This window comes from Saccostrea echinata, unplaced genomic scaffold, assembly GCF_033153115.1.
Source record: "Saccostrea echinata isolate AGI-Se365-2 ecotype Australia unplaced genomic scaffold, CSIRO_AGI_Sech_v1 ptg000058l, whole genome shotgun sequence".
NCBI lineage: Eukaryota > Metazoa > Mollusca > Bivalvia > Ostreida > Ostreidae > Saccostrea > Saccostrea echinata.
Window position 1 is genome coordinate 5620527 of NW_026889807.1, and position 72089 is coordinate 5692615.

The following is a 72089-nucleotide window of genomic DNA, read 5'->3' on the forward strand; positions in this document are numbered from 1 at the left end:
AGGCATTTGGAGAAAATTGCATCTTTTTTATGCTTGTACAGTATTTTAGTTCTTCTTTTTACTTCAATAGTCATATAATACATAGCGTAAAAAGCTTGTGCTATCATTGCTAGACATCACATATCACATCTAATTTCATATCATGCTAATAAGCAGTGGTACATGTATCTAATGCAAAACTAAAGTAAATTTGATTTCTCTAAAATTGAGTTCATTTTTTTTTCTTTTATGGGTACAAATGTCCACTTTTTTACAAGACCATTACTTTCTAAGACTTCAAAGAACATTGAATCATATTAAGGTGCATAAAATGAAAATTGTTGCACGAAAAGATCTTAATTTCAAGCTTCATTTTGAGACTTTTTAAATAAAATAATAAATTTCAGAATTATCCTTCCTGGCTGAGGATCGGATATCCTTAAATCTAATAGATCACGACTCCTGCATGCTTTTACTATTACAAGTGATGTGGAAACCAATTACTTATCAAACTCAAATTAGAGATGTATAGATATACTAGTAATAGAAATAAATAAGCATTATAGTATCACAGATATGTGAGACTGTCGTAAAAGTGTTGAAAATATTATGAATACAATTGATGTGAGCATCAAATCAAACACAATCTTCTTAACGAAAATGATATCTTCTATTTTGATTTTATGTCTGTATTCATTGATGTAATCATATAAATATTTTAATTGAAGAGAACAATAACAACAAAAATGCATGCAAAGTTTAATTATTAAAACAGTGATATCATAATAAAGCCAATTCACTGGATGCGCGCAATAGTTCATAGATGATAGGATTAATTTAAATACATGTCATACGTACAACAATTCAAATAATAATGCGCACAGAGGATCTTACCACGGACAATTGACCAGTCATTGAATAAATTGCAATGTTTACTGAACAGCTACATATTTACATTTTACTTCGAACACGTGGCTCAGGTCAATCTGATACTAAATTGACTGGAAAAAATGTAAAATGAAAAAATACAAGGATTAGAAACTATGAAAGATATGATGGGCGTTTTTATTTCGTTGTTACGTTGTTAACTAGAAAATGTACACATTAATAAAATGTAGTCTGTGCCACGTTCAGAACAATAGCGCTTCAAGGTTAAGGAAAACGAGCATCTCTTAGGCATTTAAATGAACAGCCGAGTTTTTTTTTTACAATACAATACCCGAAATCACTTGTGTTTTTGGACAGGGAACCTATCTGACAATTCTATTCACCAATAGTACAACAAAGGGATACAGACGGAAATCGCCTTACAGTATGACTTTGAGAAACCTAGAATTTCACGTTTATTTAACAAATGAATTGTTTTAGTTTTGAGCATGGAATAGAGTAAGAATGGACAGATTCTTATTCATCTACGAAAAGCATGGAAAAGAAAGTTCTTTGTGCCTTTCCAATCGCCTGCAATTTAGATTTTTTTTTTTGTAGTATCCGTAGTAACCCACAATGCAATTCAACTCATTCAACTGATATACCTGTTTAAGCCATGCTACATGTACCTCATTTGCTAATCTGACGCCAAAAATATAATCCCGGTTCCCACGCAAGTATATGTTTGTCCAAAAAGAAATGTTAATACATAACTGCAGAAGCTAATGTCATAAAGAACACTTATATATTGAAGTTTGAATAAAATCAAGAGAGATTGAAGTACATGTATATGTCTACAGATATTTTACAGTGGTGAAAACTGAAAACTGAAACGCAATATAACTTTTACCATTTCTTCACGTGCTAGTCTCTTCTTAGCCACATTTCCGTGAATAATTAATCTTATATCGGTTTATGTTCTTATTCGTTTCACTCAAACGAACATAAAACATTTATGAAATAAACACAAACTCGTGAAGTAGGATGTAAAGCGCTCTGAAAGTGCAGTTTAATTATTTCGAAGATAAAGAAGATAAGAATAATACGAATATACTAAATAACCCATTTTTTTTGTGACTGAAAGTTTTTCGGTTTGGTTTTCTTTAACATATCCATCTTTAGCATTATCTTACCTCTACCGCCCATGCTTCTTAAACAGTCTATCACAAACACCTGAGGCGGCTGCAGAGGTGACGCCACCCGATCTCAAACTGTGTACGCCAAATTTACACTTGTCTAAACCAATCTTTACAAGTGCGTCCAATATGATTTCCCTTGCCCCTTGTATAAGAAATCGGACTATTATCCGATCTAAGTTTATACTTATTGGATTTTTTTTTTTACAAAACGACAGAGATCGAAACAAGTATTGAGAAGAATGCATGTCAGCTTTTGACAATTTTAAGAACTTTTCCAACATATTTACAGGACATGTGTCACAAAATGTTCTAGCAATACAAACTTTTTGACAATTTTTATAAACATCTCCTTTTCCTTTTAACGATGTTAATTTCTACACAATTAGTCTGTATACAGATATCTGAATACCGAATGCTGACTATTTCTGAGAATCTCAAAAATCCTGCAAAACCTAATAAACACATACACAATGTTCTTAAATTATATAAATTTTTATTCTCTCCAATTGTTGAAACCAGAGTTTTCAAATGTTCAAGCGTTACTGGCTCTTTTTTAATCACTGGCTTTGATGTCTCCCTAATTGCCCCTTCCTTAATAGTTTTTACAAGAGCAGAGTCACAAGGATCTATATAACCTGCCAGGTTATGAGCCCAATTGATGTATGTATTGCTTAATGTATTCTGCCAGACGATTAATATTGCTTTGCTAAATGGATGATATACAGAGCAATGTTATTTTCCGAAGCAGAAAGAGATTGATTTGTTTGTTTGTTTATTGTTTAAAGGTGCATAGACACAGATTTGAAGTATATTTTTTCTCAAATTTTCTGTATAATATCACAACTTATATATTGCTATAGCATTTCACACGAAAATAAAATTAAAAACTTATTTAATCTGGAAATTATTGAAACTACGAATTTCGGGAGGCGTTTGATTAACACATCCTTGCACTTTCACTATTTTTAACTATATCCTTAATACTTAACATGCATTCTCTGTAAGCACCAACAAATTTACTATAGGGCTTGGAAACGACATGTCTCGGATTTCGATGAAATTTGCACCACAGGTGTGTCTTGGTACAAAACTAGCAAATATAGTGTCGGAAGTTCCACACGTGCACTTGGTTGCCATGGAGACGGATTCATAGAATTTGGCCATTTTTGACCCTTTTTGACCAAATGAAAACATGAAAATTGAGGAAATGTAAACAAATATTTATCGGTATCTAATACACTCAAACAAAAATCATTGGATCATATGATAACGTGAACTTTTAAGGTACACAGGGCATATAATCATTTATTCTAGAAATATTCCCACTCTAAGAAAAAGGTCATACAAACTGACATGGTTCTTGAAAATGTGAAAAATTGAAAATTTAGTATTTTTTGAGATCTTTAAGGCTAAATAAGAAAAAAATGTCCGTGGAAAATTTTCAAATCTGACGTGTGTTTTTATACTTGAGAATTAGTAGTGTCATCTCATGAAAAAAATATCAGTGGGCTTTCAATGCTGTTTTTAGTAACATGTATCTATAAGTAGATATGTTTTGGTAAACTGTAAAAAATCAAATTTTGGCTTAGTTTTAGATGTCATTGCTGGAAAATTAGGAAGTATATTGCAAAATTTAAGATGTAAATGACAGTAGCTGGGCACCACTAGCTGGAGTGGACAATGGTTGAGAGGGATTCCCATTTCTATTTATAGTATCAAGCACCTAAATATAGATATGTCTCTGAAAATTAAGAAAAATGACAGTTTTATGCTAATTGGAAGCTTAATAGAAAAAGTATTAACAAATATAAAGCTTTCTACAATATGCCTCCAAAAAGAACAAGTGTTTGTACAATAATTGATACAATCTTGAGGATGGACTCTTTTTTCTCTTTATAGCAACAATGGTCTAAAAATAGATTCCTCGAATTATCGAGAAAATGTAGATTCTTGCAATTTTTCAGGCAATGTTGGATGGAAAAAAATGCAGACTAACTGTTATAAACTCAGTGTGACTGACAAGTACTAGAAACCATTTACTGAGATACGCACTATCTGAAGGGAATTTCCTTTTCTATTTATAGCACCAAAAATAGAAACATCTCAGCATATGAGGAAAAATGACAATTTTCCACCAGTTGTAAGCTTCATTGAAAAAGTATTTACAAAATATACTGCTGTCTACAATATGTCATGAACAAGAACATTTGGGCAATTAATAATTGACACAATATTGAAGATGGACTCTCTTTTCTTTTTATAGCAACAGTGGTCTAAAAATAGATACAGTGAGTTATTTAGAAAATATACATTCTTGCACTATTTCATACAATTGTGGATTGAGAATTTGAATACTTTCTACTATAAACATAATGTGACTGATAAGTACTAGAAACCAATGACTGAAATGCAAAATGTTTCAAGGGGATTCCTATTTCTATTTTTAGCACAAAAAATAAAAACTTAGAAACGTCTTAGTATATGAGGTAAAATGAAAATTTTCCACATACTGGAAGCTTCATAAAGAGTATTTACAAACAATTTGGTATCTACAATATTTCAACAACAGGAACTGACAAGTACTAGTTACCATTTACTGTAATGCCCTGTATTTGAAGGGGGTTCCCATCTCTGTTTATAGAGACAAACACCTTAAAATTTCCATGTCTTAATATATTAGTATAAATAACAATTTTCCAGTAAGAAGCTTAACAGAAAAATATATTAAAAAAATAAATTGCTCTCTACGATATATCATTAACTAGAATAGTTAGTCAACTAAAAATTGACACTATTTTGGGGGTGACCTCTTATTTTTTATAATAGCAAAAATTGTCAACAAAATCACAATGCTGTGAGCTATCCAGAATATGTAAATTCTTGCATTATTTCACACATAACGGATGAAAACTTTGCATTCTAACAGTTACTGTTATAACCATTATGTGACTGACAAGCACTTGTGACCATTTACTAAAATACACACTATTTGAATGAGGTTTTCTTTTTCTATTTATAGCACGAAACACCAAAAAAAATTTCTGTCTTAGCATATGAGAAAATAATGACAAAGATCCACTAATAATAACCTTCATCTAAAAAGATATTTACAAAATAATACAACTGTCCACAATATGTCATGAACAAGAACATTTACTTTCATTTGTTTTTATAGCAACAATTTTCTAGAAATAGAAGCCCTGAATTATCGAGAAAATGCAGATTCTTGCACTGTTTTAGACATTGAAGATAATTTTCCACCAATTAGAAACTTCATAAACGTATTTACAAATAAACTGCCCTCTACAATATGTCAACATCAAGATAACACTTTGTGTATTATAGAAGGTAGGTTCTCAATTCTTTTTATAGCTATAATTATCTGGAAAAAGATGCTGTGATTTATGGAGAAAATGTAGATTCTTGCACTATTTCAGATATTGTTAAGGGCAAAGAAGAAGGTACAGTTTAAATACAAATTTGACCCTGTAGTTTCTTTTTTAAATATGAAATTGTGGTCAGAAACTAATGCTTTAAATTCACATGCAGAAAAATTATACAGTTTTTATCTCAACTGGTCAGAGACCAGAAGAGCCTATGCGATAGTAAGGTGTCCGTCGTCTGTCCATCTATCTGTCCGTCTATCTGTGAACAATTTTCAAAACGCTACTCCTCTTACAGTTTTGGTCTGATTTCAATGTAACTTTGATCACAAGTAGACTACTTTAAGTTACATAATTCTATTTATCAGTTTTTGATTTCGATGAACGATGTTGCCATGGTAACTAAAAATAAAAATTTCTTTCAAATACTTTCAAAACGCTTCTCCTCTTACTGTTTTGGTCTGATTTCAATTTAACATGGCACACAAGTAGATTACACTAAGATATATAATTCTATAAATTAGTTTTTGACTTCGATGAACAGTACTGCCATGGTTACTAAAAATAGAAATTTCTGTAATTTTTTTTTTCCTAAAGGCTACTCCTCCTTCAGATTTATAGTCTGATTGCAATAATTCCTGCCACAAAAAGAGACTAAACCAAGGATCATTATTCCAATTAATGCTGTTCCAGTGTCTCAAGTCAAAATGCTTCTTTCCTCCTCCTTTGTTATAAGTACAAACCGGTAGAGCTACAGTCTCATCAGAGACTTCTAGTTCATATCTGAACTCCTTATTACAAATTGTGACGTCATGAACCTGTGCATTTTCCTGTATTTTCATTAAAACTTGCAGAAGACATCAAACATCATTGGAATTTTCTTTTAGACAATATGGACCACATGAGTCTACTTTCTGCGTTGTTGCTCATTACTAGACTAATTATTTTGCTGATTCCTGATTGTCCTAACTCTTGTCTTTGAGAAATGTATCTTCATCTTCAATTTTATTTTGTCTGTATAGTTTTTAGCTCACCTGAGCTGAAAGCCCGTCTGTCTGTAAACTTTTCATATTTTCGACTTCTTCTCCAGAACCACTTTGTCAATTTCAACCAAACTTTGCACAGAGTAATTTTGGGTAAAGGGGAGTTTCTTCTAATGAAGGGCCAGGCCCTCTTTTAAGGGGAGATAATTAAGAATTAAAGAAACTTTGGTGGCATCTTTTAAAAATCTTCTTATCGAGAACCATTGGGCCAAAAAAGTTGAAACTTATGTGAAACCTTCATTACATAGTGTACATTCAAGTTCGTTAAAATCATGACCCCAGGGATAACATTGGGGGATCAAATTTTCACATAGGAAAATATAGGAAAAAATCTTGAAAAAGTCTTCTTCTCAAGAACAGCAAAGCCATGATTAGTCATTTCAATATGCAAGCATCCTCAGGTAGTGTAGATTCAAGTTTGTTCAAATCATGACCCCCGGGGTGGGTGGGGCCACAATAGGGGATCAAAGTTTTACATAGGAATATATAGGAAAAAATCTTAATTGAAAAATCTTCTTCTCAAGAACAGCAAACCCATGATTAGTCATATTGATTTGGAAGCATCCTCAGGCAGTGTAGATTAAACTTTGTTCAAATCATCCCCCCCACGGGGGGTAGGGTGGGGTCACAATAGGGGATCAAAGTTTTACATAGGAATATACATGTATAGGGAAAAATCTGCCGATGAAGAAAAACAGGGACATGTTGACTCAGGTGACCATGGGCCTCTTGTTAATTCTTTTTAGCCAAAGACTCAAAGAGCTTATTCAATGGCAGTTTGTGTGGTGTGCATCAACTTTTTGGAATATGGACCGTATCTCCAGAACCTTTTGGCCAATATTTGTCAATTTTTTCACAGAGTATCCTTGGCCTAAGGGCTCTTATTAATACCAAACATGGGGATGTGCCCTTAAACAAGGGGAGATAATTAGGGAAACAAGAGGCCCATGGGCAACAAAGCTCAGCTGAGTAACTTTGTCCCTCCTGTTCCTCACCAGATTCCCCCTTTGTCATGCTTTTTGTTGCCCCACCCCACCCCTGGGGGTCATTATTGAACAATTTGTAATTTACACTACCTCAGGAATCTTCCACATAAGTTTAAGATTTTCTGGCCAAGTGGTTCTTGAGAAGAAGATTTTTAAAAAGTTTCCTATATATTTCAATGTAAAACTTTGATTCCCTATTGTGCCCCACCCTACGCCAGCTGGGGGCCATGATTTGAACAATTTAGAATCTACACTAGACCAGGATGCTTCAATATAAGTTTCAGCTTTTCTGGCCCACAAGTTCTTGAGAATATGTTTTCGCAGGTATGTTAAGGCAGTACCCAGATCATATTTCGGCGAATTTAGACTTTTTTCGTAAAATGTAACATTGATAAATCGGAAAAGCCATAGATAAAACATTTACTATAATTATCCATTGTAAAGACGTCATTGAGTTTTAGACTAAAAGAAGCACTCCACTACGACATCATCACGTGACGTCTATAAATAGAAAAATTGCCTTAATGAAAAAGTAGAAAGTTCAACACTACTCCGGGGATAATTCAATTCTTTTTGTGAAAATAATTATGTAAAAACATCACTGGGTCATGAAAAGTGCTGCTAGAATCGTACTCTCCCGACACAGAAAAAATCATTCCAAGGTTTCGCATGAAATCTTACCAAAATTATTACATTTTGTACAAACGATCAAGGAATTGTCATCAATTCATGTTAATCACACGATTCTAGCAGCACTTTCCAAGTACTATAGAATACGAGCTTTCGATACAAACAAAAATTATGTCTCAAAGTATGCGGCGTAGTGTTGAACTTTTGCAACTTTGTTGTTATAGAACGACAGAGTAAAGGCTGATCGGGATTTTAAAGCACTGCCTGTGTTCATTATAAGAAAACATGATTAGAATATATCAGCGTACCTGATTCTTAATCTTAATTCCTTATGAATCACACATAACATTCACGGTATATGCTTTAAAACTCCCATTTTACATATTTGTTTACATGAATTCTCGTCACGTTTAATTTTCACTCTGCAAATATTTGATCAATAGTTATGACGTCATGGGTTTGTTATTTGACCCCCGTGATAAATACTTAGCTGTTTATACCACCCGAAAACGACATGATTTTGTTTATATTATGTTTTTGAATGATTCCATTCATTTCTTGCACCTGAAATTAAATTTTATATAGAGATATTAAGAAATCATTATTTCTAAACTTCACGTCGTACAGCTTACTATGACGTCATATTGTAGAGGCAAGTAGTATATCTCTGGATGTAGTCTTAACATACCCGCATTAATGACCCCAATCTATTTTTGTTTTTTCTTGATATTCTCCCCTTGTAATGGGCCTTGGTCTTTCTTTTTAACAATTCAAACTTCCCTTTACCCAAGAATGCCTTGTACCAAGTTTGGTTAAAATTGGCCCAGTTGTTCTTGAGAAGAAGTTGAAAATGTGAAAAGTTTACAGACGGATGGACAGAGTCAGACAGACAGACAGATGAACAGACAGACGGACGACGGACAATTGGTGATCAGCTTAGCTGAGCTAATAAAAATAAAAGCAGTGGTTGCTAAAAAAAATCCTCCTCTTAAGAACCACTAGGCAGATTATTACCAAACTTTAATTATATGCCAATATGGATTAGAATATGATGTAGATTAAAAAATGTTCAAGGCATCACCCTGGGGCATTGTTAATTGCCCAATGTAATGACTGGAATTAAGATTATTCCAATTGATGCATCTTGACTCAAAGGTAGGTCACGATGACCTTTTTTGAATTTTGCAGGTATTCATCTTTCATTTGACTTTGATGCATATCTCGGACAATTTGAAGCCTCTTATCATCAAAACCTATCAGTCGATGCATCATGGGACTTTAAAATGTGTCAATGAAAAAGTAGAAAAGTAAGTCACTGTGACCTACTTTCTGAATTTTATGGCTAATCATTTTCACCAAAAAAATTCCTGTCATGATTTTAGATACTGAGAGGTTTAGACTCATCAAGCCTTGTAAGTTAATGCATTTGAATTTGGCAGGTATTTATTTTCAAATCATTTTAGAGGCATATTTTGGACACTGTGAAATCTAGAATCATCAAACCTTGTTAGTTGATGCATCTTGAGTCTTCAGAATGTATCAACTAAAAGGTAAATCACTGTGACCTACTTGTAGAATTTCATGACAATATTAAAATATTTCAGATACTAATTGGCTTATATTCATCAAACTTTAAGGGAATATCTAAATATTTGAAATAATAAGAGGCTAATAATCATCAAACTTCCTCATTTTGGGATCACAGACTATGTTAACCTAATAGTAGGTCACAGTGACTTAATTTTGGAATTTCACAGCTATATCTAAATATTTCTGATAATAAGACGCTCAGAGTCATCAAACTTTGTCAGTTAAAGCATCTTGGGTTTTCGAAAAGTGTGAACAAAAAATAGGTCACGGTGACCCAGCTTTGGAGTTTTAAGGCAATATCTAAATATTTCAAATTATAAGAAGCTTACAATCATTAAATTCACAGAGTTGTTATCCAAAAAGTAGGTCACAGAGCTACCTTTGGGATTTCAAGGCTTTATCTAAATGTATAAGATACTAAAAAGCTTAGAATAGAAGTGATATGGTTGTACAATTTATCAGAAGAGCGATTCTAGGCCCTTGAGTCTCTTGTTAAATTGCCATTTCATTAATCAGTTACAGGGTTATTCTCAAATGACTATTAAAGCCCTCCGGCCTCTTGTATAATTTTGTTGCTATTAATAGAAATGGAAATCCTCATTGATTTTAGGTATTTCAGTTATAAATAGAACTGGAAATCCTCATTGTTTTTGTGCTTGTCAGTAAATGGTAACTAGTACATGTACTTGTCAGTAACACTTTGTTTTCGCCATTCAGTTTGTCTGCAAATTTTACATCCATGATAATTCAAATAGTGCGAATTTACATAATACAGCATCTGTTTTTAGACAATTGTTGCTAAAAAAGAATTGTGAGCCTACCTTAAATAATATGTAAAATGTTGTCTAAACAATTGTTCCGTTGTAGATAGCAAATTGTTTGTAAATACTCTTTATGAAGCTTCCAGTATGTGGAAATTTTTTATTTTACCTCATATACTAAGTCTTATCTAAGTTTTTTTTTATGCTAAAAATAGAAATGGGAATCCCCTTGAAACATTTTGTATTTCAGTCATTGGTTTCTATATAGCTAGTACTTGTCAGTCACATTATGTTTATAATAGAGAGTATTTAAATTTTCAATCCATAATTGTATGAAATAGTGCAAGAATTTATATTTTCTAAATATCTCACTGCATCTATTTTTAGACCACTGTTGCTATAAAAAGAAAAGAGAGTCCATCTTCAATATTGTGTCAATTATTAATTGCCCAAATGTTCTTGTTCATGACATATTGTAGACAGCAGTATATTTTGTAAATACTTTTTCAATGAAGCTTACAACTGGTGGAAAATTGTCATTTTTCCTCATATGCTGAGATGTTTCTATTTTTGGGTGTTTGGTGCTATAAATAGAAAAGGAAATCCCCTTCAGATAGTGTGTATCTCAGTAAATGATTTCTAGTACTTGTCAGTCACACTAAGTTTATAACAGTTAGTCTGCATTTTTTCCACCCAACATTGCCTGAAAAATTGCAAGAATCTACATTTTCTCGATAATTCGAGGAATCTATTTTTAGACCATTGTTGCTATAAAGAGAAATAAGAGTCCATCCTCAAGATTGTATCAATTATTGTACAAACACTTGTTCTATTTGGAGGCATATTGTAGAAAGCTTTATATTTGTTAATACTTTTTTCTATTAAGCTTCCAATTAGCATAAAACTGTCATTTTTCTTAATTTTCAGAGACATATCTATATTTAGGTGCTTGATACTATAAATAGAAATGGGAATCCCTCTCAACCATTGTCCACTTCAGCTAGTGGTTCTCAGCTATTGTCATTAACATCTTAAATTTTGCAATATACTTCCTAATTTTCCAGCAATGACATCTAAAACTTTGCCAAAATTTGATTTTTTACAGTTTACCAAAACATATTTATTTATAGATACATGTTACTAAAAATAGCATTAAAAGCCCACTGATATTTTTTCATTAGATGACACTACTAATTCTCAAGTATAAAAACACACGTAAGATTTGAAAATTTTCCACGGACAATTTTTCTTATTTAGCCTTAAAGATCACAAAAATACCAAATTTTTCAATTTTTCACATTTTCAGGAACCATGTCAGTTTGTATGACCTTTTTCTTAGAGTAGGAATATTTCTAGAATAAATGATTATATGCCCTGTGTACCTTAAAAGTCAATGTTATCATATGATCCAATGATTTTTGTTTGAGTGTATTAGATACCGATAAATATTTGTTTACATTTCCTCAATTTTCAAGTTTTCATTCGGTCAAAAAGGCCAAAAATGGCCAAATTCAATGGATCCATCTCCATGGCAACCGAGTGCACGTGTGGAATTTCCGACTCCATATTTGCTAGTTTTGTACCAAGACACACCTGTGGTGCAAATTTCATCAAAATCCGAGACATGTCGTTTTATGGTGCTTACAGAGAATGCGTGTTAAGACAAGTAGCAATTTTGTTGTGTATTAATGAATAATATTACATCTATAATCCAAAAAATTCAGAGTAAATATGTGCGAAAGCAAAACCCACTCACTTAAGTATTGTCAGCCCGTGCTCAGTGTTGTATAGTTGTGTGCAGAGTTTAACAAATTGAATACACCCGTGAAACGTAAACTGTTTTTGTGAACAGGGCACGAGCTCTGTTGTTGTTAATGTTTACGTTTCAGCGGGTGTGTTCAATTGTTAAACTCTGCACACACCACTGCGCACGGCCTGACAATACTGGTGAGAGGATTTTTTTTTCTACATTTCAACTCTGAAATTTCTACATTATAGTTTTAATATTTTTCATTAATAAACAACAAAATTGCTACTTTTCTAAAGTAATAAGGATAAAGTTAAAATTTGTGAAAGTGCAAGGATGTGTAAATCAAAGGCGTCCAGAAATTCGAAGTTTCAATAACTTCCAGATAAAATAAGATTTTTATCAAATTTTCGTATGAAATGCTATAGCAACATATAAGTCATGAAATTATACAGAAAATTTGAGTAAATATTAACTTCAAATCCGTGTCGTGTAGTGGCGCCGGAATTGATTCCGGATTTGGTTTGATTAATAGTTCGTTTACAGTTTGTTCCGGCATAGGCCATGCTTGTTTATTCGTACAAAATTGATCTGTATTTTGGTGTTTGTGTCCCTAAAGAGTAAGTACACTGTGTATAGTTATCATTTGTCATGTGACTAACTATAAAACATAATGCTTTCATGTTTTTAGTGATGCTCATGCCTGTTTTCATGATTTGAAATGTGCGTTTGATATTTTGTTCGAGTATGGCGTGCCTTGAATGTCATTATTTTGATGTTTTGATATTAAGCGATAGCGTGTTTATCCTATACTGTCTTGTGAGATTATATTATGTAATTAATGTTGTCCTCACATGTATATTTCTGTTTCCACCCTCGGTGAGAGAGGTTTGTAAGTTTGACCAATAAACTTTTTCGAAAATTTGTGGCGTCTTGAACACACTTACAGTCTAAGCACCTTTAACGTCCCTCTCGAGAATTTTTCACTCATATGGAGACGCCACCACTTGCCGGTGCAGAGCTGCAAATTTTGACCTATACTCGGCAATCATGGCCATTGAGCAGTGAGAGATATTGTTCGTGCAAGCACCTACTGCGACACGGGACCTCGGTTTATACGGTCTCATCCGAAGGACTGGTCTCCACGTCCCAAAGTGGGATTCGAACTCGCGACGTAAGGATCAACTCCTTACTCCGCGACTCTAGAGCGAACGCTCTAACCAATGCGCCATGCGGGCGACCACAAAGAGATTGAATCCCAGGATTAAAACTGCTGCACCATTTGCAAAAAGTGTTAAAAGCATACCTGTACTGTTTTGCTGTATTCTCGGCCTTAGATGATATACAATATCGGGGTAGTTCAGACGCAAGTTCCGCTAGACGATGATCCTGTAATCCACAATTAAGTCCTGTCCATCTGCCCACTTTAAATATATCTGCAAAATGTGTCTATTAAAGCAAAAAATTAGCATCTTTTAAAATTCAAATTACATATTGTATGGTGTATCAGGACCTTCATCATCTGCAATACACCCTCTCTGATGTACCATGACCACTTGTCGTCTGCAATACATCAATTACCTTTGCCACAGCTAGGCAACAATCATTGCTCAAGGTGTACCAGGGCCTAAACCATCTGCAATACAACATCATAAATTACAGATTTGTAGCATCTAAGCTTACCACAAGTATTCCAGAGCCAAAATATATAAAACCAAATAGACAGTTCTTGTTCTGACCTTGAATGATTATCTCCCTTGTATCTTTAAACAATAACACATCTTTAACATAAATCTTATTATTTAGATATACATCAAATAACATTGGCCAAAAAACAGCTGAGGGCCAGTTAGGTACTATCAAAATACCATAGGCTTTTCAATCTAGTAAATGTTTTATAGTAGAAACTATCAAATGAATGAGAGTAACTAGCCAATTGTTTTCACCTACCCAATTCTGTGTAAAGCAATCTACAGCTTCTGATTCAGGGTTCCAAAATTTTGAGATATCTAACAAGTTTACCATTGATAAAATTTGCGAATCTATCAACAGAAAAAGGACCGAACATAGAACTAACAAATTCAAAAAATTCTATGGTAACTTCCCAATCATCTTGATTAATCATTTTACTGAAAAAAATCGCTTTTTCATTTTCTGATCTCAGAACCCATTGAACATTAAGAGAAATTTTATTTTCGGGACACATTTTGAAAATATTATATGCTAAAACTTGTAAGTGATGCTTCATGCTACCGGAATGTACTATTTTCACACAACTTTGATTATCGGTAAACCACTTTACTGTTCTATTTTTTGTTCTTTTTTAAAGAAGCTAACGCCAATTCTATAGCCTTCAACTCTCTCCACGTAGAACTCATACTTTTCTCATGTTCTTTCCACATCAAATGTAACACCTTAGAATTAACCTCGACTGTGTATGCGCTTGATGCTGAGCTACTTGTATCTGAATAAATGATTACATTTTTTCTTTTAACAGAATGTAGAAATCTTGTACTATCACAACGAATATATTCTATCCAAAATGTTAGTTCTTCAAGCACTTGATGTTGATACTTGAAAAATAACTTAGAATTCCATGATTCTTTCATAGCAATTTCCATAGAAAACCTTGTCATTATATTGCATATGTTACCCATTACTGGAGTCAAAGAAATGATCTTCCCCACTACTTTTGCAAGTTCCCTCACTGTTACGTCGGGTAGTTTTCTGCAGACAACAGATAATATCGTCTATTCGTCTGTCCGGAACTGAAATAGAAAATAAATTTGAATTCCATGTTAAACCTAACCATTCAATGATTTGAGTTGGTATAAAATGTGATTTTTTTTCAATATTAACCACCAGACCAGTTTCTGACAACGTTTTCTGAATAAATTTAGAATCTATTGACTCTCATGTAAAGCAAATGCCAGACCATCATCTAAATATAATACAATCGTAATGCCATTTTTTCTCAAGAATTTAACGATGGGTCTTAAACATTTAGTAAAAAGGAATGGAGCTGACGAAAGACCGAAAGGAAGAACTGTATAGCAGTAATACTTGTTATCCCACTGGAATCTTAAATAAGTCTGATAATTCTCAGCTATATCTATGTGATGATATCCTGATTTCAGATCGAATTTGATACAATAAAAACCTTTTTCGAAATAATCTAATGCCGTCTTCCAGTCTCCAAACTTTATCTTTTCATATTTACATATTTATTTAGCCTACTGAGATCAAGGATCAACCTCTTTTTGTTTTTATTTTCTGCGACGCTCAGTGGACTACACACAAATGGCTGAAAAGGAACTTCTAGAATACGTTTATTTTTCATCAACTCTGAAATTTCTGAAATAACAAATTCAATATTGTTAATAGCAGACTTATTATTTCTAAAACACATAGAAGGAGGATTTGAAACAAAAGGAATTACATAGCCAGATTCAGTAACTTTCAAAATAAATGGATTTGTGCCAATTTCTTTCCATTTACCAACATTTCTTTTCAAACTGTGCTTTATCAATGGCATTTGTTTTGATACATTTTTTCTGAAGGCATTTCACCTGGCCAGCAAGAGTAGAATAGCTTGTATAACCTGTATACTTATCATTGACTTTGTGACTTGTTTTTGGGGCAGTTGGTTTTCCAGTGCCCGGTGGAAAAGCAGTTGAAGCAAACATCACTGGGCTGTGGTTGACGACTTGCAGGTTTGCCACGAAAGGGCTGCTGCTGGTATGTAAATGGTTGAAGTGCAGCAAAAGAAGAAGACCCAGAAGAAGTAAGTTGGGCTGCCGAGCCTGCTGCTGTCGCCGCTGGAGAAGTTCTGTAGCTACCACACGGGTGAAAACGCTTGTTCTGCGATTGCTTTTGCTGCCTGAGAGCGCGGTATTCAGCGCTTCCTCTCCTGCGGGAGAGGAATCGGCAATTCGAATGTGTTTCTGGTGCGTTTTCAGTTTTTTTTCGCAATTCGTCTATAATTGACACTGACTCACTATTTTTATTTTTCGAAAACTCTAACTTCCAGTTTTTCTAGACCCTCGAGAGTTTCAGTATTAAAATCGTACTGAGCACGATTCCCTTCAGATTTAATCTTTAGAATAGAGTTTTATTTCAGTTTCTTAGCAATGGACTCTGACTGTTCTGCTTTAAGCTGACATGAAAGGTTTTGTAATTGAGACTGCAAAACTCCCGTAACAAGCTTTACCACGTCCGAAATATCCAACGGGGGTTGCCAGCAGTTTCCTTAAGAACTCTGTTACTTTCGTTGGTTTCTAACAGAATCGCCCATGACAAATTATTGAGAAAGACGAAAGGGTTTGTGGACTGCACAAAAGAGCCTTCGAATGGCTTTCCCTACAAAATTTCTTTCATGGTCACTAATAGTCCGTGCTATGAATATTTATGTCACCTGACTAGATGACAATTATAACAGCCAATAGATGACGAGATTAAACTAACACAAACACGTGTTTGAGTAACATTAATGAATACATGTAGTCTCGCTAAATCTCACCAGAACTAATGCCAGAGCTACCGTAAACTCCTCGGGTTTAATAATTTGCAGAACACATTAGTAGGGGTGTTTTTGTAGCCCTAACAATGCTGCGTTTCATATGATTTTTTTTTCAGAAAGAAATGTGTGGAAAGAAAGTTATTTTCAAATAAGATTATTTAGAGTTCAATCTTTTCCGCCATTGTAAATATCTTTTTTAAAAAAAAAATGAAAAGAGTGACATAAACATTTAAATGTTTTGAGTAAAAAGAATTTTATACAAAAATAAAAAATCATTTCTTTTTTGGGGGGAAGGGGGGGGGGATGGGGGTAATATATGTTTTTAATCTACGGATTAAATATTCAGGAAACACGTCACTTATAGAAAGAAATAGCAGATAATTGTATTTTGAAAAGAATTTGAAATGAAATTGCAAACATTTAAGAAAATTCCTTATTTTCAAATTTGAAGCAATCCCGATTGAAATTAAACCGATCGCAACCAAAATTAATATTAAATAAAGAAATATCTCAATTTATTACCTATCTAATGCTATTCTCTCTCAGAATCTATTGACGTTCGTTCTCGTAAATATTTGATTTTATAAAAAAAAAAAAAAATAAATAAATATCTATTTTATTCAAATAATTAAGAGCTTATATCTGCCTTTTCCATGCTGAATTTGTTTCAAACTAGATCTTTTCTAGATCAATTAAATGCAATTTGGTGTGGCATACCCGTAGTTCATTTCACTTTAATCATGTTGGAGTGTATACTCAAAATCGGGTATTATCCCTGATATCGCGTATAGTCCTCGAAATCGGATCGGTGTAATCACCGCATAAAACTTAAGCAATGTGATGGCGCATTTTGTTGAGTCAACTTTCACATAGAGACAATGTTATCTATAGGTATCACTAGTCGAGAAACAATTTTCAAAAGTCTGAATTAATGCGCATATGACAACATATACCCGTGGAGGTAAGTACATATCATGATCTGCATCTAAACAGGAGTTCATTCCGCTTTTTATTTTGTATAATTGTCAAGGAGTGAATTTTTGTATTTTACTTTTACTTTGATGTTGCAGCATCTGTATTATATTTATCAATTTGACATCTCTCCCCCTCCTGTCCCACGGTATCAATGACAGTATTGTAAGTTTTACATACAGCGTAGAGATAAAAGGTTATATATTTCCTGTCTTGAGAATTCTGCCTAAATTAATGTCAACCATCTTTCTTTTAATGTTACAATTTCAGTTTTATTCCATTTCATTGGCTATCTTTAGAAATGTGGGAGGAGTTTGGGGGAAAGAGATGAGATTTGTGTGTATGTTAGTTTTGAGTCTTAGAGTAGAGTTTTAGCGATTTGAATGTTACTTTTTGGAAATTCATGAATAAAGAACCATAAACATGTAGTGACGAGTGTTTTCTTGGAAAGCTTAATCCCATCGTCACATAATGTTAAAAGTATCTGCAACATCTTCAAGTTCATACCCAACACAAGAGAACTGCAAAATACCCAAAGTCGGGAATTTATAATAATTCCACATTTTTGCAACAAACATGAACAATTTGTAAATAATTCAATTTAAAGGGAAACACGTTTAAACCACAAAATAGTTTCACGTGTAAACAAGGGATTGTCTATCGTATCAAATCCAACTGCAACCAAAACGTTGGCGGTGTCTTTGAATAAAAATGCCCATGCTTAATTGACAGTGATATTTTTTCTTGGAAAATACGTCCCTCCCCAGTTTCCCCCCAAGCATTGCAGGACTGTGCTACATACATACATACATCTTATGAATAATTGAAGATTTTACTTTAGTATCTCTACCTATTTATCAATAGATATTTTTTTTTAATGAAAAAAGTACATGTAGATATGAAATTTGATTTTATATAATGTCAATTTTTAACCTGCTTTTCCATATGTGATTTTTTTTTTAATTTTATTTTTCTTTAATTTTACCACTACCATTAGATCGGCATTCAACATGTATATCGATTATGCTATTATCTTATATTTAATGTGAAATGGACACCATGCATTTTAAGAACAAAATACATAACACAGTGTGAGTCGTTAAATTTCCTCAAAGTTTTATGTTTCGTGAATAATGCACAAATTAAGAAATTAAGCTTGAGGATAAGTTTTTACGGAAGTAAACACATACAGCATCAGTAGTCATTGTTTTTAGAAATTGCATTGAAAAATAATGAAGCCATTGTGTCTATTTTGCTACCCCAGCAGTGTAAGTAGTATGATTTCAAACTCGTCAGACAACCATGTAAATGGAGTTAAATAAAATTAACTCCAAAACACTGATATACATGTAGCGCTATTTGACATCATGCGCAATTGCTTTTTTTTTTTTTTTTTTTTTTTTTTTTTTTTTTTTTTTTTTTTTTTTTACAGAAAGTTGCACCGGATACTCAATTTCGCAGATTCACGCGACTATACGTGATTTCACGTATATAATACCCGATTTCGAGTACTCTCTCCAACCTGTTAAAATCTATTCAAAGTTAGTCTTCATATTATGTCACATATTATTGATTATTGATATTTAACATAAGAATAAAAAAAATGTGAAGACAATGATTATCAATTCAGCTCTGAAGTGATTCGATTATTATTTTTAATCATGTCTTCTAAGAATACAACTTTCTATTGCTAAAACGATATGCAAGTTATACTTTTGTTATGTTTGCACGCAATACCACGCTACCAAAAGCACATATGCGAATAAACCATTTAAACTGTAATTATATGCTCAGATGGAAAAAAAAAACTGGTTGTTATTGATTCATTGTTGTTTATAAATATAAGTGTTGCACGAAAGATTTGTTCACGCAGAAGAGTATTTGATTCTTGAACAGAATGCATTTCAGAATTGGACAATTACATTTCTTAATGATATTTTGTTTCTTTTCAGATCATATTCATATAGGTATGTATTTGTCATGATATCTTTAGTGAAGGATTTGAAATTAATAGGAAAGATGTTAGGAATTCTGTTCTCTTTCCGCGTATGAAACATATATGTATATGCTTTATTGATTCTTTTTTTCAGGGGGAGGGGTCGGCTTAAAACTTCATTATATTAATTTTGATTTTCTGATAACTTTGCTTTCTTTTACATAGTATATGTGATAATAAGAAAGGAAATATTTGATGAATTAGGAAAAGAAAACAAAAGGTTCTATTTCAGATATAATTTTTATTGATTGACAATGTGATATTGCGATAGAAATTTCCATGATAATAAATGATGCGGATAGATGAGAAAGAAGCAAAAACAATTTCATACATTGGATAGGAATTAAGACAGTTTGTATGGCGATAATATTAATGAGTCACGGTTTTGCAAATGCCCATAGTGTATTTTGTTACCTTCACTAATCGGAATCAGAATGTCAGTAAGATGTAAATATGATGTTTATTTAAATACACTAAAATTAATTATTTTAAAAATCACACAAGGACATTTTAATTTGATAATTAAATTGATACACATGTATACCTTGTAATGTCAAACTTAACATTGAGAGTAGATGTCAATAAATTTTCTAAGGTACACTAGCGTCACTATTTTATTCAAATGTTTGAATAGCTATTGTTTTATCAAGTTCGTAATTGATACATATACATTGTATTATATTTATATCTTTTAAAACGCAGATGGGAAAATATACACAATGCTTCTGAAAATGCTATGAATCACACATGAATAGTAATGTAACACTTTGACCATCACATGAAATTGACTTATTTTTACGACTACGTAATGATTTTCTTGTTATGATTTTGAAATTTGGTCAAGATATGATTCTTTTCTTAAAAAAATGTACAAATATGATAAATGCAAACTTTTTTGGACAGCATAAATAAAACAATTATACGAATAATATGTGAAAAGTTCTCCAATTTCTTTTCAATTCAAGAAAAAGCTGATTTATCTTTTATTTTGTTGTTTGGCTTTTCAGTTTCCACGAGAACCTGTGGAAAAGGATGGACCTCTTACCAATGGAGTTGTTATTATTTTTCAACATCCAAAGTTATATTTAAAGATGCACTGGTGAGAAAAATATCAACTTTTCATAACTTTTCATAACTTTCAATGAAATTAGATGTACTATTTGTTCATTCCATACCGTTCTTTTTTATTATTATTATTTTCATGGTAACATTCCTGTTTTGGCCTTAATCCAAGGAAAAAACACCAGTCAAATTTAAAAGTAACGTACGAATTCTGTGTAAAAGTAAATTGAAAAAAGGCGTTTTAGTAACTCTTTGGTTGTGTTTAGTAATACTTAAGTTGCGTCGTATGCTATTAATGTTTCTAGCTATTTACGCCATGAAAGAAAATGTTTGACAGTATGATTAAATTGAACACCTATCTCTGGAGAAGTTTTTTAATTGATGCTTTTTTTATTTGTCAAAAAAAAAAAAAAAAAAAAAAAAAAAAAAAAAAACTTTATATGTAAAAAAGGGTAATAGTAAACAATTCCGTGTATATCTTCAATACTGTTCGCTATTTCCATATATTTCATATCAAGATTAACAGTTAATAGATGCCAAAAGTGATGTGTGGTAATCATCAATAATTTCATCTAAATGTTGCTTGTGTTAATCTAAGGGCTTTTGTTGATATTTCTTTTTTCCTATAGTCAGCATGTCATCTGCTTGGCGCAGAAATGTTGGAACTTCAAAATGCACTAGAAGAAAAATGGATTGATCTCCAATCTCGATTAAGAGGTACATTGTTATATTCTGTTAGTGCGCCCCACACTGTTTTGAGTTAACGTTGACCAGAGTTGATGCCACTACAGCACATAAATAATTGAAATAAAAGTGTTAATTAGCATTTGTATTTTGCTTTATTTTAATGAGTTATGCCCCAACGTCAATTAAATAATGTAAAAAATGGAAATAAACTCTTGGGTCAAATGTTTTCTTAAAAATCGGAATTATGACATCTATATATGATTATTTAATATTATTCTAAAGGTTACAAGGACGTCTGGCTTGGTGCAAGTGACATACAACATGAAGGAAAGTATGTCTCTGTTTCAAATGCGGAGCGACTTCAGTACATCAACTGGGCCTCCGGACAACCAAATAACGGAGGTGGATCTAGAAATGAGCATTGTGGTTCCTACTGGATTTCTAATAGGGGAATGAGAGATGCCCCATGCAAGGAAAATCATAACTATGTATGCAAAAAGCGAAAATAAATTGTCAACCTTATGAACCACAAATGTATTTCATGTAATAATTCTTATGTGACACTAATAATTCTTCTGTGACACTTAATGGATAATAATAATTTAAGAATATTTCAACTAAAGGATGAAAAATAGAAATCTAAAATAATGAACCACTGTAGCGAGATAACTCTGAATCATGAAAAAAAAAAACATGTTTGAAACATGGTTTGTACAGTCCCTGAAACGTTCTACTTTCCCACTTGAACGGTGAGCGAACGCTGAACGAACGGTGAACGAACGCTGAACGAACGCAGAGCGAACGGTGAGTGAACGATGTGTGAACGCTGAACGCAAATTGGTGAACGATGTGTGAACGGTGAACGGTGAGCGAACGGAGAACGCGAACGGAGCGCAAACGCGAACGCAAAGTGAACGGTGAACGAACGCTGAACGCAAAATGAACGATTTATTCGGAATGCCTCTAATCTTTCCCTTGCATTGAAACTATTTTATTGTATTCTATGTCAGGTGCCCAAAAAATCAATAAATAAACAAACAAATGAATGAATGAATAAATAAATAAATAAATAAAATAATTGCTCCAAAATTGTCCTAAGAAAGACGATGCATGCAAATTAAATTTTTAATCGCACGATTTTTATCACTGTAAAACATTGCAATTGCTGCCGAACGCTTTAGTATAAAAATAAAATTATTTTAGTTGGAAAATAAATATGTTTATTCTTATTTGATATAAAAATAAAAACATTACAAAGGAGAGAAAAACTTCTGACTTATAGAATGAATTAAAACGGTTGTAACATCCATTCATATATTTCCGTGCCAAGGCGATTTGGTGCAAAATAATTTTAAAAAAAAAATTAATTACAAAGGCCAGTGGACACATCGCATAAACACACTCGTATTTTTAAATTTTAATGTAATAATATATTATGTGTCATTTCTATTTTCAATGATTTATTGAAAAGACTTCTACATGTACCTGTAGACATTTCCCCGTGATTAAACTCGGACATGATAATACAAAGAGGCATATTCATATTATTTGTTATAAATTAAATTTTCAGAACTTGATATTTATGTAGTATGCTGTCATAGATTTTATTTAACAGACAAAATTAATGAGAGAGAGAGAGAGAGAGAGAATCCGTTTTAGCCCCCCCTTTTCAGGCTTCACTAAATGTTTGTACCTATATCAAACAAAAATTCTCATTTTTTTTTTTTCTAAATATATCAGACAGTGAATGTAACTTTTTTTAAATAAAAACATCCATTTGTTTAACAGTCATACTCGTTTTTGTTTTCCTCCTTCAAGTTCACACAAAGTCCACGTGCTTGTCCTGTCAATCAAAATCATTCGACACTGTGCAGGAGTGAAAGTCTCGTCACACCGAAGACGAAGTGCGAGTATTTCCAACGAGTTTTAACATTTATTTTTATCATTTCTAGATTTGATTCCAACATTTCAATAATAAATAAATGATTAAAATACACTGGGCATTAACACTTGAATTTGAAACATACTGTACATGTCTGCATGCCAATTTAAAATATCACCGCCGACACGTGTACATTTTGGACTACTATTGTTTAGTGACTTTTTTAGATGCATGTTTGTTTTGAGACTGAAATTTTTGTGCTACAAAACACATTAACTTCTTTTTTGAATGTTAATTAAAATATACTGGAAATACTGACTAAGTAAACGATTTAGGGGAAAAAAGGGGGGATTGTTAATCATATCGAATGGCAAACATATAAAGTTACGGTGAAGGAAGAATTTTTTTCTCTATAACTATAGACTTTTTATATTACAGTAGAGAAAATTCTGTAGTGTATTACATTTTAAATAAATATTTCCTTTAACCACAATATCAATTTCTTTCGCTCCAAAGATACTAAATTAACAGGATATCCGCAGTACTATGTATGACTCTCAGAACTAGTTTTCATATGTTTCTGTGGTAATTGAAAGAAAAAAACATGTTAGAAATAATTTTTTTTTCGTAATTTAGCTGCGTAATTATTTGACTTGGATAATTGTCTCTCCATTAACGATGTCTTCTTTAACTTAACAACAAAATGCTGCAGTGCTTGAAGTATCTGTATATTGCCCATATTTAATTTTTCAGCATCGTTCTACATTGGTACATACTTATAACAACATCAGAGTAAATTAATAAATAACCTTACAGCTAAGTTAGAATAATAATAAAAAAAATAATAATAATTTAAAATACTGTGGATAATTTTTTCCCCGTGAAATAATGATTCTTTAAACACGATATGTAGATTATCAAATATCTTATTTATTTTATTTAAGAAAAACCCGTAAATCCTTACTTAAAAAAGATAAGTCCTTTCACTTCGGAGTTCCGAATGACACTGAAGACTGAACGATAAGTGAACGCTGAACGCAAGGTGAACGCAAAGTGAACGAACGGAGAGCGAACGGTGAACGCTTTGTGAACGGTGAACGCGAGCGCACGGTGAACGGTGAACGCAAAACTGTGAACGGAGAGCGAACGGTGAACGCACGCTGAACGAACGGTGAACGCACGCTGAACGAACGGTGAACGAACGGTGAGCGAACGGAAAAATGGGAAAGTAGAACGTTTCAGGGACTGTATAATCATATACAGGGTGTTTCATAATAAATGTTACGGTTTGAATTTATAAATTGACAAACAAAAAAAATAGATATAACATAAGAACTTCCATAAATTTAATGTATGTATCCATTAGTTTTATTTTATATAATAACCAATTAACCTTACAAAAATCTTAGCAATGTGAATGTGATTTGACTTTTGAACAATACACAGAGACGTTCCAGAAGTCTTAGACATCGGTCTTACAATGAACTAATTATAAACGATGTCTCTTTCGATTCACTACTACCTGTAAATAAACAGTTAGGTCTTCACCACATTCGCACCAAACTTTACTCTGTCCCTTTGAAAGTTTTAAATAGTCTACATGAAAAAGTCAAAGAAAGTCCATATATGAATTCTTCGCCACAAGAATACAGGTTTTGATTTTTGATTATGGATTAAGGATATTGCAAATCATAGACTTTTTAAACCAACACGTTTTACGGAAAAAAAATACTGCTCAAACAACCTGCTCAAACAACTACTAAATTAACAGGTCACAAAATACCAAAACATTTTGACCAGATTGATATTATAATCAATTTACTCACGTGACATTCCACTGTTCGATACGGTTTCATTGTGTCTGTCATTGGAAGATTTTCAAGTGTCTATCGACTTTCAACTTCAAAATATTGAAGATTTTTGCAAAAATCTTATAAGTATTTTAAAGTTTAATTTGTCTTCTTTCACTAAAGTGTTTTTCTTTTGGGGTATTTAAAGGAAATCCTGGTATTGCCAGTGCAAATCAGGTGCACGATTAGTAGTTAATTGTGCTCATATGGTCTGCAGGCTTCTAAAGAAACAACTCATCCCTGAACACTAATATAATACCTAACAATGTTTTGGATTGCCGAAATGAAACAAATATTGAAGACATGATTATCGATACTGCAACGTGGTAGAATTTTTGTTGACCATGGTTGTTGAATATCAAATACACTTGTTCCGACAATAAAAAGTTTAAATTACTGATGCATGTAGTTTATATTTCTTCGAATCTTCATGTTAACCAAGCAACTTTTTCGACACAACTCCAATTTTATTAGTTAAGTTAAAGTTTTGGTTTTATTATTTCCGAATCTTTTTTTATCCATACGTATATATAACTAAAAAATGAATCACCGTGAGTACTACATGTATACTTTGTTTCAATACATATGTTTTGTTTTGCTACTATTACTACTATTACGATTAAATGTAGTGTGACATCGAAGTTATGTAAATGTGACTCGTTTTTGTTTGTTGTTTTTTTTATAAAATACCTTCATTCTTTGAATTGAAAAGCATTCAGAGTATAAAACGAAAAATGATTAAGCTAAAGTGAAGAAAGGGGGCATTTTTATACATACAAACATACATACATACATACATACACACACACACACACCCTCACACACACATACACACACATACATGTGAAAGGTGTCAAACGGGGACAGGGGTTAAAGACTGTCAAAGTGGGGACTTCTTTATTTTTATTATTTCATTGACTTTTGACCAAAAATATTTGTCCTCATATAACTCTGATGGCGAATATATTCAGAATATGTCAATATCTTTAATTTTAAGCCAAGCACTTTTTACAGCACAAACGGGGACCTATTTCACACTCATTAATATTCACACACCAGTACTTGATTCATTGTATCTAATCGGGGACGTTTTCAAAAATGAATGCAAAATACTCCCTTTTGTGCCTTTTATTCATTAATTACCACTGTTCTCATCACTAATTAGGATTCTTGTCTTCACAGGTACTTGAATGTTTTAGATTTTAAATCAAATATGGAGATAAAGAACAGTAATAAGCCTCAAAAGTCCATTGAAACCCATAGGCACTCCCCAGCTTAATTGTTAAAAAATATATATCTATTATACTATAAACATGTTATGTTCATAGTATAGTAGATATATTTTTTTAACAATTAAGCTGGGGAGTGCCTATGTTAAAACCGTACAAATCGTGAGCAGGGCAAACACGGACGTTAAAACACTCGAGTTCACAGTGCCATGCAGGAGTAAGCACCCCCTGCCGACCGGTGTAGCATGATATTTGGTCCGCCTCGTTTAAAGGTGGGGGGGGGGGGGAGGGGGGCTAATACGATAACATATAAGGTCCGCCTTTTATAAGAAAAGGTCTGCCTACGTTTAAAGGTCCGGGTAGTGCAAAAGGTTTTAATCTTGATTTAAACACATAAAATTAAAGATAGTTTGTACAATATATCTCTAGAGCAGGAATTCTACTCCTTATTTAGTTGCTTTTAGGAGTTCCGTTTATTTTGTTTTAACATTTCCATGCTTGTGGTGTAAAAACTGCATACAAAAATCTCCTTGGACTAGAGATGGCATTACAAATGTAGTTTTTTTTTATTACCTTGATATTTTTATGATCGATGATTTAAGCATTTCAGAAGAAAATCCAGGTTCATATATTAACACTACCCCCCCCCCCCCCGCCAAAAAAAAAAAAAAACAAAACAAAAAAAAAACAAAAAAAAAAAACTGAGAGCCCAGACGAGAGATATTATTTTGTTTTGTGTCTTTCTTAATTTTTTTTTTTTTATCTTTTTAAAGCTTATTTCTAATTTTTTTTCTTGTTGGTTACATTTTATTGTGCTTTTTTATGATGTGTAGTTATAAAATCTCGGCGGAAAACTCAGATTCATCTAATACTAGAGGCTTTTATGCCCCCTTCCCCCAATCCCCTTTAAAAAGAAGTTACACAGTTCAGATTTAATTGTTTGTTTATTATGTTTTTTCTCTGTTTCAAAAGTTTTATTCTACGATTTTATGATCGGTAATTGTACAATTTCAGAGAAAACTTAAATATTTACAATAAATGATCCCCACCCTTTTCCAGAGAGAGAGGTTAATCAATATAATAAACCACATATAAGTTAAATCAAGCCGTTCATCTAAAATACTTTCAGTCCTGGTGATTTTTCCCAAATGATAATTTTGTTCCGGAATTTATTCCTTTTTGGAACAGTTTGGATGAAGGTTTCGATTGCACCTTTCCTCATACAAATGACCCAAAGAACTTAATACAGAAATCATCCTCTCCAGCCGCCACTACACTTATCACAGGAAGCAGGGGCCCGTTTCACAAAGCTAACTTAGGACTAAGTTATATCTTAAGAAAGAACTTTTTCCTAAGTTCATTACTTATCCGTTTCATTTACCTCGTCTTATCTTAGGATATTCCTAAGTTATGTTAACTTTATGACAAGCAAATCAATGACTTAGAAAGATATTAAATATGACGGCTGTAGATACATGTACAAGGATTCTTACAAAGAGATACTGTGTGTATTCCTATAAAGAAAAACTCCAAAGGACGACTAGTATATGAATGATTGTGATCCCTTCAGGTTATAACTGCTTTACTTTGTATGTAATACATGTAGCTAAGAAAGGGATTTTAGAATTGTAAGAGATGTGTCTGTATCACTAGTCAAAATTAACCCAAGGTATATAAAAACGTACATTGATAAAACTGGAACTACAAATTCATTGTTCTTATAGAATGTTTGATTTCTCAAGAATTCGTGGATTTTCCAATGTTACTACGAAATAGACGGTACACATGTTGGATTAATTTCCCATCATTTAAAGAGCACGATAAAACTGTATCTTTTCTCCCCTGGGAGGGAGGAGGCGTTGAAGTGCAAGACTTTGACTATTTTTCCTGTGTTTCCGTTACAGAATATTAGGTCCAATTGTCCCTTTTTGGGCTGATTTGTAACGGTATAATTATGCATTGAGATTATAATATATTTCCTTTTTTCAACTTTTTCTACTACTGTAAATCACTTTTTATTCGAAAGAATTTTGTTTTCGAGAATATTTTATTCATGTGTATATTTTTAATGTAGAGTATTATATAACACAAGAACCTCAGCTAACGAAAATTTTGTCTCGCTTATTAATGGCAGATAGCTATCTCCAGTAAAAAAGGTGTCGCGAAAATATAGTGATCTACAGTAGTATTGTTATTTCCACAGTCGCGAATTTGGAATTTCTTTTCTATCGAAAAATTCTTATCTTAAGTATGCGAGATAGTCTTACACAGTAAATATGCACAACTACATGTAGCATGGAGCACTCATTCGAGAAGAAATGAAAAAAGGCCTCTGTTCGATTGCTAGCCCTTCGAAGCAATCGTTTTAAATTTATTCCATTTACTAATTAAAACGGTAGTAGTAGAAAAGTATAAAGTAGGGAAAGAATAAAAAAAAAATTGCAAAACCTCAGATACCTTATACAGAGCAAAATAAAAGGCAAACATATATTAACACAAAGAAAAGCTTTTAAAAATACATGTCTTCTGACCGGGGGGAGGGGGGGGGGGTCATGTGTTTGTGAGTGTGTGTGTGGTGTGTGTGCGTACTTATTTCAAGCAGGAAACTTGTCAAACTTAAACCATACTTCTGTCCAAGTCTTTTGAATGTGGTGGGTAACCCCTAACCTCCCGCACCTCCCCTTTTCAATAAAGCTGAAGTTTTTTTTTATTACTTCAAATAACCCGACTCAAACTAAAGATTTTTCTCATACTGACATCCTCCAAACAGTATGCTGAGAATTGTAGATAGAATGGAGAAGTTATTTCATTAGTCCGTAATACAACATAAGAACTGTCCTAGGATAAATTTAAGTTAAGAATGTTTTGTGAAGCAGCTGTGGCAAATCTTAGGAACTTCCTAAGTTATAACTTAGGCATATCTTAAGTTATGTCTTACGACATATCTTAGGAAAACTTTGTGAAACAGGTCCCAGATACACAAGATTTGCTGAAGAAACACTGCATTATTAACGCAAATAATACCTATCGCTGTAATATAATTTTTATCCAGTGATCATTTCGGCACTGAACTCCGTTTTCTCATTAACGGAAGGACCCCCCCCCCCCCGACTCCCTTCTTTCAGGTATCTGCTGAAAATGCAACTTTCTTAGACAAAGCGTTCTTCCTTGCAGTGGAAAGAAAACTCACAGAACAATCATCTTTACTCCGTCCTTACTGTTTCCTTATTAAAGCAATCCCAGAATCCACAAACTTTTATCATGGTACATGACTTGCAAATGAAGGAAAGTGTTTGACCGTTAGCCAGTCATTATATTCTCCATGATAAATAAGTATCTATTCTTAGGAAAAGAAGGATTAATTTTTTGAAAAAAAAATAATACCAGTATGTTTATTCCTGCTTGATTATAGATGACAATTTTGCTTAAGGTAAGACAAAATTAAAATTTGATTGCACGTATTTATTTCCGCTAAGCAGATAATAGTGCATTACCACAAGAAGTGAATTCGGAGTTTGCAGTGTGGCTAGGGTCCATATTTTTTAATGAATAAATACATTCAATTTATCAGGATGAAGATTTCCGCAGAGGGTAAACGTGTTCATGATCAAACATAAAATTTAGAGACCAATCATGGGGGGGGGGGATTTCTGCTACTTTCTCTTTAAAGCATACATTTTGTGCACCCCTCCTTCAGGTGTGACGTACATTTTTATATTTAAAATAAATTACTCCTCGCTCATTGTCACAACAACACAACTGTATTTTTAAATAAATTCGATTTCGCGTTATGTAAGGAGTTTTCCATGTAATACATCGTCTGAGACCATAATGGTTTGGATTTAATTCTTTCTTATAACGTTTCAGTCTTACTTCAGATCAATTGCAAAATATTTATCTCTCAATAAGCGCTGACAATTTATTTTAGTCATTTATGGACATTGGCAACTCACGGTTATCCGGAGGAAACAAAATTAATACATAGGTTTTTCCACTTATAAAACTGATTTAGCCCCCTCCCCCTCTTCCTCGCCTGAGATGCATTGTACTACCGGAAATTTCTCCAGCCAATACCGAAAATATTCATATAATCATTATTCAAAATTTTATTTTGTAATATTCGAAACATACGGAAGCCGGTAGGTGCCAGGTAGAAAAATATTTTTGTAACCTTTTTCGGACCTTTAACGCAGTATAATAAAAGGTCCACCCTTTTTATTTCAGATATCTTACTATTACAAAGCAATAATTTTGGACGGGGTTTGGTTTCTTAACATAACTAGTCAAAATAGCAGGGCGGACCTTAAAACACAGCAATAATGAAAGGTCCGCCCTCTGTATTTCAGATATCTTACAAATGTTGAACAGGGTTTATTTTCGTAGCATACAAATAATAGAAAGTGACAAGCGGACCTTAAACCATCCCATATAAAAGTTTCGTCCTCTGTTTTTCAACTATCTACATTTTACAAAGCAAAAATTTCAGACATGGTTTATTTACGACAGTAGCACAAAAGCTGTAGAAAGTGGCAGGGCGGACCTTAAAACGCAGCATAAAGAAATGTCCTCCCTCTGTATTTCAGGTATCTTACTGTTACAAATCAAAAATTTTGGACAGGGTTTATTTTCGTAGCATAAAAATAAGAGAAAGAGGCAAGGCGGACCTTAAAACGCAGTATAATAAAAGGTCCTCCCTCTGTATTTCAGATATCTTACTATTACAAAGCAAAAATTGTGGACAGGGTTTATTTTCGTAGCATAAAAATAAGAGAAAGAGGGAGGGCGGACCTTAAAACGCAGTAAAATAAAAGGTCCGCCCCCTGTATTTAGGTATTTCAGATATTTTACTGTTAGAAAGCAAAAATTATGGACAGGGTTATTTACAGTAGCATATTAAAACTGGCTGTTCTCATAGTGATCAATCGTCTTTTTGTATATATACTGAAACGCAAAAGAAACGCAAAAGCAGTAATCTACAAATATTTGAATTTTTTATCTAATGATTTTCAAAAATGAATACACTTAGGTAAAACTTAATTTGAAAACATCAAAGATTTGACGAAAATGTTAAATGATTATCTTTTAACTTTAGAAAGTAACACATGACTGTTAAAACACCCACCACCCGGCCATTCAATTACAGCGTGCAAGTCTGCCATGCACAAGAATTGCAGCTTGATTTCTACGATGCAATAGGTTCATCAATCTCGAGACCTGAGCGAAAGAAATATTCTTTGCCATTTTTAAACACTGTTAAATGCCTGTTTTTCAGATGATGAGGTCGAATTTTCTCTAGCCAAGCGCAGTGTAGTAACCCTTGGACTTCCGGTCCAAGGACTGTCATTCATGCTAATGAATGAGACTTTTGAGGCGTGATGTAGGTCAGATTTGCATCTGCAACTCTCCATCACCTTTATTTTGAGATTTTCCAGCTAGAGCAGTGGAAATGTCTACTTAAGTCATTTTCAGGAAGCCTTGGCAATGCTTTCAGAAAAGATAGGGGAATTTATTTTTCGGAACATTGCTGATTTACTTATGATAAACAGATACAATACCTTAAAACCCCATATTATTGCCAAATATTTTGTTAAACATGCAATTTCTGATATTTGTTAAGCAGACTCAAAATTAACTTCCGATAATGGTATGAAAATGGTATGAAAATCATTGAATTGTTAAATTACCGATATTTACAAAATTGAAGAAGTCCTTACTTTCTAGATACAAAATTATATCTTATATGTAAAATTTCCCCCTAAAATATGATGTTGTGTTTCTTTTGCGTTTCAGTATATATCAATTTTGACTGAATCACTTAGGCTACCTTTATGGTATCTGTTCTATTTTTGTCAGTTTGTTTTCTTTTTTTCAGTTTTGCTGTTTTTTTTTTTTTTTTTTTTTTTGTTTTGTCAGATGTTCACAGTCTTGTTATCTACTTCAACCAAACTATGTGCTTGTATTCACAACTTTTTTCCCGCGGCTCACTTGCTTATTTTTTATGAAGGTCACATATTTCTTTTTAACTCATGATAGGTAATACCATCCAACAATATCGAGCCGCCATTGGTATTCAGATGTACAATGAAATCAGAGTTATTCCCTTTGTTTAAGGCCTCATATCTACCTACGTTTTTAAGACACCCGTCGTGTGCTCCTTGTCATGATCGGGAAAACGGAAAAATCCGTTGACAATTAAATGTGTAAATAATGGCACAACAATTAGTTTGTAAAACGTCAATCAGTATTCGACTTAATGATAGATTGTATTTACTGACAAAGTCATTTTATCGGCCATAAAACTTGTGAAATGATGACTTCAGACGAGACTGTTGACATTCTTGTTCCATCAATGTGTTAGTCAGTAAGTTGCCTCGTTTTAGAAATTGTTCTCATGTAGAACATGTTTTTGTGACATGAAAATATGCCCCCTATAACATTCCCAAATAATTCTTAAGATGGATCAAAATGTTTTGCACACTTGTTGTTTAAATGATAAAAAAGTCTTGGAAAGAGCTAAATAGAGAGTGGAAAGCCTACGTAATCAAAACTAAATTAAATTTTGCGGAAAACACATTATATAAACATCTAATAATTATAATTATTTTAATTGAAGATTCCTGCACTTCCCGTTCATTCGGCATTTCAGTTGCGACTGCTAAAAATGGGGTACTAAACCAATTTTCTGCAAAATTATTTGATTGGTTGAGACCAAAATACGCATGTAAATAAGTGAGTTCATAAAAAAGATCATGACACAAATCATTTGGAATACGTTTCCTACTGTAGACAAAGGGCGGTCTAAAGGAGACAAAGGGCGGGTGCGGCTCGAGCTCTCGCCCTCGTCTTAAGTCCCGCCCTGTATCTCCGATACAGTAGGAAACTCGTTCCCTAAATATAACCAAGAGTGGAACGTTTATCATAATACAATCGGGGAGATGTATATTTGAATTATCAGGATACATTTCAGGGGGCATTTTGTGTATTAATTATTACAATAAAATAAGGGATTATACTCATGTATACATTTGTATTACATTTGTACAATACAGTTACTGTAGAGGAATTATTGTTAAGAATTATCGCAAAACAGTAGGGAATATTATGTAATACATGTAAGTATAGCAGTCAACTAGAGAACAAATGGATAAAGCAGATAAGTAAGCTATAGGGACATTTGTGGATAAATTATCCCGATTCAGTAGGGAGATCTTTGTAATATATAACAAAACAACAGAAAACATTTGTGTATAAATCTTAGGAAGCAATAAAAAAATACAATAGGGGAACTGTGTGTTTGAATTATCACAATACAATGGGGGAGGGCATTTGTGTATAAAAACCACAATACAATAGGGGACATATATATGTGTATAAAAAAGCACAATACAATAGGGGACATATGTGTATAAAATATCGCAATACAATAGGGGACATTTGTGTATAAAAAAGCACAATACAATAGGGGACATATGTGTATAAAAAATCGCAATACAACAGGGGACATTTGTGTATAAAAAATCACAATACAATAGGGGACATATATATGTGTATAAAAAATCACAATACAATGGGGGACATTTGTGTATAAAAAATCACAATACAATAGGGGACATATATATGTGTATAAAAAATCACAATACAACAGGGGACATTTGTGTATAAAAAATCACAATACAATAGGGGACATTGTGGGTATAAAAAATCACAATACAAAAAGGGACATTTCTGTATAAATCATTACAATACAATAGAATTTTTTTTTATATAAATCATTGCGAATCATAATGGACATGTATGTGTAACTGATCATAATTCAAGAAGGGCACGTGTTTATAAATTATTCTAAAACCAATGGAGGAAATTTGAGTAAAAATTATCATAAAACAATAGGGGACATTTGTGTATAAATAATCACAATACAATAGAGGACATTGTGAGTATGAATAATAAAAGTGCAATTTCTTGATATTGGAAAGCATAAAGCAACTGCGCGAAAATGCTGGTGAATTTCAAAATACGAAGCATTTTTTTAAATGAAATAATAATGAAAGTTTTTTCTCTGATACCAATTACTTTTTATTCTATTTTGTTTAATTTGTTCCAGTGGAAGCTTGAAATTGAGCTTGAATTTTGTTTAGGAATAAAATACAGTTACTGTGGAACCCCCACCCAACCGACTTTACCTCCAAGAGCATATCTCAATATTAAAGAAAAACAATAAATACATCGACAATAGTATACTTATTCTTAAAAATATATGTATGAAACTAAAGAAACAATATATAGATTAGACTGGAAAGAAATTATTTACTTAAGAAATAATGTATCATTTTTAAACATCTATCGGGATATAAATACGGGTTGGTCACGAGATCAAATTCCATAAAGCCCGAAGGGCTTTATGGTAAATTTGATCTCGTACCAACCCGTATTTATATCCGATAGATGTTTAAAAATAATACATTATTACTTATATTTACATTTATGACTTATTCATATTTTATATTTTCCTGATTATAATATTTAACGCGTGAAATGTTTTATTTTTCAAACTCAACGGCACTTATTTGATCCATTGTTTGTGCGTTGACCCTTTATGACGTCACTGAGAAATAACGTCGAACGTTTATGACGCGAGGAACCTGTGTTTATACGGATATAGATACGCGTTGCTTTCAATAGTGTTATATAAGGGAAAACATTTGCAAATGTAAATATTTCCGTTAAATGACGACATCTTTTGATAGAAAAAGTATTAGTAACAACTAGCAAGTGGTCACGGGTGGGGTTTCACTTAAAATATTACAAAATTTTCGAAATCATCAACCAAATGAACATCAATCGCAAGCTCAACAAAGACAACAAATAAATCTGCATTACGGAAAAGATGAAAAATAAGCGCACCTGTTAAGCGAAAAAAAGAGTCGAGAATTTTCATACAACTTTGCAGTTGCTGATCTGTAGCTCTTTGATCTGCCAGAGGGAATTGGAATGGGCGATTAGAGAAGTATAGTGCCCCCACCCCCCTTGACCAAAATGACAAAAAAGTACATCTTAATTGCGCACAAAAGAGTGCACTGATTCTTGACTTATTTCTCTGTATATTTAAGTTGCCAGCTCAAAATATTACAAACCATGAAGTCTTAACATGCATTATATTTTTAGTGCATGATCGTCTGCGAAATATGAGGATTAAATCATTCCCCGATGGTTTCCCCGGGGGAAATGGATTTTATTGGCTGGATAAATGTTCGTATTTCCCTCATGATAGTGAAATGAATCGTTTGCGGTATTATACCGAAAAAGCCAAGCCTTTGTAAATAACATTCAATTTAGGCTCCACTTTCTAATTCACTTTTAAAAAAGTCAATTGTCTTCCGTATCTTTTTTCCCTCTTTTCAAAACACCCTTATTGGAAAGAAGATAATTGCTAATTTCGTCACTGTTTGGCAGATGAACCCTTTCTAATATTATTAATTTTGCAACTCTCGGAATTTTTAGTTTAACGAACGATACGTATTGCAAAGGGGAAAATGTACGATATTTTCGATGTGGTTTAGCACAACGGCGAAAGGGAAATATGAAGTTTTATGACCCTGTCAAGTGACTGTATTGGACCAATCAGGTAACGCGTTGTATAGAACAGTTATAATGAGGTATGATAAATTCTTTTACATTCTTTTACTACTTCTAACAACATTGAAAACCCGGAGGTATGTAAGGACGAATTTTTGTTAACGTATGACTGTACATGTAAGAAAAAAATAATAAAAAACAATTTCAGCTTTTATTAGCTAAAACAAGATACATGTACGTGACTGTCAACTATATTCCTATGTCCGACATTTGAGAATTTATATCTGGCAATATGATCGCACATTGCCAAATCAATATTCGACACTATAAGGAATCATTACAGAAACCAATATCCCGAATGTTTTCTTTTTGAAATTACATTAGCGACCCTTTTAAGAAATGAGATGTCATTTGTTGTGTACATGTCTTATTAGCCTCAAAAGAAGGAAAGGTTTGAAATTAAATTGTATCAATTAAAGATAGCAAAGGTGAAAAAAAAGAAAGAAAGATATTTTTAAAGGACAGAATCATTTATAACCGCTTTTGATAAAAAGTAATTTACTTGTGAAAAGAAAAGTATCAATTTTCATATACAAGATTAACTTTTATAAGATAATCCTAAGACATGATTATGTGCCCCTTTTTCTGTTTCTAATCCAACTAAGATACGCGCAGAAGCAGAATTTTTTTTAACACTGAAAACATACTTTTTTCAGCATATACAAAAAGATTCGCTTGGAAATGAAAAAAAAATCTTTTTAAATACATGTATATGAATTTTTACGTACTACGTAATAAACTATTTTTTTAGAAACATTTTTTTACACTATGACGTGTGTGAATATTTGTTCCCATTAGTATTTATCGTTGATACAGAAAATATATGGTTTTATTTGGGATGGATTTCCCCTTTTTCCGGGACATCCGTGTAGTTTTTTTTTTTATGTTTTAATGTACATGTGCTTTATATATGTATAAATTTTTAACTGGGCTAGACTTTCAAATATAAAAAAAAATGCCTAATGTATAATTGTACAGTACATGTATCATATTTTTGAATTAATACAATCCGTTTCTAGAACCTGTCTAGACCCCCCCCCCCCTTTCAAAATTACTGGATCTGCATCTGGAATTGTACACATGTAAAACTAAGGCAACTTCAGAATATATTGACAATTTAGGAGCTTGGGAGAAGACATATATATAAAACATCGTCTAGAGTTTATATGTGTTATGAAAGTTATAATTTAAATAATTAGAAACTGAATTTGACGCATGAGACGTCATTACGTCTTAACATCGTTTTGAAGCGCCTTACTAAAATAATCATAAAATAGTGAAAGAATGAGATATTTATAAAAGTGGTGTATATTTAAATTCAGAGAGAGTTGGTCTATCAAAATTTACAAAAAGTTACTTTTTGAAATATTGGCCTCAAGGGCTTTTTTCTCATGACGGCAGTCAAATGATAAATAAATCTGAATATTATTCTTCACTGTTCTTCACGCCTTCCTCCTTTCTCTCTTTCGACTCCGATCAAGTCCATTTTCGTAAACATTGTACGACAACGATAACGAATTCCACAAACCGGGACTGCAATTTATTCTGTGTATTATAAAAGTATGACATTTTAATTTGAAATTAGCCGATAAAATGGTTGTAGGAGTACATACAATGCTTAATCATAGATAAAAGATACTTTTAATTAATCCGATTTATTGTAACTAATCTATATAAACTAACTTTATGAATCGCACAGGTTTAATTTATAGTTTTTGCAATATTTGAACTTTATCTGCAAGTGCAATGTAATGGGTGTGCATAAGTATGTACAGTAAATTAAAACAGGTGGTAGTGATATTTTACTGTTATTTGATGGAAGAAAGTTTTTTTAAAAAAAAATCATACCCCAAAGGCAAAAAAAAAAAAAAAAAAAAAAAAGAATTCTGCGCACACTGATCAATTCGCCGTTACATACAGACAGCATAAGACTGCCCCCTCCCTCTGCTCATTCAACACCACATACATGTAAAACTTTTTTTTTCTTGAAGCAAAGTATTCATTGACATTTTGAGATTTCTTTACGTATCTCTCTCCCCTTCAGAAATCTCAGGCTGTCGAAATGATATGAAACTTTAATTAAATGTTAAATCATATAACACGCATTTGTCACTAATGAGGCACGTTTAAGAATTTCAATCTAGTCTCATGCATAGATATGGATATGTTTACCGTCCTTAGCCAGGCAAATAACAGATCACAAATAAATTGGTAAAAGCACTGTAGCTCCCCCATCCCACCTCCGCAATAACCCCTTCCTTTCAAAAAAAAAAAAAATAAATAAAACAGTATACCCCCCTCTCCTTCGGAGCGGGGGTATAAAAAAAAATGCATGATACAGTTCAGATCTGGTAAAGTGTATACTTATATGTAGTATTAAATTAACTCTGCAAGTTATACAATAAAACTCATATTTATTTAATTGAGTATTACGAATCGAACTGACTGCAGAATTCAAACTTTTTTCTAGAATAATCTCCATTTAGATGCCGATTGCCCCCTCTTTTTTGCTGCTGTAAGATCGAGCAAATTCCAAGACTTCTTTTTTTAATTTTATACCAAATGTAAGGGAAATGTCCATAATCACCCCTCACCCTTCCCTTTTTCGAGATTGGACGGTTTAGTTTATATCTTTGTCAAAATTTTTGGGAGGTGTCCCCTTTTAAACTACTCAATGGCCTTGCGTAAATATATACATTTCATGGTTAAAAAAAAACATGGAGCAAGGATCCGATAAACCTGAAAAATACTTTTATTAAAAAACGTTGGTATCTCTCCGAGAAATACTTTTAAGTCCATTCAGCCAATGTTCATATCACAATCATGATTTAAATGTCATTATTCATCCAGAGTTGTAAAGCGTGTTAACGTTAGTTTAAAAAAGATATTAATACTCAGGATTTTTATTGCCAGGGTTTGAACCCCTGGAATACGACTTTATTTTTTTTTTAATGCTGGTAATAGAATAGTTTTTTTTTTTTTTTTTTTTTTTTTTTTTTTTTTTTTTTTCTTTTTTAAATCAAAAACGTTTTGTTTGTCATAATTTCATAAATTTCAATGATGAGAACTTTACTCTTAATATTTAATTCACAAATTTGATATGATTTTTAAGTATCTAATGCCATAGCATTCTGCACGCCTTGTTAGCCAATTTCATTTATATAGAAAACCTTCATAAAGAGCAATTTCCTATAATTCATCTTTAGTGTTTAAAGTATTTAAATCAAAGGTCCATGTGTTTGACTTATTCGAAAAAATTAAGACTACTCTTATTGATATATTTTAATACAAAATTATATTATGTATCAACTCAAAGCAAATTTTGCGCTCTTATGTGTGTTAATTGCAACCAAAATTTTTAAATTTTCTCTGAAAAAAAAATCCAGATAAAAAAGGGAAGACAATCGAATACAGAATTGCCAAATTGTAAACCGCAAAATAAGTATATTTCGATGATAATCTGAAAACATTCAGTAACAAAAGTACTAGTGTACATCACAAGCATAAATGCTAAATCGATCATACATCTGTAACCCAGGTGTTCCATTGACATGAACGTTTGTCGGACGGACTGATGTTCATACATGAGTAAGGATAAATAATATATCTAAATTCTCTCTCTTAAAATAAAATACCGGATATAAAGCAAGAATGATATCTCAATGTAATGTTTGTTTCAGAAAAGTCACGTGACTTGTTTTTCACTATACAAACGGGGACCCGTGTGTAACCCCCAAATACAATCTTCGGTAATTGTGAAAAGTTCACACTCACACACATGTTTTAATCCTAACTAACCGGGGACATTTTTTCAACATGTTGAAAAACGGATCTTTTCGGCTTTTTGGGGTAATTAGACATCCCTGATTTCGAATTTGGCGCTATTTTTAATCAAAGACAACCGGGGACGTCCCCGGTTGGGAGGTTGTCCCCGGTTGGAAGGTGTGTAAACAAACGATTGTCCCCGTTTGACACCTTTCACGCACGCACACCCTCACACACACACACACACACACACACACACACACACATATATATATATATATATATATATATATATATATATATATATATATATATATATATATATATATATATATATATATATATATATATATATAAAGCACTAAAAACCAACAACACTGTATATCCTAAGTCTCGAATCCTCAAATACATGTATCTCAAAGTAATTTCAATTGAACTTTGAACCTTGACAAAAGGACTCTTAAACAAATATTCATTATTCTTAAAATAAAGTCTACAGGTAACAAAATTATAAGTTGCTCAACAATTATCATATCAATAATATCTATAAGAGTTGATCATTTCCCCTTGGGGTGAATGGGGGGGGGGGGGTTCCTCTGTACAATTTAAAATATCCTTACTTTGTGTCAACCTTGGTTGAAATTAGTGGTTCTTGTCACGATTCCCGTATGTTTCCATCGGGTTTCCAAATTTGGGAAACCTGGCTTTTCATCCTGTGACGGACACTTAAGATTGAGCTGAGATTCGGTGCTAGGCAGCAAACATATGGATACAAATCATGAAAATGATATGCATAGCTATGAATCTTATTTGTGCACCATGAAAATACACAATCTCTCTCTTCTCCATTTAAAATACAAAAAATCATGTGCTAATGTTTACATTCCACTTCCATGCGATTTAAATGTCTTCGCCTATTTGCGGGTACCTTAAACTAAAATGTAGTAGGGTTGAAATTTTCGGAATTTAAGGCTCATACATGTTGTCTTCAATGACGTTGTCTGTAATTATAGAAATATGTATGACAAAATATTCAAGGCATATTTGTTAAAATCATATGCATGCACAATAATCATTGATTAAATTAGCGATATATTGTAAAGCTTAAAATGGATAGCCGGAAAAGTTCCAATTGACATACTAAAGTACCCTCATTCTTTTCAACTACCTTGATAAAACTGACATTGTTTTGTTTTGTTGTTGTTGTTTTATTATTATTATTTATAAATATGTTTTCTCAGTTAGGACTAAGCTCCGCCCAATAAACTTATAAACCCTGCCTACTGGAACTGCTGGGACTGCTTTCTGGAGCCGCTGGGACTACTAAGCAGTCCCAGAATCTGCTTTTTGTCAGGTCGGGTCTGGTTGGTACAGTACCTGTCTTGTTTGTATATATAAGATGGCATTATATAAATACAACATATTTAGGAGAGTAACAGTTGAAACCCCCCCCCCCCCCCCCAGGAAAACCATTGTCAACTGACGTATCAGCAAAGGTTCACAATCGTTTTCCTCGGGGTTAAATTTGAACTGTTACCCTCCAAAACATGCGCTATTTACTTCATGAATGTCTCATCGATATGTGATGTCAAGGAAATAAAGACGGAGATTGTTCGAATTTTGCACGGCTTTTAAACTAACCGCTTCCGTTTTTCTCAATAAGAAAGCTTCCAAGAAAGATTCACCGACCTGTTTATTGTTTTTGTGATAGAGTTTCTTTAATCATATAAAGTTTCGTTAATTCTGCATTCGCAAGATTTATTTTCTTTGCAGTTTGTTGTTTTCAGACACAAGCTTTGATGAACACCAAGTTTATCCGGCTTCTTTCAAACTTACAACAGGAGTTTTGAACAATCTATGGAGAACCGTATGCGCATAATCTACACACATGTGATATTATCGTTGTGTGTACCTGTTGCTAAGTGTGTTGTTATGCTGAGGGTAACATAAGAAATTGTTCAATGCACCTAAATCGTGCGTATAATTCAACATAATAAATTGGTGTTGCATTTGTGTTACATTCCAAATGGAATTGCTCTCACCGGTATTACTCACATGCTGAGGTTGTGTTGCAAGAGACCGGATTATGATTATGTTTGTATTTTTCAACATAACACAGGATGAAACTATGTCATTCAATTAAAGGAAGGGTAAATAAAAGTCTACTAAATTGTGACTGAATGGCAGAGTTCTGCCATTCAGTGACCTTGCACGACCTTTCAGTGACCATTCAATTGACTGATTGGCGTAAGTTTATCCGTGTAAGTTATCATTGTTCTAATCTCAAGAATTGAATTTAATAATAGCCATCTATGAAAAATAAAAATGGTTATTTCTTTCCGTATCGAAATGCATTTCACTATTTAAAGAGATATAGGTGAAATTTGCATCAAAATGAATGCTTTGTTTGTGTAACGTTTTGATAATATAAAGAGAAGGGCATATCTTAATTTCTTTTAAACCTGAGAGTTTTTCTTTTTTGTACTACATTATATTTCTGCTTCAATGTACGATTTAAATATGCTACTTGTGTCTGGGCCTGTCTTATTAAAACACTAAATACATTATTATTGATAAATCTTTAATGAACAATTCACCTATAAAGTGAATTGATTAATTAATTTCAATCCTGCCTCGAAGGAAAAGGTAGTAGGCCTTGGACCTTTAAAATTGGTTTTATCCATGCTATTTTTTAACAAAGTTAAAACGAAGCTTTAACACAATATAATTGAAACTTTATTGGCACGCAAAGCCACTTGTGTTAACACGCTATAAAATGGACGTATGCGAACAAACCATGTCAAACTGTAATTATATGCCCAGATGGATAAACCGGCTGTTATTGATTCATTGTTGTTTATAAATATAAGTGCTGCACGAAAGATCTATTCATGTAGAAGAGTATTTGATTCTTAAAAAAGAATGCATTTCATAATTGGACAGTTACGTGTTTTGATGATATTCAGCTTTTTTACGGGATATAATCATATGGGTATGTATTTGCCATGGTATCTTTATTGAGGGATTGTAATTACGGAGAAAAAACGAAATCTGTTCAATTTCCGTATATGAAATATACATGTCCAAACTGATGATTGTTTGCCACAGGGGAAATTCCATTGCCAATTTTATCAGCATTTATACTTAAGAAAATTTGCTATTATTATCCCGGTTATCTTCCTTTAACAATACTTTTGTTATATAGTAATTGTCATTTAATAAATGACAATTCTCACTCAATTCACTTGGTTTTTGTTGTCTAAGCCGTCGCCTAGCCAGATCACTAAGATTACATGAATGAATAAGCTTAATTGATTCCTTTTTTGGTCAACTTTAAACTCCACTATATTAATTTTGATTTTCTGATAAAATATTGCTTTCTTTTATATATTATATGTGATGATAGAAAATTGAATTTTTCATAAATTAGATATGGGAAACAAAAAGGGTTTCTGGGTTTATTTTTTTCCTTTATTGAACGACTCACAATTTGATATCGCGGTAGAAATTTCTATGATAATAAATGACAGATAAAATGCATAAGAAAAGAAGAAAAAACGATTCCACTCAGTGGATAGAAATTCAGACACTTTGTATGACGATAATGTTAATGAATTACAGGCAAAGAAATATGTTTAGTAAATTCAGATAGTGTTTGATGCAACCTTCAATAATAGAAATCAATACGTCAGTTAGATGTAAATTTGAGTTACAATCTTCGTATGATCTGACATGAAAATTAAATATTATGATTAAAAAATGATTTTCTCGTTTTAATTTAAACATGTGTGGGTCAGATAAGTCATATCTAGAAGTTGATAAATACCAATTTATATGGTCAGCATATAGAAAGTTTTCATACTATTGTTATATCTAAACGTACTCCTATAAAAAAGAGGATTTATCTCATTTTTCCTTTTTAGTTTCGACGAGAACCTGCGAAAAAGGATGGGCCTCTTACCAATGGAATTGTTATTATTTTTCACGATTCAGAGTTACCTTTAAAGATGGAATGGTAAGAAAAAAATCAACTTCTAATAACTTTTTTCAATAAAATTACTGGTTGTGCAATGCATAGAGTTCCTTTCTTATTTTGATTCATGTCTGTGTCCACACGTTGCCTAAGTATAACAACCAATCAAATTTTAAGGTTATGAATACACAAATTCCGTGGAAGGTCAAAATAAACAGGTGATTTGCAACACTTTGGTTGCGTTTATTAACACTAAGTTCCGTCGTGTGATGTAATTTTTATTTAGCAATTTACGCCATGAAAGAAATCCTAAACTTATTACTGTAATTTAACAAATTTATTTCATTTGATAGTTTGAGATATTTTTTTTTTTGTTTGTTTGTTTTTTTGTTTTTTTTTGTTTTTTTTTCTTTCAATCAGCCCCGCCTATCAACCAAAACCTCTTCACTTCAAACCTCCCCCCCCCCCCTAAAAAAAATAAATGCTGATTTAAAAGAATATACTAGAAAAAAAAGGAGTCAAAGAGTATGTTTTCTTAGAAAAAGAGAGAGGTACAAATCCATGGGTTGAAACTAGCATCTATGATTATGATTAAATTGAAAAACTTATTTCTGGAAACGATTTTAAATCGATGCGTTTTAAATTGACAAAAAATAATATCTTCATTCCTTAAAAAAGTAATAATAAACAATATCGTGCATATCATGTTCAACAGACAATAGATGCCAAAAGTGACATACGGTAATCATAAATAATTTCATCTAAATGTTGCGTGTGTTAATCTAAGGGCTTAAATTGATATTTCTTTTTTCGTATAGTCAGCATGTCATCTTATTGGTGCAGATATATTGGAACTTCAAAATGCACTGGAAGAAAAATGGATTGATCTCCAATCTCGATTAAGAGGTACATTGTAATATTCTGTTAGTGCGTCACACACTGTTTTGAGTTAACGTTGACCATAGTTGATGCCACTACAGCACATAAATAATTGAAATAAAAGTGTTCATTAATATTTGTATTTTGCTTCATATTAACGAGTTATGCTTCAACAACATTAAAATATTGTAAAAAATGACTGATAATAATAATCATATAAGATCTTTGGACAAATGATTTCTTTATAATCGGAAACATGACTTAATTTAATATTATTCTAAAGGTTACAAGGACGTCTGGCTTGGTGCAAGTGATATACAACATGAAGGAAAGTATGTTTCAGTTTCAAATGCAGAGCGACTTCAGTACATCAACTGGGCCTCCGGACAACCAAGTGGATCTAGAAATGAGCATTGTGCTTCTTACTGGATTTCTAATAGGGGAATGAGAGATTCCCCATGTAAATACAAACTTAACTATGTATGCAAAAAACGAAAATAAATTGTCAACCTCAAATATGTTTCATGGCATAATTCTCATGTTTTACGATGTTTTAATGGATAAAAATGAATTAATATTAATACCAAAGGATGACAAAAGCATTTCAAATAAAGAAACACTGTATCGATACAAACCCTGAATCATGGGAAAAAACATTCAAAGTGTTTTTAAAAGCCACAAACCCAGAGCTCCAAGATCTAAATGTCATTTATATATCACAGGAGTCTTGCAGTTTTATTAAATTCAAGGTAGCAGACTGGGGTTTCCCACTGCATAATACTCTGGGCAGTAAAGTATAATAAAACGGATTTAGAGAAATGAAATTAATATAGTTTTTCAAATTTAACAGAATTAAATTTACAAATAAAAAATCATTACTTTTTTAATGGAAAAAAAAAATCAACTGATAGGTAGATGGACGTTGTCTTAGTGCTTGTATCGTCATGTACAATTCTAAAGAGTAGGATAAAAAATTATATTGTTGGTGAAAAAAGTTATATAATTCACACCAATTCACTGACTATGAAGAGAATGGAACTTTTTTAATTGTCCTCCAAGACAACAATTATTTCCTGAGGCGTAGTCGGTGGAAATGGTTGTTGTCTGGGGACGGGAAACTTGGATATCGTCCGAATAGTCAGTAAAAAGGTGTTTTATTATAAATACTTTACATCTTTTTGTGACACGACACGATCATGATCAAGTCAAGGCTTAATAAAAATGAAAACGCTGTAAATAAAGTGGCAATCATCATTTTCTGATATCCTTTGTATCGATTATTCGACAGAAAGTGCAAATATCAAGATCTAACTGCAAGAAATGTCTTCAAAAGTTCTCGAAAAAGCGACATCAGCCATCCAACGGAACAATGTCCATTCATAAAATTATGTGTTCATTTGGTTAAAACTGCGTGAGAAAGAAAATAATGAATCAAATGTGAATACTCGGAATATTTTTAGTTCATTTATTTGAAAGTGGTAAAAACGAATTTTTGACAGTAAGTACAAAGTTGAAGACTGTATTTGATGTATTTTTGGTAACTTTTTAAATCAACCATAACAGTTTCATTTCTTTATTGTAAAAAAAAAAATATCTTATTTTTTTGAAATAAAATATTACAAATGTTATTTTTAACTAAAAAAAATCTTTTAGCTGTAATATTTAATACAATTTCTTATATCTTTATACAGAATTCTTCGTTTGTGAAAGCTCTAAATAGTCTAGAAATGGTAATGACTACCCAATCCTAATAGAAAAACTGAAGATAGAGAAAGTATTTCATTTATTAAGTGTCATTTACCCACTGATAATTTCACATATTTGTTATTTTGTCCTTTATTCTTTCTTACAGTATTTAGTTGGCATGTTTTAGTGGATCTTCGAAATGGCAAGGAAGAAGAAAAGTTTGATCTCTAGAACCGATAACGATAAGTATAATTTTCTAATTTTATACAGTTATTTCATGATCGTGAGGGAAATATGAATATTTATACAGCCAAGAAAAAATATATTATATTTCTTGGCTGACTAAATCTTCATGTATCCCGAACATTCATGCAATAAATTTAAAAATGAACATACACTTACATACCCTTTCGAATTCGGCACCGCTCTCAAATTTACTTTCAAATTTAATGCAGTATTATTGAAACAATTTACAGAAGTCTATCCGCAATTTTGTGACGCAAACCAGGCTATTGTGACGTCTAATACACTAGGGAGTTTTTTTTTTTTTTTTTTTTTTTTTTCAATGAACGATAACTATTGCGGGAAAATGCACTAGGTCTCCGAAGAGGTTGAATATGATGAAATACATGACGACGACAGAGAAATATAAAGTTTTATAGTACAGCACCATATAAGGGTAATGGGAAATAGTTATCTATTTATTTATTTTATTTTCTGAGTTTTGCTTTTTTATTAGAAATATTATTCATAGTTATTCCCCATAGTTGTGTGAATTTCTTTCATTACAGAGAAAAGGGTTACAAAAGCTTTTTTTACTTACATTATATATTCTAATTATTTATGGCTTCAGGATTATGAAACTGTCTTTGGTTTAAAGTCAGACCTAAGCCCATAAAATTGTACTTAAAATTGAAGATTGATCCTAAAGTGGATCACAAAAAATTACTTATATTTAAGATTGGAATTCTGTCTTAAAGTTTGAGACTGCTTTTGTGCGACTTAAGTTTTGAGATTGTTCTTAAATGCTTTAAAAACGGATGCAGTTGTTGCCTTCTTGAGACAAATAAACCATGAAAATGGAAAAGTTCGCCGCCGGAGAAGTCGTTTCTCCAGCCCTTGGTTGTTTAGAGATGGATTCACCCCCTTCATTTATACACAGATGAAGAATTGTTTGAGAGGTACAGATTTAGACGGCCTTCCATATTATTCCTCCATAATCTGATGGATGGGATTATTAAACACCGTACTAAGAGGTCTCTTGCACTTCCAGGGCTGCTCAAGCTTCTTGTGTTCCTCCGCTTCGTGGCCACGGGTGCGTTTCATTAAGTTGTGGCCGATACCATCCATGTATCAAAATGAAAAACACAGCCGGAAGATGCTCAAGACGAGTGCTATCAGCATTTTTGTTCCTTTGCACAGTTCACTAAATTCCCCACTGGACAGGATGCATCAACGCAAGGCGAAACTTCCATGCGATTGCAAGTGTTTAAATCAACAAAGCAAAAAGTTGTGACCTTCATGTTGCAACATCAAAACTGCGCGCAACGAAAGTTTTTACTTGCACCGTAATACCATAAAAACATTATTATATACCCGAGCTGCATAAATATCGGATTAAAATACTGATGATGAAAAACAAATATAAAATATTCATGTAATCTTGATTCACAAAAATTACAATCTTTTATTAGAAAGAGAGAAGGCATACAAATATGCACTTCCTTAAAATGAATGGAGGGGAGGGGGATGAACTTACACTGTACATTTGTACAAATATAGATATGCATACATACATGAATAATGTTAATCACTTGTCGTTGTAAATTGTGCATCATATATATATATATATATATATATATATATATATATATATATATATATATATATATATATATATATATATATATATATATATATATATACACACACAAAGAAAAAAAAATTAAAAAAAAAAAAGAAAAATAACCAAAAAAAACAAAAAAAAAAACAAAAGAAGAAAAACCAAAAAAAAAAAACAAAACAAACAAACCAACTAACCAAACAAAAACAAACAAACAAACAAACAAACAAAAACAAAAAACAAAAACAAAACAAGAGGCCCATAGGCCACATCAACTGAGTAACTTCGGCCAAGCTGTTATTTACCAGATTTCCCCCCTTGTAATACTTATTGTGGCCCCGCCCTACTCCGAGGGGTCATGATTTTATCAATTTAGAATCTACACTACCCCAGGATGCTTCCGCATAAGTATCAGCTTTTCTGTCCCAGTTGTTCTTGAGAAGAAGATTTTTAAAGATTTTTCCTATATATTTCAATGTAAAATTGGGATTCCCTATTTTGGACCCGCCCTACCCCCGGGGCCATTATTTTAACAATTTAAATTCTACACTATCCCAGGATGCTTCCACATAAATTTCAGTTTTTCTGGCCCAGTTGTTCTTGAGAAGAAGATTTTTCTTACATATTTCAATATAAAACTTGGATTCCCTATTGTGGCCCCAACCTACCCCCGGGGGTCATGATATGACCAATTTAGAATCTACACTATCCTAGGATGCTTCCACATAAGTTTCAGCTTTTCTGGCCCAGTGGTTCTTGAGAAGAAGATTCTTAAAGATTTTTCTTATATTTTTCAATGTAAAATTTGGATTCCCTTTTGTAACCCCGACCTACCCTGGGGTCATGATTTGAACAATTTAGAATTTACACTACCCCAGGATGCTTCCACATAAGTTTCAGCTTTTTTGGCCCAGTGGTTCTTGAGAAGATTTTTTAATGACTCCACCCTATTTTTGTCTTTTCTTGTTTATCATCCCTTGTAAGGGGACTTGGCCCTTTATTTTAACAATTTAAACTTCCACTGCATGAAAATTTGGCTTTACAAAACAAGTAAAGATAATGTAAATTTATTATTTACAATGCCTTTAATTGGCTTTTCTGAAAAAAGTCAAAGTTGGAAAAGGTAACCTTTACATTAACTTTACATGCACTTAAATATGATGTAATGTCCCACATTGTCTTGACTTTACAAAAAAGTAAAGTTAATATTTACAAACATTAAACACAGTATTTGGGGTACATTAAATCTGATAATTACAAATATTAAATTTAATTAAATAGCATCTTTAATAGCCACAAAAGTTAATTACTGTTTTCCATTCTTTTGAATAAAGCTTGTGCATATGATTAATAAGCTTTTCCTTCCAAATTGAAACTGCAAAAGAAGTCTGGACATCATACTTAATATACAAAGTAACAACAGATTGACTTAAACTTTGTTTATTACTATATTAAACATTTTTATACAAACATATAATCAACAACATCAAATTTCGTGACAGTATCTGTTGTACATAGTCTATCCTGCAAATCCCATACACATAGATAAGTATCCAGGACAGAGTACATTGCACTAAAATCCTTTTCAAACATGTCATTTTGATTTATAAAGAACCAATTGTTCATCCTTGAATTTAAAGATTTGAATTGACATGAAACTGTGCTCCACTTTTTTGTTACTTGACATGCGTTTCTGTGGAAATCAACAACTGTCCAAATATATATTTTGTCACATATCCCTTTTCAGAGTCCAAAACTTTTATTCTCATGCAGGCAGTCTTCTACTGTTTTCCTTAAAAGAAAAAAAATATATATATATATTTTCATAGGCATTTGTGTTATAAATTCAAATAAACTGTGATATCAGTATTCACAGTATCATGACTAATGAAAATTGAAACGAGATGCAACCATATTAATACATGTAGATAAAAATTTCATAGATGACCTTTAACCTCAAAAAGAAAATATTTTGAACCATTAATGTCAGCCTTTATTTTTACCAAAAAGACTATGTCAATCTTATTAAATAAGACAGATACAAACTGATGAACATATTGCTATTAACTTATTTTATGATATAAATGGACTGGGCCACTAGCCCTTATCTTACCCCTAAGATTAAAATTTAATAACTCTGTAATTTCTTTGTTTATCATTACTTAATTTTTCTTTTGAAAGGATTATTTACAAAATATACTAATGTAGGAGTAAAATAAGATTTCTCGTGACCTTCTGTAGATAAGATACTTTTGCAGAATTGAGAAAATGTTTGTCTTACTTGCAAGATAATTTGTGAAAAAGAACTGGCATCAGTATCTATGAATAATTACTGAACACATATAATTAACTCCATTTTCCTTCTTAGTCACCAGGTAACAAAAAGACCAATAGTTGCTGCTTATAGAGCTATAGTATGATATTCAAGTTATGGTTTAGGATATATGTACCTTTCTCCCAGTAGCATGTTGCTGCTCATGAATTATTTCCTGATCTTGGAATTGTAAAAAGTTGACAGGTCCCTCATTTTGAAGAGAACATGCTAAAATGGAATTTATACTTTGATAAACATTTCATACATCTGGATAAATATAGCCAATGTTTTCATAAATACTTTTGAGTTTGAAGCATACCAAAGAATGATTTTAAAAATACACAATGCAATCACAGTTAATAGTTATGAATTGCCGAACACCCTTATGTTTGTTTTCTTCACAATTAAAGAATACTTTAGGTCTAAGCAACACTTGCCATCTATAAAATTAAACTCTTGAACTCTTCTCAAGTGTTTCTTCTTCATGAAAGATATGTCAACTAGAACTGTCCAATAGGGACAAATACCCCCCGCTGGGTTTTTCAGAGAAAGTACCAAATCACTAATGTTTTCTAGATGTGAGAGGTGTTCACAATTTCCTTAAACATTTCCAGTGAAAATTTAATTACTCATTATATTTTTTATATGTCCATCTTAAGACGGGACGTATTATGTTATAGCGTTCATGTCCCTCTGTCCGTCTGTTAGCTTTTTCATGTCCGGCTTATTATTTAGTCTTATTTTTTTCATTATGTTCTTTACAGCAATCTGTAACAAGAAAAATTCCACCTCTCCCATGGGTGTAATGATCAGGCACTGGTCAAGGAAAATTTTGATAGCAGAAAATTGCATGTCAAATTAGAGATAAATTAATGAGTTTAGTGTGAGGTGATAACTGGTAGAGCATCTCTGATCAAGCAGGTGTTATCTACATCTCTTGGGAAATGGGCAAAAGGAATCAGTCTCTTAATTAATTGCTTGTGTTGTATTGAATTTTTCTTGTTGGCTAGTCTTACTTTCAAGATAAATTTGATGTAATTAAAACTAATTTGATATTGTTTATAATAATTAAAACTTATATGATATTGTATAATATAATTTAAACTAATTATTTATTGTACATTTTTTATTTGAATTTTTATATCTTTACAACAAATTGCAGACTGCCTTGTCTCACTAAGATGTCATTCGACCAATTGAATCTAAACTGTTTATGATAATTTAACAATATTTGATGGGAGTATAATGCTGTGGTGGGGCACTTTATTTTAATGAATGAAACTAAGGTGCAGCCTAATAAAATATCAACACTAATAATTACATTGTTTTTTATTACATTGAAAAAATAGTTTGCAACTATCTGTCATCTTTGTGAGACATGACACTCTGCAAATTGATTGTTGAAAAAAAAAAAAAATCATAATTAATTATACAAAATCAAATTGATTTTAATACCTTTATATCAAACTCATTTTAAAAATAAAATGCTGGTTTTAGTAACTATGTATTTTGACAGACATAAATAACAATTAAGAGACTTAGACAACAGAGATCTTTATTTCTTTCTGCCCAATTCCCCGGAGATATAGATAAGACCTGCCTGATCAGAGATGCCCTAACAGCTTCCCACACTGAACTCATTAATTAATCTTTAACTGGATGCATGTCCACTCATTACTCCCAAGGGACAAATGGATTTACACTATCTGCTGTGTAATGCAAAAACTGTTTTTAATACTTTGTGGGTTTTTTTTTAGTTCTCATGAGTAGTTTTAAGCTGTAGTTCATATTTTTGTACAGATGTTCTAGATTCTATGTCTCAAACCTTAGACATGAACCCGAAATGACTAAGTCAATAAAAATTTTAAAAAAACACCTGTAAAATGCAGAAAAATTATCAAATAATGTTGAAAATACCAGGTGCACATCCTCATATGGTAAATAATAAGTGTACAAATTTTCATACAAATCTATGCAATAGTTTCTGGGAACAGATCCAGACAAAACCACATAATAAAAATGAAAAAAACACCTGTAAAATGCAGAAAAATTATCCAATCATAATGAAAATACCAGGTGCACACCTCCATATGGCGAATAATAAGTGTACAAATTTTCAGACAAATCCTTCCAACAGTTTCCAAGAAATGGTCAGGACAAAATCTCGTCTACAGACAGACGGACAGACGGACAGACAGACGGACAGACAGACGGACATGCTGATTCCAATATACCCCCCCTAAACTTCGTTTGCGGGGGGTATAATAAGGTGCTAACTCTCTCACAGTAAGCTGAGTAGCTGGAGCCTGGAAAAAGTAATAACACATTTTTTGAAAACAGAAATGTATAATTATACTGACTCCCGAAAAAGTCAAGCAATTGATAATTTAAATAATTGTTTAAGCAACATTTTTATGATATTATTTATTGATTTTTTTTAAAACTAATATGTACAAGTACCGTCAAAAAACATTGGGATCCCTTGGTCTGGTAAATCATACATTGTTGTCATCCACGACTTTCTTCAAGAATCTGCATAATTGATTTCACTGTACCTGTTTTTGAAAATGGACATGGTTTAGAATACAAAATAATATCTATAAAATATAACCTAACTTGTCCTCTGTTAAAAACATTGCCATACCCTGGCTTCTACATTTTTTTCCCTAGCACTAATGTAAGCAGCTAAACATCCTGAAATTGTGACCTAGAATTGTTTTCCTTGGTCTTGTTTAATCCATGATCATTTACAGAAAAAAATGGAACATTATCCCCAATTTATCAAGTTACTTATCTAAACACAGATATTTAGCTTAGTTTTTCCTGACTTTCATCAGTTTCAATGTTTCACAATGTATGCTGAAAACAGATGGAAAACGTAAACAAACCTGCAGTGCATGCCAGCCCGGGAGCTCGAACAGTTTTCCAAGCAATAACCTCCTTAAATCTTCTGGTAGATGAAAAGGTATCAATTCAACTGATCAATGGTTGCATATTTTCGTCGAAAATACCGATGAGACCCGCTCAACTTGATTTGAAATGATTGGCTATTCATTGGAATACACAGTGCCATATTTATTTGGGTTACTGTTAAAAGTAGATCGTTCGTTTTGTATTCGAGAAGACTTGGATGAAGAGGATTACACAATACTGAGGTGGAAAACATCCGTATATATGATAAAATATATTTCAGTATTTTAAAGTAAAGGTTGTCAAATGAACGGGACATATTACTGATATTACCTCTTATAAACAAAACTAATAAGCGTTGGACTTATTCAGGGCATTTGCAATGGATGGGAACCAGTCTACGAGGCAACAAAAATTCCGCCAAGAATAAACAAAGAGATTGCGAGATGTTGTTTACGTGTGTCACACGACACTGACTGCAAGGTAATGAAAATGTGCTTATTTTTTGTGTATAACTGTTTTCTGTCTTTCAAGATATTGAACAACAGTCGTTTAATATTTAGACGAAATTGCGAAACATCTAGGGGAGATCCGGAGAGAGGGAAGAAGAGGGGTCCCCTCTCAAGTTGTTGCATATACTATATAGTGGTGGTATCAGTGTCAGGATATAATAAATTAAAATGGAAAAATCATAATAAAAATTTTGTTATAGATTTAGGAAAGCTAAATAAAGGGGCGACTATTTTTTGTTTGATGCGGGGGGGGGGGGGATTAAAATATATTAACCTCAAAAATGTTTAAAAGATATAATCTCATCTCAACTGAAAAAAATTATTAATAATCTTTCCTTGTCTGATGCCATTATTCCCTTTACCTCACTGAAATAAGAGTTTCTTTTTCCTTTTTGTAGTGGCGATGGGGGGGGGGGGGGTTCAAACTTTGTTCATTTAAGATAAACATGAATAATCTGTCCCTCATTATTAAGGAAATCAAATATTCTGTTCATCACTGACTGGAAAATAATTAATCCGACTTAGCTGTCAAAAAATTACCTTTTCATAATTTATCTTTTGTAGAAACAAAGAGTGGAGAGCTAATGCATGGTGCTAAGTATGGAAAGGTCTCTTGTGGTTTGGTTGTGCCAGAGACAAATGTGCATTATTTCCATGTTGGGTAATGTCCTTAAGAATGGAATTTTTTTTTCAAATACAAGGGACATGACTTTTTCATACATTATCGCTGTTCAGGGATCAAAATATTTTTAAACATTGTTAGATACTCACTACATTATTTCATCTTCAGAGAAGTATTTAAATTATTTTCTCACATTTCTTAAAGAGACCAGTGTGGTGAAGAGATTTTTTAAAATTTTAATCCTGAATTTTGATATTGTACAGGTCAGAAGTCTCGGTACACTTTAGGTGAGTGGCAGTTGGGAAGATGGATGACCTTCAGATAGTTTGAGATGAAGAAGTTCTTTTAAATGATTGAAAGTGATCATCATAGAATCAACTCCATTATGAAGATAAATTATGAGAGTCAGGTGAGGAATTGACTTCAATGTGTTATAACATTGTGTAAATGAATCTTCATTATTAATATCTTTTACGTTTTATTTTTGAACTTGTTTTTCTATTATTCTAAACTTCCAAAAATAAAATTAAAGTAGTTAAAGCATGCTACAAACATTTAACGTATCTTGGCAAGTTTTCAAGGTTATTGCAGAAGTGCTTTAATTTCAAAAGATAACTAATTAATGCAAATTTGGAAAAGAAATGGATGTTATTCTCTATAATTTCAAAGATTATGTTTATTATTAGCACTCCTTTTGTCCAACACCTGAGAGATCTTAGTACCCAGCCTACTGTTGAATTAATTGGTGACCAAGAAAAGATGACAGAGAGGGAAATCAAATATGGATGCCATCATGATCAAGAATATATACATTGGCTAGAAAATATCTGAAAATATATAGATGAACATTCAAGCATTTATAATAATGAAAGTTATTCAGCAAGAGAGTTTTTGCACAAATTTAATTTTCAGTAAAATTGTGTATATTGTGCACTGAGGAACTTAGTAATAAGTATGTAACTCATTATCATTATCCATTTCTTTAGAGGATGTATTCGGAGTATATTTAAATAATCATTATCTTCTAGAAAAGAGCACACAAAACTTTTCTCTCCGTGCAAAGCATGACACATATGCATACACTCCAGCATTTACCACAACCACAGTTACACATTTTCCAGGGCGTTTGAAGTCGAGCACATACATGAAAATGTGTGAAGCTGGACACATATGCAAACACACAAGCATCTATCACAACCAATTACATATTTTCCAAGGCGTATGAAGTCGAGCACATACATGAAAATGTGTGAAGCTGGACACATATGCAAACACACAAGCATCTATCACAACCAGTTACATATTTTCCAAGGCGTGTGAAGTCGAGCACATACATGAAAATGTGTGAAGCTGGACACATATGCAAACACACAAGCATCTACCACAACACCAGTTACATATTTTCCAAGGCCTGTGAAGTCGAGCACATACATGAAAATGTGTGAAGCTGGACACATATGCAAACATACAACATCTTCCACAACACCAGTTACATATTTTCCAAGGCGTGTGAAGTCGAGCACATACATGAAAATGTGTGAAGCTGGACACATATGCAAACACACAAGCATCTACCACAACCAGTTACATATTTTTCAAGGCTTGTGAAGTCGAGCACATACATAATCTCCTACCACAGACGCAATACACGTAACATTTACTCCAAAGTATAAAGTCAAGCTCAAACAGGCTCACTGCGTGAAGCTGGACACATGCATTTACTTATGCATCTCGCAAAACTACATCTGAACCTATTTTCTAATAGGTGTTTAAGCAATTTTGTTTATTTTGTGAATATGTAAATTGCACCATTATGCTTACAAGATGTCAACATTATTAACCTGTACAGAAATACTCATTAGATAGCCTTTAATAGTTTAAGTTGGAAATACTAGTACTTTGCCTGATTTATGTTGTGTAGTTTCTCGTCAGTGATCTTGAGTAATAACTGAGTATGGCATTTTTAGTTCCATTTAAACTGCAAAGTTTTAACATGTACATGCACCATAAAGGATAAATAATATTGTATTGTATTTTAACTTTTTTAAATTTTATTCTTTGTCATTTTATTGCCTGTTCAAGTAAAAGATGTAATCTTGTAATGTTTGTAACTGATTTTGGTAGATATTTATGAAGCAGAAATTATAACAGAAAAGGTTTCAATACATCTACACAAAAAGCAAATAAAAAAGAGTTCTCCATCTATCAGATATCACCAAATCAGATGAGTTAAAGGTTAAGTCATAGAGAATTTTAAAGTTTATTATACCTATATTCTGATATCTGATACCATTTTTACATTTTTGATTGTCCATCTACAGTATACAAAAATAGTATAAATTTTTATATTTTGTAGATGACAATCTCTAATACTAAATACAACTGGAAATTGATGTAACGCTTGAAAATTTGTGTATTTTTAGTAAGATCGAGTTTAACAAAAACGAGGTGGGGGTAACACAAAAGACACATCAGATACCTATTTATTTTAAAAGTGAAAAACCATTTGTTGAAATCTAAGTACGAGTATATTAAACAAAGGCCAGTATATAAACAAGGATTTAAAAAAGTTTCATATATATATATATATATATATATATATATATATATATATATATATATATATATATATATATATATATATATATATATATATATATATCAACTTTAATGCAGCATTAAAGGTGAAAGGTTAAATTTAATTACCTTTTCTTTTGAGTAAAGGTTACCTTTTCACCTTTACTTTTTGTAAAGTTAATACAAAGATGACCTTGCTTTTTGGAGCACCTTTAATGAGATTTACTTTGCAAGTAAAGTTTTGTAAAGCTATTTTTTCAAGCAGTGTTCCCTTCCCCCAAGGATACGTTGACAGGCGCGGATCATCAGATCAAACTCGACGCTTCGCGTCTCGTTTGATCTGATGATCCGCGCCTGTCAACTCGACGTGATACGACTCTTCGGATCAAGTTACTGTTATAATAATGTATATATATCAACATATTTCTAACCGTGTTTTAATAACATTCTTTTACTACTTCCACAAGAGTTCTATATGTGCTAGTCATGTACGAAGCGCTTTGTACTGAATTACCTCGTCACCTCAATAAAACGTATTGAACAATATTTGTGCAGAATGACAAGATCTTTAATATGATATCGAGAAAAAAAGCGCTGACTCATCATATATGGAGCCTAAACTCTTTTATCTATAACTCTTTAACAAGCAATATTCTGGTATAAATTACTGAAGCAAAAATATTTATCATAACAATCTAAAACTATATACTATGATATTTACGTGAAATCTTACATAATTAAGGGCCAAAAGGGGCCAGAATGCTAAATCGTTTACGCTAAATATCTCGAAGTTAAAAATTTTTTTTTGGATAAGCAATATTGAATATTTTGATAAGCAATATTGAATAAAAGATATTCCAAAAATGTTCTGAGCAATATGTAACCTTTCAATTTTTGCTATACTTTCCCTTTAAGGAGTTGAAAGGCCGGCCCCTAAAGATTTCTTTTGAAAATATATCGGAAACGAAAAAGAATTTCTGAATAGTTGTTGAACAGAAATATTTAAAATCAAAAAAGTTTATCTCAACAATTTACAACTATATAATTATTATGATATTCACATCATATGCTACATAATTAGGGGCTATAAGAGGCTAGAATGCAGAATCTTTGGCACGCTTTATCTTGAAAGTGGAAAATATTTTGATAAGCAATATTGAATAAAAGATGTTAAAATTAAGGTTTTGAATAATATCCCCCCTTTTTTTTTTATTTTTTTTACTATACATCCCCATGAAGGAGTTCAAGGGCCAGCCCCAAAACATTTCTGTTGTAAATATCTTGTAAATATATTGGCCAAAAGTCTGTAATCAATAACTCCTTAATGGTCAAAAACTTGTTACATATCCTTGAAGCAACATTGTTCCCCATAACAATTTATCATATCATTATATTTGAACGAAAATCTGAGTCAAATTCTTATATCATCTGATTGAAAATCGGACTGACTAACCAATCGTTGCTCGCAGCGAGATCAGATCTAGTTTTGATTCTTATTTTTCCTATTTATTTTTGTCTTGTATATATATCTACGTTTATGAGTTTGTATATGTATTTTTTTTATTTGTGTGAAAAGTCCTCAATTAAAATCAAATAGGAGAACTTTAAAAAAAATATTAACCTGAAACCAAAGTTAAAAATACTCTTATTTACCAAAGTAAAAGTTTAGCTTTACTACTTTAAAAAGTTGATACTATAGTAAATTATAAATAACTAGAATAAAATTTAGATTACTGTAATCTTATTTCCGTAGGGTGTTGAAAGATGCCTGAAAAGCATACGTTTTCAAATTACATAACTTTAATTTGTTTCAAAGTTGAGAAATAAAATGATAACAGTTACCCGCTTTTAAAACTACGGAATTCGTTCTACCAGTAACTATCATAAACTTCCTAATTTATGTTTGCTTACTCTTGAAAACATTCAATTCCTTTTCTAGTATTTCCATTTTCTTGTCTTGGTCATTAACAATTCCTCTCAGGAAGATCAATTCATCTTTCAGAAATTCCATGTCTTCTTGTCCGGAGCAGGTGGAATGGAGATTGGAGTCTATTTTTTGACCATAGTCAGATTTGATCCAGTACATCGCCAGTAAGAATCTCTAAAATAAAGGCATTGCTCTTGTTCCTACTGAGGATCTAAAAGAAAAGATATTGATAAAAAAAAGTCCAAATATTATGTGTGGATTCAAAATCGTGTAAAGTAATTACATATAAAATAAAATTTGCAACGAACTCAAAAAAGTGTAATCAGCCTAGCTACAATTATCAAATATGTTTTTTTTTTTTTTTTTTTTTTTTTTTTTTTTTTTTTTTTTTTTTTTTGCTTTTCATTTCTTAAAAAAAAAATTTAAAAAAAACCTTTAACTGTGTTGCTAAGCAACAATATTTTTTTCCAATCAGATGTTGGGGCATTATATTCGAATAGATATTGTCTTCAGGTTTTACCTTGTTAAGTCTATTTAAGAGGTCAATGATCTAATTAGTGCAAAACTTCATTAATAAAAAGTAATAATAATAATTATTACATAATTAAATAGAAGAGAAAATACTGCTATAAAAAAAACAAAACTTTCTTTGTTAAATTATTCAGGAAAAATATGCTGATCGTCCGGAAAAGCGCCCATGACTTAAAATGTTTGCCATATTCATAGTGTCCTTTTTGTCTTCTACCATGTACCATTTGCATGCTTTTAAGAGAATAAGTTGATTGATTGATTCCCGTAAAATCTATTCATTTTTACCTCACGAGACGTTATATTATACATTTTACTTTGATATATAATTTTTTTACCTTATCATAAAAAGATACAGATTTTTCTATTTTTATTTTTTGCATATAGGTCTCTTTTTTGCGAAGTCGAGTTTTAACGCGTCGCCAGTCAAATTGACCGGTTTAGTATAAATGGGGTTAAAGGACGAAGGAGAGGAATATGAAGAAATGTTGTCGGGGTATCTTATTTGTATACTGATTTCCTACAGAAATGAATTATGTGGAGATAACGGAGAGTATTCAACTCAAAAGTCCATTAAACATTACGAAATAAGAGCAGGGCAAACACGGACCTCTAAAACTTCAGAGGTGAGATCAGGTGCCATGGAGGAGTAAGCATCCCCTGCCAACCGGTCACATCCGCCGTGTGCTCCTTGTCATGATCGGGAGAGTAAAAAAAAAACAAATAGAAAAAGTAAAGAAAACAAAGTAAAATTGCCAGGATAAAAAACATTCGATAAAAACATTAAGTTTGTTTATTCGTGATAAAAATAAACAAACAACGTGACGAATGGAATGTAAAAAATTTAAAACAAACACAGCGATTTTTGTTATACTTACATACGTTTGAATTTGAATTCGATGTCCGCTTTTAACATTAAATAAGTGTAATGTGATTCTACAACTTGTTATATTATTAGCGATTTGGAGATTTTGGTTGTTATATTAAGCGTTGGGACTGTACATATGCAAGAGCTACGCTTACGAATGCATTTATATCATAAGTGGATGTTTATCATGAACAATTTCTATTGGTTGCCCTTAATCCAAGAATTTACATCACTAAACGTTCCAGAGAAAAAAAAACTCATGATTTTTGTGTAATTATGTTTTTTTCACACATGGGTACACATATTATCCAATCTTAAGCTCCTTTTAATATTTAAATAAACACTGCTGTTGAATCATAAAGAATGTTCATTTATTTTTTTCGTCCTCCATGTGGATGTTTGATGCTTTATAATACAAAAAATAATTGGTTTATAAACGCAAATTCAATATGATTTAGAATGGGAAACAAAACATGAATGTCTTGGGTGAAACGTGTTTATTAAAAGAAAAAAATGGAGAAAGAAATTTGAGTTCTCAAGGTCCGTTCTGAAAATGGGGAAATCAAAATCAAAATTGTAATCAGCTGCAAATACAGTTTGATATGTTATCCTTTGTTATCAGTTACCACTTATTTTTTTTTTCTGATTACAAGTATCTGTAATCAATTACTCTCATAATCTTATACAATATTGATTATTTTTGATAACTTTGATGATTTCAATGTTAAAATTGAAATATATTTAATTATATGCAAGATTCAATAATTTTCCTTTTAGAAATGTGTCATTTTGTATATTTTATATTTCCTTTTCCATTAATTAATTAATGGGCATTATTCCCAATTTCTTACTATCCATGTAGTATGCTTAAAGATATATGTAATATATTTGTCTTTGATAACTCAAATTTAATTCTATGTTACTCAAAGAGGATTAACAAATGTAATCCTTAATAATGGAGTGGGCTTATTTGTGTTCATATATTCTGAAGCTGTTGTGTTGCTGTAGATCTTTCACTATGAAACTTAATTTTCATTAAGGGTGTATTTCTTTAAATCACCTATTGATCTATTTACACAAATATACAAGAAGGAGCAGAACTTTAGGATGATATAAGTGTGGTCTGGATCAGATCAGGTTATTACAATAGTGAAATATTAAACCTTACCCTCTACGTTAAGTTTTATTCTTTGCTTAAACTTCTTTCAATTGAACGTTTAGAAAGGTTCGTAACATTGCCAAACCATGAAATCGAAACTCATGAATTTTGCAACTGAAGCTTAAAATTTCAAACTATTTATTGAATATCAAACACATAACAGGGAACGGGCGGCTTTTTAAACATTAATTTAGTCTATAATTTCACAAGTAATCATGATTTTAATAAGGAATTGTCATTACATGTAATCGATTTCATTTCAATAAAATGTATGTAACTGTATGATTTCAAATTCCAAAGCAACTGTTTTTAATTAGATTTCTTTTGAAAGTTTTCAGCTGAACCTTCATTTTACAAGAGCAATGGACAAAACTTGATAAAACAAATCCTGTCCACTAATTATGAAAATTAATGATATTTCATATGCCAAAGGATCGGGATGTTTCTTATGGGTATGGGTACCGATTGCCTCCCGTTATTAGCAGACATATATTTGTATTTACCTTAAGCAGAATTTACTAAAAATCTTATACACGAGAAAGAAAAAAAAAAACACTACCTAGACGAGATATTTCCCAGTGAGCTTGAAAATGAAAAGATACCATAGAGTCAAACACCTTTTTTTTTTACACGTGGATATTTTACTAGAAAAAAAAATGAAAACCTAACAACAAAGCTTTATGATAAACGTGATGACTTTAATTTTCCAACCGTCAACTCTCTGACTTAAGCAGCAATATACCCTTTTCACGTGCATACGGGGTTGCATGTTCTCTTGCAAACTCCAGTCTCCTAACTCTGAGATCTGCAGTCAAAATTGGGCATGTGGAAGATAGTCTTGCTTTCAAGCTATCTTCATACAAACTATTCCCGCAAGTTTGGTTAGACAGGTTTACTACATGTGTTTTGCGAAAGTACCTGTTTAAATCGGTTTTGCTTCTCCATGGAGTACAAGCTAGGAATCCTGCCGGGACGTCGTACATCGTGGTCTTCCACTCCGAGGCCTTTCCTGTTTCCAGATATCTTTGCCACAACCGAATTATGACGCTTTGTCATCTGTTCCCAATCTACCCACTGTATCTTGTGACATTCCAGATTGTAGCATCTCTATGGCCCTACCAACTTCTTGTACCTTAAGACGTTGTCTTTGAGGCATCACTTGTAATTCGTTTGTGTATAAAAGATGCTAAATTGTCCTTATTTATTGTCTGCATGAAGTTTTAATAGTAGTTCATAAAAAACATGCTGACCAGTTTTAATCTGCAGTGCTGGATAGGGTTAAGAATTTTCCGTTTGACTTCGAACATAAGGACTGAAAAAGTCAATGAAGTGTAACAAACAATTTTTGTAGTTTTGGGTAATTATACACATTTTTTGAAAGTGAATTGCAGAATTTCGATTTTTTTTTAATTAACGTATATTATAAAAAAGCCTATTTTTGTTGAGTATATTTAGGCAGTACTTTAAAATACTAGGATTAAAAAAAAAACTTCCTTATGGCATTGTAAAGAGGTGTACTTTATCTTTCGAGTTCCAAGTACACAAGCAATTATCCGTAGAATATACACGGAATGAGTTTTTTAATAATTCTAATAGAGAAATTACTCTTAAATGGTTTCTGTAAACCAATGTGTGTATGTGCAATTTCATCCGTTTTCCTGTGCTGAGAGCTACTTGACCTTAAACATAAGCGTCGATATGATTTGACGAATATTATTTGTAAATCAGGGCACCGTGGAGCATTAAAATATTAAATTAAAATAAGAATATTAAAAATAGCAACACTATTAAAAAACCCGTATATCATGTTTTACCCCTCCTCTGTTGATTTTTCGATGAAATCCTGACTTAAGATTGGTTAAATTCGGACACGTGAAGGGAGTGTATTACTTAAACCTAGTCTCTTGAAAATTAATACATGGTTGATACGGAGTTATCGTTCTTTTGTAACACTTCGAACAACTCGAGTTCAAGAGGTTTGCGGAGTGTCTCTTGACAATTTAACAGTTAACTAACCTAAGGCACGAAATGGAACATCTCATTTACTTCAAAACTGTCAGTACTTTATTTAAGGAATGATTTTAATAGCTACCCAATTTATACGATATAAAGTGGGTTGGGGCAGTTTACACTTTATAAACCGCGAAGCTATTATAACCTAAAACACTATTAATAGTTAATACATTTTTGATATACATGCATTAGTCATATATATGTGTATCTGCAAATAATATAAAAGGATACATGTACATGTATATTTAAATTTTCAAGAAACGATTTTTTTTTTCAATACAAGAAGTTGCACAAACATTGTTTGCTACTAATTATTTTTTTGAATTAATACGAATACATGTATTAAAAGCATCTTTTCATAAAAAGACATGATTAAAATTCAAATTTAATGTATTTGCCCAAAATTACAAGAAGTAAAAGAGAGCCTACCTACATATCTATCACCAGTCTTGGTATCCCGGATCTGCAGTTTAATATGTTGATGGGTCAGTACACACAAATCACTGGTACTTGATGTTTATAAATGTATATAAATGATACGTTTAAATTTTAATTGCAAAAATATAATGCAGTAGGTGTTGTAATTTATCTGTATATAGCAGGATGAAGCCTCCCTTCCAATTTAGCCCCAAAGTTCTACATTTGAATGAGAGTCTAAACAAATTTCTTTTGAATGCATTGTATAACAACTTGATTCATAATGCAACTAAAATACCATATTTATTCATGTTCGTAACTACATAGAAAATTAAAGAGCCGTTTATTTTAATTGTGTAACAAATGTGTCGATAGACAAATTCGAATTTCCTCGATGAAAACTGCTGAATGTCTTTGATTGTTGGAATATGCTGTTTATACGATTTATTCCAGAGAACCATTGCGTAAAATACATATTAAGAGCAGCAAACTAAGCTATTCCTAAATATTTACAAGGGAAAAATCACCTGAACTTACCTTACTTGTCAGCTGAGACGAACGGGGAGGCTAGAAACCCAACACATATTTTAGCGGTTTTTCGGCGTTAGGGAAGCGCTTACATACGCAGCTATGTTAAGGCTTCCCGAAGCTTTAAAATGCGCTCAAAACATAATATGTCATTGCGAGGTCGGTTTTAGTTTTAATTTATAAGTATTGAACTTAAGTGCTCCCAATTTATATAGAGGGTTTCCTCGGCTATATATTAACATGTTTGTTATGATATCACATGACTTTGTTGATCACGTGAAGGTTATTTATAATTTTTTGAAGTGTTCCATATAAATCGCTTCGGCGCAGCTGATTAACACAATAATTATTAACATTTTGTTATATAAATAAACTCATCGTATCCTTGTGTATCCGAAATGTGCTTGGGAAAAGTCATAGTATTACTTAGATACGAAATATTTCTTGAGAAATTCAACTTACCTACAAATTTGAGGGTATTTTCCACACAATATCATAATCTGTATTAAAACAAAGCCAACACACATTTTTCCCAAGCAAGATTCAGTTAGAGAACAACCTCTTCTTACAGATTTCCACAAAAATTCTCAGATTAATCCTCATTAATCACCTGCGCCAGACTCTTTTATACACACAAAATAAATTCTACCTCCAATCACGGGTATAAAACAGAGTACATTTCAAAAGTATATTTTTCATAAGCATTTTGAACATGCTGAATTTCAATCAGTGGTAGGTAAGCGGTGTATTTTTAAAATATTCGGACATATAAGACTTAAAAAACCTTTAACGACCCGTGAATTTTGCAATAGCTATCTAGCATTTTACATGCAGTTTGAAATAAAGTGTAAAGATCATGACACTCTCCCCGTCATAACACCTCAAGTTTGCAGTGACTTGACGTCATTTTCCATTATGACGTCATATTTTGGTAGTTCAGAGATGTGAAGGCACAGAGTTCACTGTGATATTCTACGGGAAGCCTTAACCTACCTGCATATTAACCTACTAAAGCGAATCATGACTGTGTTTGGAAGTCATACATCCTGGCGCAATGCAATCATAACCTTAAATCTCGACTGCGTTTGAAGAAATACATTTGGCCAGGATTGACGCTTGAATATATCATGACTGCGTTTGGAAGTCACACATTTTAGCGCAATTTTATCCTGACTAGGCCAGGATTGACGCTTGAAGAAATCTTGGCTGCGTTTGAAAGTAATATATCCTGGCGCAATGCAATCCTGGCCGACTAAGATAGGATGGTCATATGTTGTCAATCCTGACTTGGTCAACAGCAGTGCCATGTTATAAATCTTGACTTGGCCAAGATAGGATGGCTATGTTATATGATGACCGCGGCCAAGATAGGATAGCCATGTTATCAATCCTGACCTGGCCATGATAGCATGGCCATATTATAAATCTTGACTTGGCCAAGATAGGTTGGTCATGTTATCAATCCTGACTTGGTTAAGATGATAAAAATCATGGCTTGGTCATGTTTGAAATTTTGACATGGTCATGATTACCATCCTGACCGGCCAGAATTGATTTACAATGAAATATATAGAACATGACAAGGGGTTCCCCTATGGCTTTCCATAGTATAAAATACCAATTCACGGTAAAACCTCATTTTTTAGATCACCTGAACAGTCAAGTGAGCTTTTCAAATCAAAGGGTGTCCGGTGTCTATATGTAGTGTGTCATCTGTTAACTTTTCACATTTTCGACTTCTCAAAAACCAAGGGGTCAATTTCAACCAAATTTGCCACAAAGCATCCTTGGGTGAATGGGATTTAATTTTGTTCAAATGAAGGGTCAGGATTTAAGTTTGTTCAAATGAAGGACCACGCCCTCTTTCAAGGGGAGAAAATTAAGAGTTATTGAAAATGTAATGGCATCTTTTAAAAATCTTCTGAAAAACCACTGGCTCAGGCCGAAAAGATGAAATTTTTATGCAAGCTTTATTACATAGGGTAGATTCAAATTTGTTCAAAACATCATCCCGGGGCTAGGGTTGAGCCGCAATAGGTGATCGAAATTTTACATAGGAATGAACAGCAAAGCATGATAAGACATATTGATATATATGCAATTCCAAGTACTTTAGATTCAAGTTTGTTCATATAAGAGGCCCTCGAGAATTGGTGAGACTACAATAAGGGATGAATGTTTTTTTTTTTTTTTTTTTTCAAGGGAGTACATAGGATAAAATCTTTAAAAAGAGTTGCAAGATTACACTAAATCTTATAAATGAGCAAAACATATCTAAGAAGTGAAGAGTAGATTTCTTTTCAAATTATGAGCACTGAGGTTAGAGTTGAGCCAAACTCAGAGATCCAAATTGTACATAATGCATGTGTACAGGTAAAATCTTCTCCATAAAAGGAGGTAAATGTTGATCGTATTGATATTAAAGCATCCCAGTGCTGGTTTTAACTTTGAATAAATCATAACTCCTTTTGAACTACATATTGGTCCACAACATGGAATCAAAATTTTTACGAATTTACCAATTCTATTAAAAAATGATGCTGGGGTAAAGTGACTCAGATGAGCATTGCGTTTTATGTTGTGCTCCCCAAGTGAAAATCATTTAAAAATATGAAAATGGACAATAAACAGTGAATTACTAGATATACTTACAAACATGACTTTGATAAATCATAAATGTTACTTTTCCTTCTGATAATATTGAATTATGAGTGAATAGATATTCTGAATGAGCTTAAAGCTCTTTACTAAAATAAGTTTTTAGCATTTTTGACAGGTGATAATTAGGGAAGAGGGTACTAGTATTTAAATGCTTCAAAAAAGTTTAAAATATTATATCTATATCAATGTTTTTGTTTGGATATTTGAATTTAAAAAAAAAAAAATTCAGCTAAAAATTTACATATTGTGCAGTTGTCTGCAGTTACAAAAGTTAAAATATTCATCAAAATACATCATTCTGAAAAAAAAAGCAAAAGACATCGAAAGCTTCGGAAATAAGTTGAATAAAAATAGTCGACAATAAAATTATCACAATCATAAGAGGTTGAGACAGTCAGCATTATAGATGCCTTGAACTTATTTCTCGACTTCATGAAAATGTCGGCAAGGTCCAAACATTGTGCTAGCTGGACACAATTCTAAAGTGTTTGACATCCCTGTGCTCTTTAAATTAACATTTTGGAGACATTTTCATCAGCAGTCACTGGCTTCAATGATACATTTTCTCTTTCAAAATATCACATCCAAACCTTTAATCATACTCAGAGACATATTCTACAGAAAAATACAGTGCCAACAACTCATTACAAAATGGCATAGCCTTGAAGAGATTGGTTGATCATACACACCTTCCCATAATGTTAGAGTTGCTGCATCCTTCAACTCGAGCTCTGCTGTTGCAATGTTCTATCACAAGACCACAACCAGTGAGGGATCTTTTCTGTGCCCGCACCTATACTGCAACATTGTACCTCGGTTTATACAGACTCATACAAAGGACTAGCCTCCACTTCCGAAAGTGTATACTGTCACGTTATTTGGAATAGATAAGAAATTACTGTTGTATATAAAATACGTTTCAAAGTTTAGTGATATTGGTACTTCGTATTTTAACAAAACATTTTCTTTCCATGCAAAATAAATTCTAAGTCAGAAATTGAATTGACAATGATTTAATTCCATTGCCTATATTTGATCATACATGAGAATTAAATGTTGCTTTTGCTGTTTATTGATATTTACTGATGAGGTCCTGTGCATAAATTTGATATTCTAGTATTCACAAATGAATATGATAATACATCTGTAATTGTGCATGCACAACACACGGCGGAAATTGATTTAGCGCATTAAGGATTTAAATGCTAGTACAGTGAAAACAGTCTTATCCGATATTCATTGCACTCGGGTGTCAGATTAGACAGTTTAGACAGCTTTCACAGTGGTAGTATATACAAAGGACAAAAAGTTAGTGATGTTCTTTATTTAGCAGAAGCAGTTCTCTGCCAAAGGCACTAAATTAAAAGAATACTCAACCAAATGTAATACGTTTACAAAATACAGCAGTGCCATTAATTTTTTATATGTTACATGTGCATAATGTATAGGTAACAATTTTGAAATAACTCGCACTGAAACTGGATCTCAATTATGTTGATCCTTTCTCAACTTTCATCTTAGAAATAAACATTCTGTCCTGCGAGGGTATGAAAATAAGTAATATGACTTGACAACATCTGCTCCCTCCCTTTCCCTCTAGGATTAAATCGTCGTCTCTTGATAAATTTCATTGCCCTCCTTTAAAGGGAATGAAAGCGTTTCCATACGATAATGCAATCAGAAAAACCACCAAAAAGAATGTGGAGATATGAACTTGAAGAATAACTGCCAAATATAATTAGTCCGAATTTTCTCCGGTAAAAATTTGAGGAAAATGGAGTCGGAGGAAATTCAAATTAAATTTATCTTTCTAAGTAACTCATCTACAAATGCAATCTTTTACACTGTTTCTTTTTACATTACATGTAAGAAACAAAGAACTAGGGAGAAAAAAAAACTTTTAATTATCAAAAGATGCCTTAAGCTTAGGCTTGTATAAGAAAGATAACAAGATGTTTATACTTATTTAAATTTATTTGGCGAAATAGGCCACGGCTGCTTTATACAATAAGGGAGCCAGGCATCAGTTATTGCCTTCATTTGGCATAGGCAAAAATATACAAGCATAAATGGTGGGCCCTGGGCACAGATGCTCACCTGCTTGAACAATAATTGAAAAATCATTCAACTAGGCACCAAGTCATATAGTTAAAAATATAGGTTAGGCACTATCGGTGAGCCAAATATCCGCCTGGGCAATATGCTTATCCTAGTAAGATGTGATTTCAGCCGTGACGTTTCGGACAAGGCCTAGGTGTGGAGATGGATTACAGCTTATCTGAAAAAGAAAACAGAACAAAATACGAGAAAGCAGAAGCCACTTTTAGTAAACATAATATGAGTTTTTCCATGGGATGTGGTTGGGGGGTTGAAATTTTGCAGAAACTTGATTTTTTGCGCTTGACGTCACGGGTTTTGGTGCTCAGGTTTGACTAATAACCCCCAAACCCCAAGGTTAGGATGATGCTAATACAAGAGCAGGACCCGAAGGATAACCACAAACGACAAAATATTGAAAAAAAAAAAGCTTATTGACACTTTGATAAATGGATTTAAAATTGAGTGGTTAAATCACATTATCAAAAGATGCCTTAAGCTTAGGCTTGTATAAGAAAGATAACAAGATGCTTATACTTATTTTAATTTATTTGGCGAAATAGGCCACGGCTGCTTTATACAATAAGGGAGCAGGCATTGATAATTGCCTTCATTTGGCATCCCCAAAAATATACAAGCATAAATGGTGGGCCCTGGACACAAATGCTCACCTGCTTGAACAATAATTGCAAAAATCATCCAATTAGGCACCAAGTCATATAGTTAAAATATAGGTTTGCCACTACTGGTGAGCCAAATATCCGCCACGAGCCTATGCTTCAGCATTGGCTGCGCCACCAGTAGGGCACCCCGTATGAAAATAAAGGATTGATGTTGTTTAGAGCAAGTAAACCAACATGAAAATGACTATCTAACTGATGTGCATGTCCTCCAAAAAGAAAAAAAACAACATTAATATATATACACGTATAAATATGTGTCAATAATTAATACTTGGTCTTACAAGATGACCAAGAAAATAAAGTAATTTGGTATATGTCAGTACAAATACGTAGACCCTCAATAGTCTATGGACAGTGAGAAAATAAAATAGGGACAAGTAACCATGACTAAAATCTTAGTCATGGCGCAGGCATGGCCTATTTTCCCCAAGTCTTGGAGATACTTGAACGGAGTTATTCATCAAAAACGCTAGCAGTGCTTGCTGCAATCTATTCAAAAACAAGTTATTACCCATCTCGGAAAGGTGGACCTTATCTTTAAAAAACATGCCTGTGTTGACCATATGTAACTCTGGGTACCTGATGTACTTCCCCCCAGACCTTAATAAGTAGGCAGCCACATGGCTGTTTACTCGGATTCTTATCCTCTCCATAGCAGATTGGTTAATAACCCCCCCCCCCCCCCGCCAATGAAGACGCGGCAGTATTTGCGACCATATCAATATTGTTGATGGTAGCAATTTTGCTAATTTTCGTAATACATCTTTTAATCTGAAACGTAAATCAGCTGACTTACCTCCACTGTACCATGAAATGTTATTATATACCCCCGTAATGAATGACTAACATATGAGGAGCATTTTCTACCTTGAGTAATGTTCTAACTTTGGGTAAGATCTCTTCAAACTTCATACCCCCTTTGCCTTGCAAGCTAAGGAAGCATTATGCCGGTCTAATTCTAAGTTGGTGCCAAATATTGATTTTCTGGCATGATAAAATGCGTGCTTAACTATGGAAGACACATATTCTTTTTACACCTACAAAAATTTGCCAACAACAACAAAAAAACATGATTCTGAGGCTAAGGCTAATTACATCCTAATTCCTACTGTACTTGAACAAACACTGAGATTCCATCTACCCCTACTGGAAATGTCTTTTTCGCTAGCTCCGTTGGCCCAAGCAGGGGAAGCTGCGCCTATGCAGAAGGAATGAGTTTTGTATGCGTGCTTGTTTAACCCCAATTTTTCTATGGTTATATTAAAAACAGATGACACCTGGTACCTTGTCACTTGGTACCCGAGATGTGACCAAAAAAAATGGTGAAGGGAAGTTGGGTCTTAAGTGCATGAATGATAAAACTGGGCACTGGGCATATTGGCTGAAGAGTGGCTTTTAGTGAGATTGTTGTCCCCCTCCCCTCTTGATCGGTTTTTGAGTGTTAAAGGACAATGAGGATTGTATTGGTGTGTTTGTGATAAGTTATATACCCGGCTTGAATAGCATGACTAGGGTCATATGCCGAATTTTGAACCAGCTCCCCATTCTAAAATAACCAAAAAAGGCTGTTGTGAATATGGCTGAGAACAGCACAGCTTCATATGGGGTTTGCAAATTGTAGGCAGCAACTTAAGTATACTGGACAAAATTGTGGAAGTTATCGGTTTATGTCCATCGAGGAGTTTTCTGAGTAAGAATGATTGTGTTGAATCAGGAAGATTGTGAAGCTTACAAAAATAAGATATCTCAGAAATGTAAGACTTAACTGTGTTTGGGGAATACTGCTTATATGATTGGTAGGAAACGATTGATTGTAACCACTAATTGATTGTAATGGGGAGGCCAGTCTTCTGTGCCAAAATAAAGCTTGCGAAAATCATTGAAAACATTTGATGCAGTGTTATACAACTTCTCAGTACTGTCAGCGATAGAATAGCTTAACAGCTCTCTAGCTCTATGTCGTAGATCGCCTGCAGAAATGATTGCGGAATTAATGTTCGGTGGTCCTACGCCTCTGGGAAGCTGGCCCGGAAACGTGACCACTGCTGTCGAAAGAGAGAATCGGCTTTGATATTATGCAGGCCTATGATATGTGTCGCCTTAAACTGA

General features: G+C 32.6%; 1 protein-coding gene, 1 long non-coding RNA gene and 1 pseudogene across 2 annotated transcripts; 2 read left to right on the forward strand and 1 right to left on the reverse strand.

The window, feature by feature from the left end:
• Nucleotides 1-3678: 3678 nt before the first annotated feature.
• On the reverse strand, nucleotides 3679-18881 carry LOC133174596 (uncharacterized; annotated as a pseudogene).
• A 2509-nt stretch (nucleotides 18882-21390) lies between these two features.
• LOC133174597 (C-type lectin domain family 4 member M-like) lies at nucleotides 21391-46552 on the forward strand. Its single transcript, XM_061309698.1, has 5 exons — nucleotides 21391-21451; nucleotides 21704-21909; nucleotides 44575-44662; nucleotides 44919-45095; nucleotides 46488-46552. The coding sequence occupies exons 1-5, from the start codon at nucleotides 21391-21393 to the stop codon at nucleotides 46550-46552; spliced, it is 597 nt and encodes a 198-aa protein (XP_061165682.1).
• Nucleotides 46553-53797: 7245 nt separating this feature from the next.
• LOC133174423 (uncharacterized) lies at nucleotides 53798-54925 on the forward strand. The gene is made up of 3 exons (XR_009719140.1): nucleotides 53798-53871; nucleotides 54465-54561; nucleotides 54786-54925. It is a non-coding gene; the product is annotated as an uncharacterized LOC133174423 (long non-coding RNA).
• Nucleotides 54926-72089: the final 17164 nt, after the last annotated feature.

Bases quoted from the DNA above. Each gene is read 5' to 3' on its own strand.
- LOC133174597 (XM_061309698.1), top strand. From the start codon at position 21,391: ATGTTGGAACTTCAAAATGCACTAGAAGAAAAATGGATTGATCTCCAA. The intron at 21,452-21,703 runs GTACATTGTTAT...ATTATTCTAAAG, and splicing joins TCTCCAATCTCGATTAAGAG to GTTACAAGGACGTCTGGCTT. The intron at 45,096-46,487 runs GTAAATACAAAC...TCTTTCTTACAG, and splicing joins GGGAATGAGAGATTCCCCAT to TATTTAGTTGGCATGTTTTA.